The sequence below is a fragment of the Myotis yumanensis genome, unplaced genomic scaffold (genome assembly GCF_028538775.1).
Source record: "Myotis yumanensis isolate MYYU_CA2020_CCGP unplaced genomic scaffold, mMyoYum1.0.hap1 SCAF_6, whole genome shotgun sequence".
Lineage (NCBI taxonomy): Eukaryota > Metazoa > Chordata > Mammalia > Chiroptera > Vespertilionidae > Myotis > Myotis yumanensis.
Window position 1 is genome coordinate 17,798,048 of NW_027223757.1, and position 60,152 is coordinate 17,858,199.

The 60,152-nt window shown below is 41.2% G+C and overlaps 1 protein-coding gene and 1 non-coding gene across 2 annotated transcripts; both read right to left on the bottom strand.

The window, feature by feature from the left end:
• Nucleotides 1-358: 358 nt before the first annotated feature.
• MTCL3 (MTCL family member 3) lies at nucleotides 359-35,366 on the bottom strand. The gene is made up of 7 exons (XM_070417648.1): nucleotides 35,091-35,366; nucleotides 31,980-33,220; nucleotides 31,308-31,532; nucleotides 29,549-29,707; nucleotides 4,385-4,456; nucleotides 1,938-3,113; nucleotides 359-469 (listed from the first exon to the last, which is right to left on the bottom strand). Exons 2-7 carry the CDS (start codon nucleotides 33,123-33,125, stop codon nucleotides 359-361), a joined length of 2,889 nt encoding a protein of 962 aa, XP_070273749.1. The 5' UTR covers nucleotides 33,126-33,220; nucleotides 35,091-35,366.
• Nucleotides 35,367-55,498: 20,132 nt separating this feature from the next.
• On the bottom strand, nucleotides 55,499-55,605 carry LOC139013429 (U6 spliceosomal RNA). The gene has a single exon (XR_011472062.1). It is a non-coding gene; the product is annotated as a U6 spliceosomal RNA (small nuclear RNA).
• Nucleotides 55,606-60,152: the final 4,547 nt, after the last annotated feature.

Below are 60,152 nucleotides of genomic sequence, written 5' to 3' on the forward strand. Positions count from 1 at the left end.
TGAATTATCATTAGTCAGCTAATGAGAAATAACTGATTTAGCCAGTTTTTATAGTCATTCTGCCAATTCTTTATCGAGAAGAATACAAATTAAGACGTAAAAGACAGAAGCACAAGTTAAAATGATTTATAATAAAACAAAGTCACACTTACTTCCTTACCTGAAATATTTTAGTCCCTGGGCTTCTTACAGAATTTGGTAGTGGTGAGATGGGTCTTTTTAAAGAAATTAAGCAGTCTTCAGTGTTTTTATAGCATGGGTTACTACAGAAATTATACTTCTTTTTACTTCTTGTCTTGAAGGATGAACAAAATAAACAAACTGAAAATACTACAATGAATGGTAAATGATGAAATATTTACAGTACAAAAAACAGTGTAAAAAGGAAGACAAGTTTAAATATTGTTGTGTAAGAAAGTGATGAAAATAATACAAGAATGAGGATAAGTAAAATGATAGGCTGGAACATCTGGGAAGGTAAATGCAAAGACAAAGAGAAGAATTAATAATAATTTTAAAATTTACATCTATATCAACGCATCGAAGCATTCATTCAACTTCAGATAAAGCAGAACCCCCCTTATGCCTCTATTGACCAGATCTGAAAGCCTGTTGTTATACACAGTGCATTCTCTCGCTCTGATGTCTCTTTTGTTCCCAAGGGCACAGGTGAAAAACCACATGCTCACAGTACCCAAAAAAGCTTCAGCGAGGAAACCAGAAACCAATGTTGTGATACGATCAATAGAAGGAATAAGCCTCAACATTTAAACAATTCAACAAGTTTTATCATAAGACTATTTTTTTTTTCTTTCCAGAGCAAAGCAGAGCAACATGCAAGATCAATAAGCAAGAGGGTTGCGATGTTCCTAGTTGTGACTAACGGGCAGTTAAATGAATGTCATGCTGCTGTGTATAAAGTAGTTTTTTAATTTAAACCTCTGGCGTGTCTTAAAAGCCATGCATGCTGTTGTGCTTCCACGGGTTCTCCAATGGATCCGGGATACCAGGCTTGCCATGGGGTAGGGGGGGGTGGGGGTGGGGGCGCTGCCTGTTTTGCTTTCTCAATTATCTCTTAGGTGGTTCACTCTGACAAAATGTGTTGGTCTTTGGCCACCATACCTGGCTAGAGCAGCTCAGTCCAATTCATCAAGTGTGCCTCTACAATTTAGGATGAAGGAAAAATGCTGGTTTCCCCTGTTTGGGAATAGTTATTACTATTTCTCTGAATTAGTGTGGCCTTGAAGTTAAAAAAGAACACTCCTTCCCCAGTCCTGAGATTCTCCACTGCAGAGCCGACAGTGGTATTTTCTAGAAGTAATGATTATGTCACCTCAACCTGTAAAGCAACAGCTTCCATGTATTCCATTTGGTCGGGCTCTAGACACAGTATCAGCTCTTTCCTCCCCCGGCTTCTGTATTTAACAGTACTTACGCATCAACTTAGTGACTTTAAAAATATGTATTTTAAACTCAATTTGAATCTTGGCTTGGAAATTTGCAAACCAACAACTGAAGATTCCTTATTAGGTAGGGATCTTCTTGCAGCTGTTCTATTAGAATCGGTGGAATAATATTGTAAATGTTCACCTTTAATGATGAATAATAATAATCATCATTATTATTATAAACCTAAAAAACTCTTTCTTTAATCTTTACACAAAAACGGGTGGGGGGGTGGGCAGGAATAAAGTTTCCCTTTAAAAATCACAGAGGGGAAACAGTGACTGGGAATGCGGCGATGTAAACCTCAGGCCTGAAGAAGGACAGTGTGAAAGAACAGGTGCGCCCAGTGGAGCCCAGCGCCGGGACTTCTCTAAAGCGGGGCGTGGGGGTCGGGGCGCGGAGCCGCCCCACCGGGGCCCGCAGCTCCGCGCGCCAGCAGCTCCGCGCGCCAGCCTCGCCATCGCCCGGGCTCGCAATAGGCAGAACTGTACCTGACTCACGGATATGGGTTCCTCGGCACCACGGTCGTCCGCGGACTTGGGCACCTCCAGGCGGTCGATGAAGGTCTGCAGCTCCTTGCGGAAGGCCTTCATCTGCGCGTTGATGCGGTAGAGCAGCTCGTGCTCCCGGATGCGGCTGCCGTCGTCCTCCTCGTCCATCAGCCCGAACAGGTCCCCGTTGGCCACGTAGATGCGCGCCTCGGTGATGATGGTGCTCGTGTCGGCGATGAGCCTGTCGATGGTCTTGCCCAGGCGCTCGGCCTCCGAGCGGATGTCCTTCATCTGCTGCCGGTCGGAGAAGCTCTTGGGCCAGGGCCCGGGCGCGGGGTAGAAGGAGCGGGTGGGCGTGAGGCAGCGGATGTTGCGCACCTCCTCCGAGTCGCTCTCGCCCCCGATGGGCCCCTCCCGCTTGCGGTGCGGCGGCCGCGAGTCGTCGTCGCTCTCCTTCTTGCCCGCGTCGCTCTCGGCGTCGCTGTCGCGGGGGCTGCCGCGGATGCCCAGGTGCGAGGCCAGGTCGTAGCGCTGCATGTTGGACATGAGCACGCGGTTCTCGTACTGCAGCTGCATGACCTTGCCGCTCAGCTCGTTGATCTGCAGGCGCGCCGCCTTCAGCTCCTCCTGCAGCGCCTCGGTCTTGGCGCTGTCCTGGTGCCGCGCGCTCTCGTGGCCGCCGGACTTGAACTTGTACTTGTTGAGCTCGGCCGTGATGCGCTTGTTCTGTTCCTCCAGGTCGGCCACGTTCCTCCGCAGCAGCTCGGTCTCGTCTTCCACCAGCTGCAGGTGCTGCCGAAGCTCCGACAGGGATTCGCTCTGCTCCCTCATGAGTGGGTTGGCCGAGCCATTGAAGTCTTCGCCCCTCAGGTCGTCCAGTTCCGCCTTGAGGCCTCGGTTCTCCACCTCCAGCTCCACGATTTTCCTGCCCAGGATGTTGGCTTCTTCCTCCACCAGCCTCAACCGCAGCTTGAGCTCGGCCTCCCTGGTGCTGGGAGGGCCCCCCGCTTCTCCTTTGGGCAAAGGACTGTCCAGATCCCCATAAAAGGACCGGTACTTCTGCAGCTCGTGCTCAAATCGGTCCTTCTCTTTGTCAATCTTGGCCATTTTCTTTCTCATCAGAGCAGCTTCTTCTTTCACGAACTGCAGCTGGCATTTCAGATCTTCATTGTCCTCCTCATTTTGGGAAAAGAGAGAAAGAGGATGGGAGACCATTTTTATGTAAATCAAGAAAACAATGGAAAAGGACACCTGCATAAGCTTTAGCATGGGAAATATAAGAACAGGACTTGAATGAAAAGAAATAAACTGCTGACTACAGCCGACTTAAGACGTTAGAACAAGCATCTTCCCCCTAAATTAGGTGAAGAAGAGGATTCACGGCGACATGGGGGATGACTCACAGCAAAATACCTAGAGCGAGGTGGCTAAAGTTATGCCGAAGACAGTGAGAAAGCTGTAGCAACAGAGCATACTGAACTTATCCAGGAAACTGAGAAAAATGTACAAAAAAAGAGTAATGATTTTGGTATAAGACTCTGGTCTACAAATATTCTTGTGCAAGTACCCAAAGAAAAATTAACCATGAACAGAACGGGTAGAGAAAGGAAAAGAGAAAATAAACATTTAATATGTTATGCTTTTTAAAAATATGATCAACTTTTTTCAAATTTTGTAAATATTGCTTTAGTTATTAGTTTCTACCTACTAAGAAAACCCTTTGAAGAAATTTTTTTAAAAAGCATGCTGTAGTACTCCATATCCCAACATAGGCACTTAAAAGGTATCTAGCCAGGTGTTCTTGGAGAGCCATTCTGCCTCCAAATGTTTCCTCTTCTGTTTTAAAATCTCCTTCCTTACATCTCTCAGTACCTTCTGCTCACCCTGAAAGCGGAACTAGTCATTACTGTGTCGAGTTTCTAAGGTTCTCAACAAGCCCATGTTGAATCCATCTTTTAAGCTTTACTTTTATTCTTCTGTTGCCTTTTTTATTTTTTTTATATTTTGCTCCCCCAATCACTGGTATAGTGAATTACCAGGCAAGGACTCTAAAGCCAGCACAAGCCACTCTCCTCTGCCATCCCTTCCTGCCACATTCCTTTCTTTCTTCTTCCTGATACCGTAAGCACAGCTATTCTACTGACCTTATTAATTATGAGCGAACAAGATTAGCACCATAGGTACAGTTCTCAAATACAGGAACACAGAAAGTACTAATGACATTTTGCTATGTGTAAATGCGATAATAATAGGGATGTTAGTGCTTGCTTTGTAAGCGAAGATACTGAATGTTTTGTACTGCCTGTATCTATAGCTACATAATCGATATGCATAACTTAACTCTGTTTTACAGGAGTATGTCTGGCTGTTATGTCTACTTATAGAAGTAGCTTATATATCCATTTAGAGGTGCTTGATGTGCTTGGTGAAATTTTATCTCTACATACCTCTGTGGGAGTCTGTTGAGTCTTTTTTTCAGATTTTGGTAAATCTTTGCTTCCTCTTCTTTTTAAGGAGAGCTGAAACAAAGCATGAATATATTTGATTAGCTAAACTATAATTTTAACTCCACTTTATGTTTTTAATGAGCTAATCTGATATGACAAAACCAAGCCAAATGACTAGTGTTAGGTCAAAAATCATTAATGAGAAAAATAACCCAAGCCAGATAGATTTAGGTACATTTTTACTCTGGACTGAGATGCACTTCGCAGCAGAAAAGGCGCTGGCCATGATTTAATTAATTGAGAAATACAGGAAACCTGCTGTGAAAATGCAGAAAAATAACTTGCACAAAATGTGGATCGATGATTCAATATGCTAGATATTTCAAATGAAAGCAAATTCTCGTTAGCATTCTACATCACTAAAGAAAAAAAGGAATAAGTCAGGGTTAGGTTGTTATAAGCTTGTAAAGACAAACTTTCAGTAGACTTATGTAAAATTTGAAGAATTTCTTTACTGACCACAAATCCATGCAAACACACACAACACAATATACACATAGACAGCTGGGTAACACAATAGGGAATGGTAGGGGCTGTAGCCAAGAGGGCACACTCCATGTGAAAGAGCAGGGGAAGTGGGAATTCGCTTCATCTGATTGGGCTCTTGGGGAATGAATGTCTTACAGATTTGCTGACCTCTGAAAAGAAATAATGGAAGTAGAGACACTTTAGAGATGAGGTAGAAGATGACACTGAAAGGATTGAGGTCGGCTTGTAGAGCTGAGAAATTTAGGCTATCCTGCGGGCAATGTTAAAATGAGTCCTCTACAGAAATGTGGGCTCTTTCAAGAGAAGCTGGAAATCTGGAAAGTTATGTAAATATCTCCCACATGTTACTGGTTGGTCCTCAGGGAATTAAATTAAAACACACGTTGTATGTCAAATAACACATCTAGCGCCAAGTCATTTCATGACTACCAGTCCATGACCTCTGGAACTCAGTGCTATTTCTAAGCACCAATATCACAAGGAGGGTCTCTCTGTATAAATAATAATCCATGTGTATGAATATCTAGCATATACCAGACATTGAGCTGGAGACTCAAAAATCAATCAGATAATGCATCTACCATTAGGAGGCCCACAATTTTGCATGGGAGACAAGGAAGCAAACAATTACAGTGCAAGCTGTTATATGCCATCCTTTAGGTTCTGTGAAGCAAGAACTGTGACTTATGTGGCATCGCCACCACAATACTTGCCACATGATAAATGGTGGAAAAATTCTGTTGAACTACTGAGTGAATATAAAATATGAGTTTCTAAGATCAAAGAGGAGGATGGGAATAGAAACTCTCTTCTCAAAAGAGGAGTCATGAATTTGTGAAGAACTACAGATTAAATTGTTCATGTTAATTTCTAACCCATATCCAGTGTTAAATGCAGGCATATGTTCAGGCACAGAAGGGACAGAAGCACGTTGGGGCAGTTCTCTCATTCAGTTTGAAACCGAAACTACACAACCAGAGGAGTAGTCCGTGTGCTTATTTCTAGTTCCTACAGAAAAATGTTTTTCTGTGTTGCTTGAAGCAAAAGCTGTGGGGACTGACTCACCAAAACCAAAAGTGATTTAGGAACCAATCAGCAAAAACAGTCCCAGGAAAACCAAGACTAGAGTAAGCTGTACTAGGGAATCCTGGAACATTCTGTGTAGCGGCTACCTAAATTCATTTTATTTCTTATTTATTGACTGCTTTTACTTTGAATTTATTCCATTATATATTTATTTAGTGTTAACTAATGCACTTCATGAAGTACCTGTGATAAAACAATAAGAAAATGGATATAGTCTCTGCTTTCCATGGGGTTCCTACTTTATTTGCCAGTTTAGTCTATACTTTAATAGTGTGATGAATCAATATTAACTAACATTGACTGAATACTAATTCATGTCAAACACTGACAACTAATTCTTAAAACATCTCAGTTAGCCTCATTTTGCATATGGCAAACTAAAGCTTGAGAGATTACGTAAATTATCTAAGGCAGGAACATCATCAGTGTCACTTGGTAACTCATTATAAATGTACATTTTCAGGACCAATCCCAGGACTACTGAATCAGAAACTCTGGAGATGGGGCCCAGTGGGCTATGAATGAACAAACTCTATGGGTGATTCTGATGCATAACGTTTGTGAAGCACTGGTCTAAAGTCACTGCTTGGTAAGAAGCAGAATCACGTCTTTCCCAAGTCTTTCTAATCTTTATTATCTATTAGATCATAAAGGAGAAAAGCTTAATCCCATCCCAGGCTGGAGATGGTACAGGGAATTAAAGATGATTTCCAGAAAGAAGTAACATCTTGAATCTGGTAGATGAGGAATTAGACAGTAGAAGATGGACAGGGGAGGAATGGAACAGGCATTCCATGTAGAAAGACCATTTCTGGGACACAAAGAAATTCGCTGTGGCTGTAACAAAGTGTGAGGGAGGGAGTGACGTGGGACTGGGCATGAGTCAGTCTTAAAGGACACTGAATAGCCCTGACAGGTTTGGCTCAGTGGATAGAGTGTCAGCCTGCGGACTCAAGGGTCCCAGGTTCGATTCCAGTCAAGGGCATGTACTTTGGTTGTGGGTACATCCCCAGTGGGGAGTTTGCAGGAGGCAGCTGATAGATGTTTCTCTCTCATCGATGTTTCCCAACTCTTTATCCCTCTCCCTTCCTCTCTGTAAAAAATCAATAAAATATATTTTTTTTAAAAAAAGGACACTGAATAAAGTTTGGGTTTCCTCTCACCAAGGTCAAATTATTGCTCTAAGGTCAATTAGGTGTATGTATTAAAGGGTTTTAAGCAAGAAGTGTCCATATCCAACTATCCTAGAAGAAATACAAAGCCACAAAGGTGGCAATTCAAATGGCCCTGATGTAAGGGGATGGCATGCAAAGGAAATGAAGAAGAGCATGCTCTAGTTCTGAGAGCTTTTATTTTTCCTGGTCTTTGTGTTTCATTAATTCCACAGATACTGTTGAGTTCTGCATATATATGTTGCTCTATGGCATACAAATATGACTAAGAAATATTTTACTCTCTCCCCCAAAAGCTAATTGTTTATGACAATAAAAAGGGCGCAGATAAATAGCTAAAACAGAAAACAGAATTAACTAAGGGCATGAAATGAAGAACAAAGAATTGAGAGAGCAAAGAAGCATCTATAATTCTAGATCTGGGGAAATCACAAAAACCACCCAGGAGAGCTTATTTTTGAAGAGTGTGCAAAATTTCAATAGAAATAAAAACAAGTAAAGAGCAGAAGCAAAGACTTGGGGAATGAATGTCTTACAGATTTGCTGACCTCTGAAAAGAAATAATGGAAGTAGAGACACTTTAGAGATGAGGTAGAAGATGACACTGAAAGGATTGAGGTCGGCTTGTAGAGCTGAGAAATTTAGGCTATCCTGTGGGCAATGTTAAAATGAGTCCTCTAAATTAATACAGGAGAAATGCTGAAACTAGGCCATTCTTTCCTAAGAGGCATTTTTCTATTTCACTTTTATTTAATTTTCACTCAGGTGGGGTGCCAAACTCAGATAAAGTTCTGATATAAAGTTTATTGCCTTTAAGGCGCCTCAAGGACTATGAGTACCTTTAAGTATCACATTTAAATTTTCAATAAATATTTAATCATCTTTTCATATTCCAGTGAGTTTTTATTAAATTTCTGACTTTAATAAAACAAAGATGAAAGATTCATTTGGGTAGAGAAAGTTGGAGAAATAATGTAAGTCCATAGAGGCCCTTTCCTGTGAGGATAAAATTTCCTCGCCTCCCTCTTTGTCATCTTGCCCCACCTCCATCCACTGTGTAGAAACCTCTATAAGGGGAGCAGTCTGGGACACTAGAATTGAATCTCAGATTTTCATCTTTGTTTGCGAAGTAGGCACTTCAGATGGTCCTCTAGAGAAAAGTGCTGAAAACATGCCTTGTCCACATGCTAATTCTTTGCATTCCCAGCCTCATCTTGTCCAAAGAGGCTGCTATTCTTTTTATCCATGTGAAAGCGAGGGATTAGAGAGTTCTGCCAAAAATTATGTTTGCACAGCAATCATATAAAATGGATTGTTTGTGTGCTACGAATGTTTTGATTCTGCCTTTCTTCCTCAATTGAAATTTGGACCACTTAATAAGCAGCATGTTTACGTTTTCAACAATTAAACAACAGAGAAGAATCTGTCACAAATGCTACTGAAAGACACATTATGCATACAAAATTCTCTTACGTTTTTGATAAAATTAGAGAAAAATCCCTTTGTATGATGATTAAATCAAGAAGGAAAATATAACTGTATATATCTAGGACTGATTGAGCACTAAATAGGTGCCATGTGCACGGCAGGCATGGCTCAGTGGTTAAGCACCGACCTATGAACCAGGAGGTCACGGTTCAATTCCCAGTCAGGGCACATGCCTGGGTTGCGGGCTCCATTCCTAGTGTGGGGTGTGCAGGAGGCAGCCAATCAATGATTCTCTCATCACTGATGTTTCTATCACTCCCTCCCTCTTCCTTCCTCTCTGAAACCAATAAAAATATATATTTTTAAAAATGTGTCATGCTCTTTTCTGAGAACGTAATACTTATCCACTCATTTAATCTTACAACAGATTCTGAGTTTGACAGTATTATCTGAAGCACACAAAGGGTAAGTCACCCAGCTAGTCAGTGTTAGAAACAGAATGTAAGTTATTCAGCTTCAAAGCTCTGGTTCTGAACAACTACATTACACTATTACTCAAAAGGAAAATAAGTTCGAGGCTGTGTTATTTCCAAGTATAACCTTTTCTGTGCTCTTAACCTGGCTGCATGGGTTTGGGGGCACTAATTTACAGCTGTTACACAGCAGCAAGTGTTTTTGTACTTATAGTGGTCAGCAGAAGTGACATTATTTCTCAGAGTCATCCTGTAGTGACTCCGGGCAACATTGGGAGGGAGGCATGGGGATTTCTGACTGAAGGTTGGAGGGAGAAGGAAAGCGGCAGGAACTCTGGCCCAGCTATGGTCCAAATGCTGTGTCTCCCCAAAATACATATGTTGAAATTCTAATGGCCAATGTGATGGTATTAGGAGGTGGGGCATTTGGGAGGTGTTTAGGTCATGAGGGTGGAGCCCTCATAAATGGGATTAGTGCCCTTATAAAAGAAACCCCACAGAGCTCCCTAGTCTCTTCCAGCATGTGAGGACTTTATATAAAACTAGAGGCCCGGTGCACAAAATTCATGAACGGGGGTGGGGGAGAGTGGTCCCTCAGCCAGGCCTGCACCCTCTCGCAATCCGGGACCCCCTGTTCAGTCGATTTGCATATTAGGGTTTTATTATATAGGATAATGTCTGCCACCTAGAAGAGGTTCCCACCTGGCCATTCTGGCACCCTGATCTGGGACTTCCAGCCCCCAGAACTGTGAGCAATAAACGTTTGTTTTTTATAAGCCATCCAGTCTGTGGTATTTTGTTACACCATTTCAAATAGGCTAAGGCAGGTTCCAACCTATTTTAGAAGGGAACACAAGGGGCCCTTTCCATACAAGACATCCTCCTCTCCTTCTATTACATCCCTGACACCTACCAGAGAGCTGGAAGAGGAGGGGCTGGTGAGGGCACCTGGAGATCTTGTTCATGGCCACATTCTCCCACTCTTTCCTCTGAAAAGGTGAGGCAATGGCCTAGTCAGTCTTGCTCAGTGGATAAAGCATTGGCCTGAAGACTGAAGGGTCAAGAGTTCAATTCTGGTCAAGGGCATATACCTGGGTTGCAGGCTCAATCCCCAGCCCCGGTTGGAGTGTATGTGGGAGGCAACCAATCAATGTGTCTCTCTCACACCAATGTTTCTTTCTCTCTGTCTCTCCCCTTCCCTTCCACTCTTTCTAAAAGTCAATGGGAAAATATCCTCCGGTGAGGATTAACAAAACAAAAAAAAAAAAGAAAAGAAAGAAAAGGTGAGGCTCAGTCACGATCTTGAGGGCCACGGGAAATGTGGGTGAAGGAGGCATGCCAGGACAACCAGGTCGCATCATTCTTCTGCCATTTTCCATTTCACTCAGGGTCAGAGTCCTGCTGCACTAAGTAAGGCACAGGAGACCTCAGCTACACACTGGATCCATCCTGCTAATGTTTTAAAAAGGCTTGACCAGGCTTCCACCCAGACCAATTAAAATAGATTCTGGGATTGGGCCCAGGCAAGTTGACCATAGCTCCCAGGGTGAGTATAACAAGCAGCTGGCTCTGAGAACCATCACCCTGCTCTCCGTGGTCAGCCACACCCCACTCCAAACAAGCTCTCAGACCTCATCTCCCACCATACTCCCCCCTCTGCTTCCCTTGCTCTGGTGTCACAAGTATCCTTGTGGTTCTTCAAACATGCCAAGCATCCTCCAGTTTGGGGACCGCTCCTCTGCCTACAACACTCTCCCTATATATTATCAGGACCCACTCCCATAGCTCTTTCAGGTCCTTCATCAGAGAACTTTCCAGACCACTTTCTATAAAATAATAAATGTTCCACTCCTTTGCCCCTTGTGTTCCTTATCTTCCTAACCCTGCTTTATTTTTGTCCACAGCTCCTCTCACCATTTAGCTTGTGCATTTATTTCATGCCTGTCTCCTGGTTCTGGAATGTGAGCTCCACCTGCACAGACTCTTTGCATTGTTCTCTGTTAGAGCTCCGGCTCTTGGATATAGGCCTGACCCAAAGTCAGCTCAGTGTCAGCTGAACTAGAAAATGGCTATGTCATCCTTATTTCTTACAAAGATTTGTTTTTGGAGCATCCTAATCCCAAAAAGTTGGTAGCAGGTTAAAACAAATAAATAAAAGTCCATTTTCAAAGTTCCATTCAAAGCTTAGAAAAATGAAAAATTATTCGACCTTTACAACAAAAAGATTAAAAGGTAAAAAATATATGAGCTGAAAAGTATTTAAAATAAGAATTATTAATATACCTTTATTCTGTTCTACTACTTGTGTTATTTTAATTTAATTAATTAATTAATTTATTTATCCTCACCCAAGGATATTTTTCCATTGATTTTTTAGAGAGTGGAAGAGAGAGGGAAATACAGAGAGAAACATCAATGTGAGAGAAACACATCGATAGGTTGCCTCCTGCACATGCCCTGAGGAGGGCCTGGGCCAGGGAGGAGCCTGCAACCTACATACGTGCCCTTGACCGGAATCGAACCTGGGACCCTTTGGTCCACAGGCCGACGCTCTATCCACTGATCGAAAGTGGCTAGGGCTACTACTTGTTTTTTAAGTTTACCAATCTATTTCCCTCAGTGTCATAAATTAAGATTCTGGGTCTCAAAATCATTTTGTAAACAGTACCTGGTACCAACATCCTTTGATGGCCTGTGTGCCTTCATGGCTTTTATTCATCAACTCCTCTCCCACCATTTTTCTTCTGTCTCTAACCCTGTAGGTCATAGTTCTCCAAGTTGCTTTCTAAAGTACCCTATTCTTTGCCCTCCTTCATGGGAGGGACCAAGTCAAGGACTCTCCTGACTCTTTCACTTTCCCTAGCCTTAGAGAAATGTCAATGTGATCATTCTGATGTCAACTAAGTTACATTCCATGCAATACAATTCAGTAAGAGTTTTCAAAAAATAACCAGGCAATTATGAGCATAAAAGCACCTATCCTTTGGACCCCAACCAGGGCCTAGTATACAATAGACTTACTTAGCGATTAAGGCTTCCCAGAGTAAAACAGTTTACAAAACTGGCTGTATTTTTCCCCTGCCAGTGGACAGTCAATTTGTAATGTGTTCTATTAAGAGGAAGAATCTGTTTCTATACCTCTTCAAACTGGGCTGGCCTTGTGACTTGCTTTGACCCACAAAATGTGGTGACAGTAAAATGTGGGAAGAGAGATGACATGCTAGTTCTGCCTCTACCCTCAAGAGTCTTTGCACGTCTGCTCACTCTTTTGGAGACATGCTGCCTCTTGGGACAAGTCTGGGATAACCTGCCTGCTGGATGAAAGGAGTCACATGGCTCAGTTGTTCCCATTGTCCCAGCCAATAGCCACCCAACTCCCAGAAACAGCCTCCCAACTGTCAGCTAAATGTATGTGGGGACCCAACTGAGACTAGAAACCCATATAAAGGACCACGGGATTATGCAAATAAATGATTGTTGTTTTAAGCCACTAAATTTTAGGATGCTTTGTTACATAGCAAAAGCTGTTACATTTAAAAAATACCATGGAGATTGTAAAAGACATTAAGCTAATGAACTCAGTTGATACTTATGACGAAAAATCTGTTATTCAAATTTCAGAAAAGCAAAAACATGTAAAATGCCAAGGAAAAGAAAAGAAAAAAGTTAAAGATCATCAAACACAGAAAAAGTAAAATTAAACTCATTTTACTTTACATGTTTCTATTTTTCTGTTTTTGTCAATATTTTAATTTCATAGAAATTTAAAAATATAACTGAGCTTTAAATAAATTATTATAGGAGAGATCGAAGATGGCGGCATAGGTAAACACCGGAGATTGCCGCCGTAAACAACCACTTCAAAAATACAACTAAAAGTCGGAACGGACATCAACCAGAACCACAGGAAGGCTGGCTGAGGAGAGACTCTTCAACTAGAAGCAAAAACAACAGCATTCCGACACACAGAGGAGGCGCAGTGTGGAAAATTTAAAGGTACGGTGGAGCGGCGGTGAGGTGGTGCGCGCGCAAAGCGGGCTGGCGGCTGAGGGCGCGGTTGTCGTTTTCAATCAGGAGTGAGTCTCAGACTCTGGGCTACAGATCCGGGCAAGTCTCTAGGGACCCAGACTCAAACGGGAGAAGCGGGACTGTCTGGCTACGGTCCCTCCGAGGTTTGCAGCGGTTGCTGGGACAGAGAGGCAGAACCCCTGGGGACAGACTGAGAGCGGCCATAGCGGCTCCCTCCCCCCGCCCTGTTGATCCCGCCCTGTTGATCCCGCCCCGCCCAGGCCCTGCGCAGAGCCATTTGCCGATCGCCTCAGGCAAAGGCTGGATTAGCGCCTCCCCAGAAGACAGACGTTTTCCGCACCGCTGATTCCTACAGCCAGTCGGCCTGGTGGTCAAATCCCTCTAGTGTTAACTACAACAATTAAGGCTTGGCTAGAACAAGACTGCGCACAGAGACCACAAGGGGGTGCACCAAGAAAGCATAAAAGATGCGGAGACAAAAAAACATGACAGAAATGGAGGATATGGAGCTAAGAATCGCAATTTTGAGGGCTTGCCATAAATTTGTGCAGAGCCTCACGAAAACTAATGAGACCCTCAATGCTACGATAAAGAAATTAGAAAGTAAGCATACACAGACTGAAATGAAGAATATTATACCCAATAGCAGACCAGAGGAGCTCAAGAATCAAACCAAAGATTCTACAAAAGACACCCAATTGGAAAAGCAAAATGAAAAAAGAATCCGAAAGTGTGAAGATAGTGTAAGGAGCCTCTGGGACAGCTTTAAGCGGTCTAATATCAGAATTATTGGAGTGCCAGAAGATGAGAGACAGCAAGATATTGAAAACCTATTTCAAGAAATAATGGCAGAAAACTTCCCCCACCTGGAGAAAGAAATGGACTTACAGGTCCAAGAAGCGAAGAGAACCCCAAACAAAAGGAATCCAAAGAGGACCACACCAAGACACATCATCATTAAAATGCCAAGAGCAAAAGACAAAGAGAAAATCTTAAAAGCAGCAAGAGAAAGAGGCTCAATTACCTACAAGGGACTACCCATATGACTGTCAGCTGATTTCTCAACAGAAACTTTGCAGGCCAGAAGGGAGTGGCAAGAAATATTCAAAGTGCTGAATACCAAGAACCTACAACCAAGATTACTTTATCCAGCAAAGCTATCATTCAGAATTGAAGGTCAGATAAAGAGCTTCACAGATAAGGAAAAGCTAAAGGAGTTCATCACCACCAAACCAGTATTATATGAAATGCTGAAAGGTATCCTTTAAGAAGAGGAAGAAGAAGAAAAAGGTAAAGATACAAATTATGAACAACAAATATGCATCTATCAACAAATGAATCTAAGAATCAAGTGAATAAATAACCTGATGTACAGAATGAACTGGTGATTATAATAGAATCAGGGACATAGAAAGGGAATGGACTAACTATTCTTAAGGGGAAAAGGGGTGTGGGAGATGCGGGAAGTGACTGGACAAAAATCATGCACCTATGGATGAACACGGTGGGGAGTGAGGGTGGAGGGTGGGGTGGGAGCTGGAAGGAGGGGAGTTATGGGGGGGAAAAAGAGGAACAAATGTAATAATCTGAACAATAAAGATTTTTTTAAAAAAATAAATAAATAAATTATTATAAAAGCTCATCTTTCAGTTCTAAATTGTACATACTTGTTTTAAGAAAAGTAGGTGTTCAATTAGCACCAAAGGTGTGATATGAGTTAAAAGCTCATAAAGTTCATTCTAACAGTCAAGCTTTTACAGGGTCTGGCTCAGCACATTTTTGAAGTTGTTCTTATCTTTGAACTTAACTTTTATTCTTTCTTTTCAGGAAAAAAACAAGTGTACACATACATATTTACAGTGCTTCCTGGATCGGGGTTTCTAATTTATATTTGTCAATTCCACCCTTAGTTTTAGCAAATTTTGTTTGTCCTTCTATTTCTATAGTTTTCCTATGCTAGGGAAGAAAAATATCTTTAATTTTACAAGATTCCTTACTAAGTCAATTTACAGAGTTGAGACATAAAGGCATATTCAAAGGAAGCTACACCCAGAAAAATTCTCAATTTAATTCAAAGATTAGGTTTTCCAAATTTCCACTGACTGATAGTTAAGAAGGCCAGAATTTATTAAAAAAGTAGAATGGAGGCGAAAGAAAAAGAAAGTCCTCATTTATTCGTTTACTCCAAGAAACAATCTCGAAAGATTCGAGAAAGAAAATTGAGCAACAGTTTAAATTGGGATTTGTTTCCAGAAGCTATTAATAAAACAAAACAACTGTGAACTGTCCATTCTTGGGAAAGATGGTCATCTTCTGGATATCAACATAAAGTTTCATGTCACAAAGGTGAAAAGTGTATCTCCCAGAGGTGGAGCCCCACATCTATAATAATAAAAGCGTAATATGCTAATTAGACCTGGCAGCTGAACAGTGGAACGACCGTCTAGATGACCCTCTGCACGAAGCTGGGGCCACAAGTGCCAAGGCAGCCACCTCGGCTGCAAGGGCTGAGCCCCTTGCACAAATTTCGTGCATCGGGCCTCTAGTCTTCAATAAATAACTCAACCCTCTTCTTCAGGAAGGTTATTTCCATTCCTATTTTCTGAGTTATGAGGCTTCCAAACTTATTTTTTGTATCTCTAGTGAATGCCTAAACAAACACTTTCAAAAGCTGAAAAAGCGATTTTCCTGCCGTAAAAACCTCGAACCAATGACAAATTAAAATGTTTGGAATCATGTTCTTTGTTGTCGCTTTTTTTTTTTAGATATAAGAATCTAATTAATTTTCCTTTCTTGGATCCTCCATCTTTCTCCCTTTGTGCTGATGTTGATATCTGTGGCAGAGGCATATGACTTAGTTATATGCATTCTTTATTGCTAAGAAATATTAATGAGTGAGCTTTGTTAGAACATGATACCAGACCAGAACATCAATGAAAGAAGACACCTTTGACTCAGTATGGGAATCAGGGTTATCTCCTCAGGGCTGAAAAGCTTTGAATGACTCTAGAGTTGCATAATGCTTTTCCCCTTTAAAAGTAACTCCCTGATGCCAATTACTACTTTACAACACTTCCGGTCTTTCCTAGCATAGGAAAAGCATACTGCTTGTTAACAGTTCTTAAAAGTTTTTAGATTGGAACTCATTTTCCATTATAGTAGACTGAAGTTGATATAAACCAACAACTTAAAAATAAAATATTGAACTTAACTCCAAAAATATCTATCTTCCATGGTCTTAAAGTCCATGGATTATCAGAGAGAAGAAAGGGAGGCTTCTCTTGTTAATGGGATGTGGTTGTTACAGAGCCAGAGGAAGTAGAATGGGAAGAAAACTGGGATGATATTTAATAATGATATTTAGTAATAGGTGAGGCTTTTAAAATCTTTTATGAAGAACATTCCTTTTAAAAGTCAGGTTTGGATGAAACTACCTGCCTTCCATTATGTGGTTCATATCATATTATCAAAATATCTCTAGATCCTTAGGGAGAAGTAGCTTTTTTATTCCTTAAGCTACTCTGGACCCCCAAGTGGCTCAAAGCTCCTGGTGAGATAGTTTCTGATACCAGAGACTCTTCCATCATTGTAGAAACCCACTTTTGGAGCAGAGTATAGGTTGTTAGAGGGTTTTCCAAATTACCAATAATGAACTGATCCCAAAATAAGACCATCTTGCTTTAAAAAAGCAAAGGCAACATGATAATTGTTTCTCTAATATGCATAGCATATATTCCACTTGGATAATACAAAGGCCTCAAAAAGCTCCACACAAACTAAGGGACTTAGAACCAGAAGCTTTCTCAGCTGACATACATAAACTTAAGAGAACCTGGTTAGTGACTTTTGAAATAATAAACATTAAAAATTAGTTTATGCCTTAGATACTTGCCCCACAGTAAATGTATGCCTACTAAGCTATGAATGTCATCAGCAAATGCAGAGATTTATACTCCCTTCTAATTTGCTCTAATGAATTGGGTTCTAAGCACCATTGCATTTAGCAATTAAAACACATTTAGAGAAGTATGGCTGAGCACTACTGATAGCCAGCACTTATAATTTGAAATGATGATTTGTCAAGTGTTTTTTATGTTGAGTCTGAACCAGCTTCTATGTTATTAATGCAGTGATATTAACATTATTGTTGTATCAGGTTCATAATCTTGTAAAAAATCTGCTAAAAGTGCCATTACAAAATGGCAGGACAGTAAGGGGTGGGTATTCTAAGGTGCTTTAAAATTATTCTTTATATATTATACATTAAGATATTAGTGATAAAGTTTTAATAGGTCAGAGTATTGAATAATTCCCAAAATGCACTGAAAGGGAACAGAAGCAAGTTTTGGGGGTAATTCCTAGATTATGTTAAAAAGCCTACAATTGTGCTTTAAAGATTTTGGAATTAGGTACCAAATTCTAAAATGTAGACAATTTATATTTCAAAAATCAAGATTTCTAGTCCTTGGGTCCTGGTTACAGTATGGACATGTCGGGTTGGAACTGAACATTGAGATATACCATATCCAGTTAGCCCCATCATTCTTAACACAAATAGCTTCAATCACTCATATAGCCTGCTTGGCCCCTAGGAAAGTGGAATGTTCACTTTTATCCGCCCTGGATAGCTAGGGTTATGTATGTGGAAGGAGCTCAAGAAACCCAAACTTCCAGTAAGTATCTTACAGTAATCATTTCTGTACCACCTAGACTCTGCCTGTTCTTTTCCATGAGCTTGCTTCTATATGAGGTAGGCAACACAATCCCCTTTACAGATAACTTTAATGAATAAAATGTCTTTATTTTTTAAAAATTGATTTGAGAGAGAGAGAGAGAGAGAGAGACATCGATGTGAAATAGACACATTGACTGATTGCCTCCCACACGTGCTTGCATGCCTGACCCAGGGCAAGGTTTGAAGCTGCAACCCAGGTACAGTGCCCTTGACTGGGAAGTGGAATCTGAGTCCCTCAGGGATGCAGGCCAATGCTCTAACTACTGAGCACACCAGCCAGCGAGGCATCTGCATTTTTCTTGATTACTACTAGGGAAAATTTTCCCTAAATATTCTTTTATTAGAGTATTGACAGATTTCAACTAGCAATATAGTTGAAATAACTTGAAAATAAATGGCATAAAATGAAAGATTGAGTTAAATTCTTATTACAGATTTATGAAAACAAAACAAAAGATTTATGAATAAAGCCTGACAAGCACAATCTCTGCAACCTCTATCCATGTACCAAGTGAGAAAAAGTCATGAATTAAATATAATTATAGAGTGTTTTCTCTGCAATTCTTAAATGCACAAGAAAAAATGTTGCCATGGTTTTATTCAATGATAAGCCCTTTCTCATTTTGAAAGATAGTGAAAGTAGAGGCACAAATAATTGGCTTAATAAAAAAATTCAGTGTATATTTGAAAAGGCAAAGAACTGAATCCAAGCTTTTATAATCAAACAACATATCCATGAGCATATTTTGTTTGTACATGTATGTGCACATTCATGGAGCAAATGAGCACGAGTGCATGCCTATATGCAATGTGCATATATTGGAGCATGCATATGTAGGCACATTTGTATGTGTTTTAGGTCCTGAAAGAAACTTCTGTACATCTTAAAAATTCCTTAGTGCATTCTAACACACAAGGACAAACAGAATTACTGTAACCTCTATCCATATACCAAAAAGATAACTTGAAATCGATTACAAATATTAGAACACATGCTCACCAGAATAAGTCAGAATTTGATTTCACTTTATATTAAAGGTATCTTGATATTCTTTGAAAGTGTATTATATTTGATCAAATCAATCATATCATTTCAAAGTTATTTTGGAGTAGATGGACAATCACTAAATTTCTAAAACTTTAATTTCAACAAAAACAAGTGCCATACACTGTTAATTACTGGCCCTGAGCTATCTGTTTGGAGCTATCAGCGATCCACAGCCTGTGGCTTCCTCTGCTGGGCCTGGGGGTGTGTGTGTGGAAAGGACCAAGCTGCACACCCACCAAGGTCTTCCTTTACCAGCCCTGCCCCGGAGCAGGTCAGGAAAAGACTCAAAGGACCCAGAGATCTGCCTCTGCCTACAGGCTGTCTGTTAGTCTCAGTCACTTAATGAGCTTCCAGCTGTAGTCCTCAGCAGGGCTTAAACTCCACAGGGTGGGGTGAAAGGGGTTCAAATGGGTGGGGCTATTGCTTCCCTCCAGGCTAACGCTGCATGGATGGGAAAGCTCTGCATGAGGAAGATGGCTTCTGCAGCATGGGGATGACTCAGCACAGGGTGCTTGATTGGGGTTAGGATGAGAACAGAAGGTGATGACACATGGGCACTAGGTATCTTTTTGGGGTCACAGAAATGTCCTAAAATTATATTATAGAGATATTTACACAATGACATATTTACTAAAATCCATTAAATTGTACATTAAAACAAGTGAATTTATGGTATGTAGATTATACTTCAGTGAGGCTGTTAAAATTTTTTGGATCAGTAAAAAGAAATATTCGGCTAAAGAGAAAGAAAAAAAATAAAAAGTATATGTCTAAACTGATTTACTCTGAAAAACAGAAGGCAGAATTAGAAAATATTGTATTCTTAATAAGGAAGTAAATATGGCCACTAGTAACTAAAAATAGAAGGTCAAAGAGGAAGCTAAGCCCTGAAGAACAGAGAGCTGTTGGAAATAAGAAAACTCACAAAGGACACTAAAATTCAATGCAAGGATTACATTTTGCACTGGAGTCTTTAAAGAGCACAACCGACATGGCAAAAAATTAATTCAATGATATTGAGAACAAACTTGAGAAATTGTCCAAGGACACAGGTGAAAAGGATAAAAGGAAGGCAAAAGGCTAAGAAGACAGTAGTATGGAGTACAAAGTGAAGAAAATCTAAGAAAGAAAAGTAGAGCACATGCGATTATCAAGCCTATACTACAAAAAAAGCTCCTCTGAGATTATTAATAAATAAATGTTAATTTTCAGATTAAAAGGTCTATGTGTTCTGGACATATTATAAACAAAGACCATCACCTAGATATGCACTGGCAATATATTTAAACTACTTATTCTCCTTTAGCTACCCAAGGGCATTCTTGCCGCTTCTCCGTCATTCTCTGTGCTTCAGGAAGCTGATCTCCGTGTACTGTTTTACCCAGCATCCCTTCCTCTACCAGTTGCCTTCCAGCTGGGTGTGGCCAGTAGAAGGCACTGGCGGAAATGCTGAGGGATGAAGGGTAGGAGAAAAGATAGTTCAGGGTATTTCTCCTCACTCCCTTACTTTTTCAACACATCCTAACAGTAGCTATGACCCCTCCAGATGACAGCTCCTATTGGCTGGACTTCCTCCAGAGTTCCAGCTTTCACTGGTCCCTGTAACACTATTTCCTCAGCAGTGTCTTCATCTCTAGAGGTGGTGATGGTTTCCTTGAAAAATAATACTTTCCATACAGCAGATCCTTCTAAATTCACACAGAAGGCTACCACTTGATAAAGGTCTATGAAAATTTCTTCCATGTGCAAGGAGGCAGTGGATAAAACCACATACCAACTTAGTAGCGGCTCACTGTGCACTTAAACAGAAGAACCAGTTGTACTGTCGAATTATTTCTACTATTTTTCAAGGCTCTTGGCCAATGTAATGGTAAGAACACTTACTCTGTGAAGGAAAGAAAAATAATATAGTTCATTTTATTAGCCACTTACCACTATGATTAATTGGTCAGAAAAACTGAAAATCATTGAACTGGCCAGAACATGAACATAGCATAGTTTGAATTTTTAATTTTAAGCACTTCTGAGTTGAATCATGCTGAATATAAATGGTTCCAATAAGTGAAATATATAAGAATGAAATGGAAATGTCAGGAGAGAAACTAAATGACATCTTTAAATGTCATCTTCATCTGTCATTTACAATCTGGATAAAGATCAGTTTAACTGACCCTGAAACATAAAAAATGGAATTTGCATGCAGATATCAAATAAGTGATGTATTTCCATTAAAATGAAATCAAGTCTAAAATCTTCAAGATACAACTAAATTTTCAATTTGGAAAATACCAAAAGTGCATGTTATATTTACTCAAATGCAACACAAGTATCAGAAAACGAAGGAACTGAATAAATTCTAATTTAAGGAGCAAGAGATGAACTCCTCTGACAGCAAGCACAGCTTCTGAACTGCTCTTCTCTTGCCCAAGCATTTATTGATAGTTTTTGTATGTATAACATTCTTTGCATGTGAGTTAAATAGAAATATGGTTCTTAAAGTCAGCAACCATAGAATTTAGATGTGGAGTCAAGCAAAGCTACAGAACAACCTAAAGTATCTTGTGCTTGAATACAATAGCCCTCCTCTCACTGCTAAATGTTTAAGAACATTTACAGAGCAGCAAAGGAAGGAGAGACTCACTTTCCAGACAGACTGGAGTCCTCAGCCCATTTGATGAATGCAAGGGCAGAGGGTGCAGCTGCATTGTCCGCACATCCTCCCAAACATATGCAAATGTGAGCCACCTGAGGAAACAGTGAGAACTAAGGACATGCCTCAAGGGAGAGGGAATAGGCAGGTGAAACAAGGGTGAGCCTTGGAGTAGTAGACAGGCATGGGAAGAGGCATCAGTGTTTCAAAGGCCTGTATAGAGGAACTGGAGTCCTAGATAGATGAACCTCCAATCTCATGGACTTAAAAATTCTTTCTAGGAGTGAAGTCTTAGCTAATCTAGAGCATTGTGGGAATAATAACAACAACAGCAATAACATTTGAAATCTACATTGTACCTTACAGGTTATAAAGCACTTTCACACATATTATCTCATATTATCTTTGTGAATACACTAGATAAGGAAAATATTTATTTTCCTTTAAGAGGTGATTAAATTGAGAGTCAAATATTAAGTGACCTATCTGAAAAACACAGGTGACAGAGTCAACAGACCTGAAAATATTTTTCTAGTCCTATGTTTCTAGGTTGTTGTTTGTTTTTTTGTTTTTCCCAAAGAGTTGCTTTTTGCAAGATAAAATAGTTTTTTCCTACAGGCACCTTGGCAGCCTCAGAGCATTCCCTACATGTGTGCTAGAGACACAGAACTTGGAGATTCTCAGAATATTGAGGTCCCTAAAGAGGGCAGGTCATCTGTGGGTCAGGAAGAACATGGAGGTGGCTGTGGAAGGGGCAGCCCCAGTCCCTGCAGGGAGGTTGTGCAGCACTGGCCAGTGGAGACCATGAGCTTGGAGGCAGACAGATGGTTGTGGAGCCAGCCTGCTACTCCTGATATTAACCTTCCTGAGTCTCCCGTGTTCATCTCTAAAATGAAACTATTAACAACATAATTATACATAAAGAATCTGGCACAGTGACTGCCTTCTAATTAGCACTTACCACATGGTTATCAAGCAACTGCAACCCTGGGGCAATTTTTCATATCTCTTCAGCCAAATTAACTGCTGAATTGACTATCCCAAACACTGAAGATTTAAAGCAAATCTAGTTGAATGTCTTTGGGAATGACAGCATCTGCAGTCCTCTCTCGCTGTCTCAATCTGCATTTCACTGGAAGCTAAATTGCAGAGCTGGTGTCAGGGTGTCAGAAGTGTCCCTTGTTCTGGGACTCCTATCCTTCCCCTTCCCAAGAAGCCCACAAGAGCTTGTTGCAGGGAAGATGCATTGCTTCTGGGGAATAACTAGGGTTTGAGAGAAGCAAGGTGGAGGCCTGGGAGTTTCTATCGGGAGGAAAGTCTCAGGAGACATCTAATTCTGGAAGCGTGGGGAGTTACTCATTGGCTTCCTTCTCATTTTGTTTGCATTGAACTGAGCACCCTGGAAAGAGGCCTGGTGCTGAGTCATGCTTCTCATTCTCTGCAAAAGAGGGTCTGAAACACCTCTCCCAACTTCCGTTCATTCTCTCACTCAAAATTAGTTACTGTTTATCAAGCTTGTGTCAACAAGTTCTGGTTGTTGTGGACACAGTGATGAATAAGACAGATTCAGTCCTTACTCTCAGGGAGTTCAGTGCAGGGCAAAAAATATATGCAAATGAAACAATTGTTACAATTCCTATGTAATAAAAGCTTAACATGCTAAGTGTCCGGTCAACGGGTCAGCCGTTCAACCAATCAAAGGATAATATGCTAATAATATGCTAAGGCCACTCAACCACTCGCCATGACGTGCACTGACCACCAGGGGCAGACCAACCCGACCAGTAGGTTAGCTTGCTGCTGGGGTCCGGCTGATCGGGACTGAGCGAGATGGGCCGGACATGTCCTGGAACCCTCCCTTGGTCCGTCCCCACTAACCAACCTCCCATGTCTCTCCCTGATTGTGCACTGGTGGGGTCCCTCAGCCTGGCCTGTGCACTCTCACAATTCGGGACCCCTCAGGGGATGTCGGAGAGCCAGTTTTGGGCCAATCCCATAGGCCAGTTTGAGGGACTCCGCTGGTGCACGAATTTGTGCACCGGACCTCTAGTATAACAGAAGAATGTATCTAATTACTACATGCCAGGCACTGAACTGGTGTTGAGTGATCAAAACAGGTACGGCCCTGTCCTCATATCAAAGTATTCAGTACAGTGATGCAAATGTGCAACCTGTAGAAGGCTGTCTTGTCTATAAAAAAATAATTAACTTGAGGTCACGGACTTTTCTCATGGTGACACTTACTGTTTGCTTTAAAAGGTGGCTAACATAAAGTCAAAGTTTTTGGTTTTTAAACTCAACAAAAAGGGTGAGACAGAGAGACAAAGCTATTTGTACTGCTAAGGGGGAGGCCCTTCTCCAGCAGCCAAGGGTGGCCAGGGTAGAGGGGAGTGGTAGAGAATAGTGTTGTCAACTACTGCTCAAAAGCCAAAAGGCACCATCACAGCCCCACCCTCAGAGTCCCTTGAGAAAGGAACTAGGTTGTTAAATGGGAATCAGTTCTACAGGAGGTTTTGGTCGGTAACATACAGAAAGGCCAGGTAACCCCTGAGAGATTCTTACCCTCTTGTAGAGACTTTCGCCTTCAAAAACATCAAGGAAGTCATAGGGGGATAAAAATAAATTAAATTTCAATAATAACAAAATACAAATGTTTGGATATCCTATCTAATAGAGAGGGAATATGCTAATTGACCCTCACACTGTCGCAAAGATGGCAGCACCCACAGCCAATAGAGGAAATATGTTAATTGACTGCCACGCCCTCAAAGATGGCAGTGCCCACAGCCACAAGATGGCAGCGCCCAGTCCCCTCAGCCCCCCAGCCCCCCAGGGCTGCCCAAGGCTCAGGTAACCAGGACCGGCTGAGGCTTGTGCTGCCAGCAGTGGCAGCAGCAGAGATGTGATGGGGGTGGCGCCTTCCCCTGATCGCCGGGTCGCTTCCCACCTCTGAAGGCTCCTGGACTGTGAGAGGGATGCAGGCCAGGCTGAGGGACACCCCCATCCAGTGCATGAATTTTCATACACAGGGCCTCTAGTTTACTCATAACCAACAATCCTTCATCAGGTGCCACACCCGCTACAAAGAGCTTGGTAGTCACCCAGGGGCCGATTTCATCCCGGAGACAACACAGTTTCACCCCAGAGAACTATATAAAGTCACCTCGGAGACTTTCTGCCTGAATCAGAATGTCCAGGTGCCATCCTTCAATACTCTAGTTTATTTACTCCTGGAAAAGATGCTGAATTCTTTGGTTACCACGAGGCCTTTGTGCTTCCAGGGGTGAAGAGCTAAGGCTACACCAAAAGTGTGGCTCCGATTATTGAGAAAGCTCCACCGGTCCTGGGCCTAGCACACTGGGTTTTTAGTTCTGATTTTTTTCACTAAACCAGGCCTTGAATGTTGTGCAGCAGCAATAACCAGAAGCATTGTAGATCTTTGCTAATGTATCACTCAGCATTTTTTCTTTATTACATGCCCTACCAAAACCAAATATAGTTACAATCAGTTCTTTATTTTATATAAGAAAATAAAAAGGTAATTATAATTATGCAGGGCAATTATTTGTTTATTAATGTTTTCTGTCTGCAAAGAGAATCTGAGTATATAGCTAGATATAATTTCTATAGTAAAGACCAAAACCCAAAAACAAAAAGAACAAGACCCAGAGACAGAAATTTATAGCATTAATTATTTTTTTGTTCAAGAATGAAAGTTCCTGGTAATAGACAGGCTATATTAATCAAATACACAGAAAATAAAAATCCTAAGATAGATGGTGCTATTGTAGTAGGCCAGTTAAGAGCCCTCTAGAGCAAAGACCAGGGAAAATTAAGAGAATCATTTTCTTTTAAGACTCTCATGTGAAAGTGAGGGATGAGACAACACAAAGAGTACAGATTCTGAAATATAAAAGATCTAGTAAACCATCCTCATCATCACCTCAGTTACTTTTTTCTCTTTCCATTTTCGAAGGTCCTCTGTTGGCCATTTATTTGCTCAAATGGCTTTTACTCGATGCCTCTCCAAGCACCAGACCTTAAAAGTGGCATGAGAAGACCCTCCTTCCTGAAGAGTAGAGGAATTTCAAAGCTTTGAAAATAAAGATTCTTTCTACAGAAGCGGAACTTCATGAAGAGCAGTGACCCTCAATGAAATGAAGCAAAGACTCACCCTTCACAGACCCTCACTTTATGCTATCTGTGCCTTAACCTGTCCTCGAATTCAAAGAGTTGGTTGTACTTTCCATAAAATAACGTCACTATGATTGTGTGTGATGCTAAAAGATAGACCATCATTTTTCCCAGGTTACATAAAGGTGAAGGCATTTTTCTACTGCGAGAAAGCATACTGCTAGTAGCCACCAGTGTTTTATAATCGGAGTGAGAATGCCATTAAGGTTCTAAGGCAGCATCCTAAGAGGTCCCTCTTGTTTGCGATTGGCAGACTATCAGCTATTTCAATACAAGCAACAAACTGCAATAAACATATTTAATTACCTCCATCCTGTCTCTATGCAACTCTTCTTACTCCCAGAAGCCTACTCCATCCTCTCAGGAGGAGGAGATAAGCAGATGGATGTGAGCAGTTGCACAGAACTTTGGGCAGCCACGAGCCCTGAGAGCAATTGGTCAACACCCTTGAAGCCAGTTAAACCTTCAGTAAATGATTTCCAACTCCAACAGATGGGCTGTTGGTCCCAGTTGTGCAATTCAACATCTATATGACTCCATACAAGAAACTAAAATCTGGGAGTTGGAGGATTGCTTCTCTCTAATATATTCTATTTAATATTTTATGATTTTACTCCATAACTAGTATCTTCTCTTCATAATGGAAAGCTTGGCATGCGTCTATTTTCTCCAGTGGTAGAATGCCACAAAGGGATGACAGTCGTCCGGTTAACGCTCACCAAGGATTTGAATATGTTTTCCTTTTACAACCAAGGAAGCAGATGATTAAATGAAGTCGTTACAATCATATAGGGACAAGTCAAACTCCTACCCTACAAAGTGAGGCACTTATTACTACAATTCAGTTTTAATATTTATGTTCTTGGAGGGCAACAAAATTACAACTACAAAAGTCTTATTTAAATGAAACATTTCTGATTTCTAAACATATTTTTAAACTACTTTTACTAGTTCTGACACTTTTCTGAACATTAAAAAGGTCAACACCACATGAATTATTATGGAACTTTCTTGCAAGAATATTTTTCATTTCCCCTTTATTACATTTAGAATCCCTCAAATTTTTATTTTCCATTCTCTTGCCCTTCCTCTCTATTTCTGCCACCCCTACCATCTTCTCTAACTGTAAATGCTATTTCAGAGCCCATCTTTTTAAAAGTTGATGTGCTGCATATCTGGGTTGTTTTTTTTCTTTAAGGGTCCTCATCTTTATTTGGTCTTATGACATCCATCTTCCATGGAGATAAGTGCTCACTCAAATATTAAATGCACAAAATCATGCAGCATCACTGTGCATGCCTGTTCTTAAAATTCCTTACACTTTTACTGTTGTAGTCTCTACTCAGGGATTGGAATTTGGCTTTTATGACTCCAAGGAGAAAGCAAATTGCCCCTTTGGCAGGAACATATATACCTACACTATTTGGTGCTACAAGAGTGTGTTCCTAATCCAGAGTTAGAGCCCTGACAGAGGAAACAGTCATTGGAAAGGGTGTGAGGAACAGAATCAAGGACGCCGATTCTGAATCACAATGATTCTCCTGTGCACATTCCCAGGTTCCAGCCCTTCTTCCCAGTAGCCAGGTTATTTTGGCTTTTATGTTAAGATGGGAGTGGTCCCACCTGTCTGGCTATAGGCATTTTCCCCTTTCCTGGACATAGGATGAAAATCAGAAAGCTCTGGTGCCATCCTGAAAGCCAACTTTCTAGATATCCACTTGAAAAGCATTCACATGATACCAAACCACCAAGTGTTTCTCTTTTATCCTTGGTAATCAAATGAAGTTTGATTTGGCTTGAATGTTTTTAATTGTATAAACAAATATGGGGTAAGACAAGTGAGGTATACCATGGAATGAGCCTAAAATGAAACTAACAGTGAACTTTCTCTTTGCTTGCCCTTAAGAACGTATTTAATAGCTAGTGTTCTGGGTTGAATTGTGTCCTCACAATTCATATTTTGAAGTCCTAACCCCAAGTACCTCAGAATGTGACCTTGTTTGGAGATAGGTTTTTTATAGAGGCAATCAAGCTACAATGAGGTCGTTAGGGTGGGCCCTAATCTAATATGATTGGTGTCCTTACAAGAAGGGGAAATTTAGACACAGGCAGCTATAGAGAGAATGCCATGTGAAAGGGGAGACAGTGATCTACAAGCCAAAAGAAGAGGTCTGAAACAGATCCTTCCTTCACAGCCCTCAGAAGGAGTCACCACCCCCTTGATTTTGAATGTCTTGCCTCCAGAACTCTGAGAAAATAGGTTTCTATTGTTAAGCCATCCAGTTTGTGATACCTCATCACAGCAGCCCTACCAAACGAATACAACTACCTATTTTATTCTTTCCCTGGAAATTAAACTGTCAATTTTTATAAATTTCAACTGTACATTACTGTTGAAGAAACATATATCTATTCCATTTCATATTTGATCTCTTAACTTTAGAAAAAAAAAAATCTATGCTGCTCTTTAATTATAATGTCCTGGATTTCATGATAAAATCTGTGATAGCCACAGGAGATGTTGAGAAATCTAGAAAACAACATTTCACAGCTGAATAAACAGAAGTCACCCAGTTAGTTACCAGTAAGGATAGTCACCTGGCTCCCAGTCTCCATGATTTTCTACAGTAGCACACAGCCACCTTGGGTATTAGCCCAGAACTGCAGGTCATTAAAATGTCACGTGAGGAATGTTTGAAGTCAGGATAGTATAAGAATAAGCAGAAACTCAGATCACAAAAGAGTTTACCCCACTGAAACAGTTTTCTACAATTCCTGGCACATATTCTTAATCGGACTATTAATAATTTCACTGTTAGATGGAAGAAACACTTTTATACCATTTTGAGATAAGCACAGCAAATGGGAAAACTGCATATCTCAGTTAGTCCATGGAAAGATTAAGATTTTCATTTCAAATCTGCATATTTAAGCACAGAAAAATGTTCAGAAGACCACTTATGTAATTTGGTGATTCTCAAGTTTTCACAAATCATACTGAATGTCTGAGGCTGTTTTAAAATATATATATTATTTTAACTCAAGTTGTTACTTATTACTGATAGGCCTTTCCTGTTTTGTTTTGTTTTTTTTCTCTTTCAATTATTTCTTTTGATGTTGAGTTTTTTTAGAAGATTCGGGGACACATGGAAGGAATCTTGAAACAGCTGATGTGGAAGAGAAATCTGACTCTTCTACCAATTAAATAGATTTCAACTCAAACAAAGGAAACCTTTAAAAAGTGGTATGCTGTGATAGAATTAGCTGCTGCAGCACATCTTTTAAGGGTTAGTCACTGCTGATGTTCTAAGCATTAGACCATTTGGAGACTGTTATAAAAAGGATTCAAGCAATGATTAGATCAGATAGATTGGACTGTATTATATTAGATTAAATGGACTGTATGGCAATTTTCATCCTAAAGGTGCATGGTTCTACGAACTTAGTAGTAATATTATAGAACCATTTCTTCCCCTCTGCTAACACAAGGCTTATTCCTTCATATGCTTGACACCCTTTGTGTTTGGAATAGCAATGTAATTTATTTCATTAACATATATTTAGATGACATAGGCTAGAACATTAGTCACAGCTCATATAGATCAAGTAAGTAGAAGGGCTGAAGTCAAATTCTCATTTATTAGTACAAACTCATCTTTCTGTTATTTATTGGGTGAAGGCAACAAACTGTCTTATAATCATGAAAAAATCAAAATATTTTAACAATCATATTAGTCCTTGGAATTCTTTTCTAAAGAGCTAAAAATAATTAGCACAGCATGAAATAATTGAATACTAACCTCCTTCATTTTTTCCAGTTCATTCTGTAAAGCTTGCTTTGCAATCTCAACTTCTATAAGCTGTTGCCTCAGTTTCTCATTTTCATCTTCTGTTGTTGTTCTCTTTTCTTCCACATTTTCCAATTCATGGTGAAGTCTCACAGATACATCCTTTGCAACCTAAATTAAAGTGTGTGTAACAACAAAATATAATTAAAGACAACAACATATGTGGGCTAAAATTATATTCATATTAAAAGTAGTAAGAGCCAATATTTATATGCCACATGCAGGCATTATTCCAGATGCTTTACAAATAAGCCGTTCACATACAACAATCCCATGAATAGGTATGATTATCATTCCTGTTTTATAGATGGAGAACTCTAAGTCTTGAATATGTGAAGTAATATGCTCAAGGTCATATAGCTAACGAGTGAGCAGGCAGTCTGGCTCTCCACTCTGTTCCCTTAACCTCTACATTACACTGTAGTAATAAATGTTCATTGTATCTACCATGTGTAGGCATTTTTGCCTCCAGTTCTAAAATTATCCTGGAAATTTTCGGGTTTGGAAAAGTGGAGCAGTCTTGTGTGGTGGCTCAGGAGCGGGTTGTGTTTGAGATGGAGTGAGGAGTCAGCCTGGTTAGCTACCAGCTGACTTACAAGGCTAGATGGAGGCTGGGCACCCAACCTGAGAAAAAGGTTCAGGGTAAGTACCTGTTAAATGACGTTATTAATAATCCCTACTTTATAGTTTTTTTTCTTGAGAAATATATGAGATAATAATACAGGATGTCCCAAAAATGTATACACACTTTGAATAAGTATACAGGCAGTGTTTATTAAAATACATTTCATTTTCAAAATTGAGCTATCCGCTGTTAAAGTGTGTGTACATTTTTGGCAAACACACTGTATATATAACAATGCTTGCCACGGTGCCCAGTGCGTAGTTAGTACCCAACAAAGGTTAAAATAAAAAGAAGAAGAAATACACTTTCATAAAATTTTTTTTTGAAAACAAATGTAGGATAATTACATTTGATTTTCCCATCTTGAAGTTAATATAATTAACTGACTTACAGTCAAACCGAACTAAACAGACCACACCTGCCTAAAAACGCATTTCCAAGATGAAATTTCTCCTCTGGGGGAGATTCTGAAGAAGCGACTTCCCATTAAAAAGAATGTGAAATGTTTCTTTTACTTACTTCACTCTCCCTTTACTTCCAAAAGGGGTCTTAAGTTGGACAGTTTTCTTTTGGGGGAGTTATGGAAGTGGTAAGTACTGCAAAGAAGGACTCCTGGAAGATAGGGGTGGAGTCTGGCAGGGAGAAATCTCAAACTCTTCCCAGTGCTGTTCCTATTCAGGGCTTCAACTACTCTGCTCTTGAGCGCCTGCTTCCACCGGGCCTGCGCTGGCACGACAGATTCTGGAGGGGAAAACAAGGCCAGAGCCTGCGCTCTGCCACACCCTGCTTTCCGCCAGGAAGCGGGGCGCCCTCTTCCCACCGCCTCTATTAGAGCCACGTCACTCCCAGGAGAGCCCACAGAGCTCGCTCTCTATCAGGCCTGACACACTGGGCTCTTCCCATCCACCTGTCTGTTCTTCCCTTCTCCTTCCGGCACTGATACTTTGTGGTCAGAACTGCGAATCTCCGTGTTCTCAAAGCCCTTTGCCAGCCATCACTGAAGGCCTTTCGGAGTTCCCACCCGCCCTGGGCCCTGGCCCCCACCCGCCGCCCCTGCCGCGCGCCCCGAGTCCCGGCGCCGCAGACCTTGAGGTCCTGCTCCAGGCTGCGCAGCAGCTCCCCGTCGATCTCGCCGGTCTGCGCGTAGCGGAGCCTCTTGCGCTCGGCTTTGCGGAGGCGGTACTGCAGGATCCGGCAGTTCTTGTTGGCTCTCTCCAACTCGTGGCGCATTTCCTGCAGCTGACAGGCATCCTCCTCGAAGAAGCTGTCCCTCATTTCGTCCATCTCGGTCCTCAGCTCGTCGATCTCGTTCTGGGGTGACAGGCCGCGGGTCAAAATCCCCTTCGCCCCCCACCCCTCTGACACACACCGTGTACACCCCATCCCAATTCCAAATCCTCAGCGTTACTGCCCCCTCTCCAGCAGACAGGAATGACAGGGAAACTTCGCCAAACGGGCCCTCTTTAGGCCTCCTGGCGCGTTCCTACTCCACCGAGCCCTCTCCATGAAAATGTGGGCAAACCATGGTAATTAGGGAAACGAAGGTCCAGATTTGGATTTACAGGAAAACCTAACGCTACCAATCCCTGGCGGTTTAAAAACCGGAAAAGGCTAGGGCACCCCCTCCCCTCGTTTCCTGTGCCCCTCCCTCCAGAAGGCTCCCGGAACAGGTTAGCAGCCTCTCACCCTCGCCGGACACGCCCTAATCCTCCGGAGCCCACCTCCCCTCCCCCAGCCGCCTACCCCCATCCTCCTCACCTTGAGAGTCTCGTTTTCCTCTCGAAGCTTCTCCATCTCCTCCTGCATTTCTTCCTGCTCCTGGCGCTGCTGCGGGTGCGGGTGCGGCTGCGAGGGAGGCGGCGCCGCCGCCTGCATGCCGCCGCCGCTCGCGCTGCCCTCCGCGCTCTGCTGGGGACCCTCGGCTGCCGCGGCCATTGGGAAGGAGGCAGGGACTGCAGGAGATTCGCCACCGGCAGGGGCGCCGGAGACCGGGGAGTTTCGGGGGCTGCCACTGCCACCGTTCTTGGTGTGCATCTGAGCCGCGGCAGCCGCCGCCGCCGCCCGCTCTTTCTTGAGATGGAACTGGATGAGCTCAGACTGCAGACATCCTTCCTTCCAGTAGCTCCCTCCACTGTTGCTTCCCCCCACTAGGCCGCTTCCGGAGTTTCTACTGCCGGGGCCTGGGGTTTTGACCGCGGAGGAGAATGGCGCAGGGGAGGCCCCCTCCCCGCCGCTGCCGCCCCTCTGCGGAGCTCGTACTCCTTTCCCTCGCCAGCCCCTGGGCGGCGGCGGCTGCTGCGGAGCGCCCCCCTCCCTTTCCCCAGAGCCGCTGCCGGCTCCTCCTACTTCCCCACCCCCTCCTCCTTCTTCCCCGAGCGGAGGGGGTTCCCCGAGTTTAGAGGACACGGGCTCTAGGTTCCCGGGCGGCTCCTCCGTGGGGCCAAGCCTCCGGCCGCCCACCAGGGCCAGGGTTGCCGCGGGGGCCGCTTCAGCACCAGCCGCGGGCTGGACAGCTCCCGGCACAGCCCCTTTGGGAGCCGGGGGCGCCGCCTTCTCCGCCCCGCCTCCGCCTCCGCTTCCTCGGCTGCCGGCCCCAGGCACCGCGCGGCCCGCGGTCTTGTTGCCCTGCAGCAGCTGCTGCTGCTGCTGCTGCTGCTGCTGCTGCTGCTGTTGCTGCTGCAATTGCTGCTGCCGAACAGAATTGAGTTTAGTGCCTGCCCCCACCGGGGACCGGGTAGCTGCTGTGGTCTGTCGGACCGTATTGTCCCTCAGTCTAGCGGGTGATTGAGCTCGCTGCTGCTTTCTGCTGCTGCCCTCCGGGTGCAGGCGAGCCTCGGTGGCGGCGGTGGCAGCGGAAGCTGCGGCTGTGGCAGGGGCAGCGCCCCCGGTCGGTGGCTGACTCATGGCTGTCTAGGAAGAATCTACTGGATGCGATTTAGAGTGGTCCATCGTCAGATCACTCTCTTCCCTCCTCACCGCCACCAAACTTCCTTTCTAATCTGGAACAGAAACAAAAGAAGGAAAACATACAAGCTGTCTGCATTGTTACAGAGCAATGCAAGAAAAGTCCTTGAAAATGAGGTTTGGAAGGTGCTTAATAGAGGCCTTGACTTTAGGAGTAAGATGCAGAATTGTCCATTCTCGTTTTGCCAAGGGAGGCGCTATCTCCAACCCATTCCATTAAAATGATGGCGATGTGAAAGCAGCTGAACCTTACATTCTCAAAGTAGCATGTTTTGGCAAGGGTGAGACATGGAGCCAGAAAAAGAATGGAGGGCAAGGAAGATTTTTTTTTTTAAAAAAAGAGGGTTAAAGTCCAGAAGAAGTTTCAGAGGAAAAGGAGGTGTCAACTAGAGTTGTAAATACCCTAATTTTTCAACTTTGGTTTTTCTCACCTCAAAACTGCAATTTAAAGCATACTTTAGTGGAGAGGGTTCTGTTTAATATTCCCAGTGTCAAGTTCAGGAAAAGGGTTATGAAGGAAGCTCCTGAAGAAAATTTCCTAGGGATAAATGATACTTTTCTCAATGTTCTTAGTTGGAAAAACGCACCCAACTTCTTTTTTACTATTATATATATATATATATATATATATATATATATATATTTGAAATATATATATATATATTTAAAAAATCAATTTCATTTTCAAGAAAATAATGGCACTAGAAATCATCTATATAGTTTAGTCATTAGCAGTTCTGAAAGGATTTTACTTTTTAAGCGTTGGGAAATAATTTTTAAAAACTTTTAGAAAAGTTTATTGACAGATGTGCACAATTTCTTTAAAATACAGGTGATGACTTTTTCTACACTTATCCACATTTCATAGTTTTGTGAATTTTTTTATGTTTAAGTGTAATTGCTAGGTAGAAAATATTTTTATTCTTAAGCATCTTCTCAGATGATATATCATAGGCAGAGTAATATTTTTCCAGTGCCCAGTCCCTCCTATGGAGCCAAATTCTGAGACAGGATGACCCTGCAACCAATAAGGCTGCTGCATCCTCGCTCTGCACCCAGAAGGCTGGTGCATCCTAACTCATGGTGATAAGACCAATTTCTATTGTGTATTTTTTCAAAGAAGAAGCCATCCATGGTATTTAAAATCTGGAAAATAGCAAACCATTGCCTCCTGGGTTCTCCCTAGTGATCCAGCTAGCTAGTCAGCTAGTCAATTAGGTGCCTTTTCCTTAGAAATACAATTTTCCTCTAAAGCACTGTAAAGGGCATGACTAGGCAGAAAGTTCTGCTTTAGAAAAATCTTCCTGTTAGGAGACGAGATACTTGCTAGTTACTTCACTAGCATTTTTCTTATTATTGTCTATTTTCAGTAGCATAACTTAGTCAACACGCAGTAAATCCTCATGTTATAAAAGAAATATTACTGGAGGGCCGTCCCCAGCTCCCTTTCTCTTCTCGGGATCTCCTTCCAACTCAGTTTGGAAAATAAAAGTGAACAAAGAAGACTCGGGGAGGGGGGTAAAAGCTGTCCACCAACTTATTTTCTACTGTTCTCTCTGAGCCACATACTCCTGGAATGTGTGGCCTGGTTCATCTGTGTGGGTCACACTAACGTGGATCGCTCAAACAAGTTATTTTGCCAATGCAAACTTATTTTTGTTTTGAACTGGGCAGAATCATCCTGGAGCTGAGAGCCACCGGAGAACACTAAACTCCGTCCCCAGACAGGCCTAGCCCAGGAGAAAGCTGGGCTTCCACAAGCAAAGGTATCTGACTGCTGTCACGTGGTTCTCCCCAAGTGACAAGATGCTGTGTCTCTTCCCCGCAGAAATTATCAACCAAGCAACCCCAGAACAGCCCAAAGGAACACGTTTAATCTGCAGTTTCATCTACCCGTTAACCTACCCCGTCTTTCATCCCCATCCATTTAGAAATCCAGGAGAACCGCTCACTCCTCAGCAGAGGGGATGGTTGGAAGTTGATGCAAATCAGCAGCGCTTTCCTTCTGATCTTCCAGCGACCGCAGGGTTTATTGTTTTGTCCGGAGACGAGGAACGTTTAACTTCGTCGCATCATATTCGACTTTCTGGGTAAGCAGGACTTTGGGCCCACCGGCCCCAGTTCCACACCCACCGGATTTCTCCAAACAATGGCGTTAACCTGTGGACTCCCCGGCCCCCGGAGCGGCGGACTTCCAGGCGGTCCGCGGCCGGGCTGGGGCTGCGGCTCCGAGCAGGGGACCGCGGAGGTACCAAGCCGTGCCAGACGCTCCCCAGGAAGCGCAATGATATTCATGAGCTGACCTCACCGGCTAGGCAAGGGAGGGGGCGGGATTGCAAGGGAGGACACAGCAGAAGTAACCAAAGAGAGGCTACTTTCAAGAGGAAGGAGAAGAAGGCGGGGACGGGGGAAGGGGTGGGGGTGGCAAGAAGACAAAAAGGCCCAGCCACGCCCGAGATGGAAGCTCTGTAGCCAGGCTCAAAGTACTTGCTGCACTCCCGTATCCCGTACTGGGCAGATGGTTCCAAAACAGCTCGAAATCAGATGCACTGTTTTTCTGCAAAGCTTTGTCCTGGGCTCGCTCAATCTCCATCAATTATTCACTGGATTCTTTTCGCCGGGAGACGGATGTGAACAGCCTTCCGGGCGTGACTGTCTCCCGATGCAGCTGCGAGGCGCTGGCGGGCGGCTGCGGGGAGTTCTCTTTGTTCGCTCACTTTAATTCTCAGTCGAGCTCTCCACGCGGTGCACGTCCCCACCCCCAGCCCGGGCGGAGTCAGCAGACGTCGTTTTTATGAGTAGACATGGTTGCCAGACCCACCATCCCACAGACAAAGGGTTCCTGTGATGCCACGACTCCTTTAGTGCAAACAGAACAAATACCGGTTTACAGAGCGCGTTTATAGCCGAGTTTGCCCTCGGCACATTTTCTCCTCTATCAAGCTCTCGTTTCTCTGTGAATACAGCACCAATTGCTAGGATCCATACTCTTTATAGTAGTGCATGTGTGTAACAGGAATCATCAAGAGTGTATTTATACGATACGAGCTTAAGGAATTGGGCTGGTGGGCGATTCAGAATTGATGCCTGTAAGATGTACACTGGTCCATACTGTTCCACAACAATAACATTCAAAAAGAATCTGACTGGAAAATTCTCTTTTACCACCCTGTTTTTGTTTTGTTTTTTTTGCGGGGGGGAGTGGGGAGTGGGATGGAAAACATGAAGGTCTCCTCCTACCTCTAAGAATTCCTTAGTGAATTTAAAGATGAGAATAAAATAAACACTGCTTTAGAAAGTATTTTTAAAAATTAAAATTTTTTAAATTAAAAGGGTATTTTTAAAAATTAAAATTTTCTTACATTTAATATTGTGGTTTTGTATCTAAAAGGAGGTCAATGCCTTGAAATAATAATTTTTTATACTAACATGAATTTTAGTGTAATATTTTATTTACCAAGTGTAACATCTCTCATTAAAATGAAGTTGAAACAATTTAGTAGTAGTTTGCATACAAGCAATATCATTATAGCAAAATTAAAAAGATGTTCAAGTCATGGTGAACCAAATCTCCAGCTATATATCAGATAAGTATATTATCATGGCAAAATCATTCATGTATCATCTGTTTCAAAATAGATAAGTGCCTATTTTATGTCTGGCACTGTCCAGGGTGCTGGTTATGCAAAGATTAAATTAAGAAATAATCCCTGTTCTGAGGATGCTCAAACCTATTGGCTAAGGATTAGAACAATTGCCATGTAATCCTTTGGAGACTTTGGACGGTGGAATTTGATATCTGTGACACCTATAATCAATAGCTCAGACCTTGACAAGCATAAGGAAAATAGAGGAATAAAAATTAAGTAAAATGTAATCATTTATTTAGAATTTATATCCTGCAATTTTTCATTATGTATCCAAATTTGAGTTGTGATTTCCTAAAGAGATGCCAAGATCCATAGGTATCATTCAACCAAAATGGATAAAAATGAATAAAAATATGTTTCCGCATTAATTTTTAAAAATTATATTATGAACATAGTCTAAGAACACAAAACACACCTGGCCCTGCTTCTCCAAGAACTTATACACTGTTCAAGCATCTGTTTCAAATTTTTCCTAAGATAGCATTTATTTTAATGTAATTAGTAACTTTAGAAATAATAAAATTAAGAATTTATTATCATGCAGTCAATATACTTAAATGTGTATATTAATAATATAATGTGCAATCTCAAGGTTGAAAATGAAAAAAAAACAGTGAGTATAAGTGATATTTAAGATACTTCTGTATTAAAGTAAATATGCTACAAGAACTTTTGAACTGGGATTATCTTCCTTACTCCTTTATTTGCCAGTTAAAGTTATATATCTTCAAAGTAAGCAAGCCTCAGAGAAGATTATTCAGTGATTTGTCTAAATTTAGAAAGGAATTTTTTTTACCGTGTTTTAGAAGAAGATAGGGCCAAGGACCATTTTAATGATTGTAATAATGAAACATCTTCTCTGTAACACAGTAAGATGTGGGTCTTCAATCAAGAAAAGAAGGCTAAAGTCTCAAATTCAAAGCCCTTAAGAAAACATAGTTTTAAATCTACTATTGTCTGTGTCCTTGGGTTATGCATATCCTCTATAATAAAAGCCTAATATGCAAATTGACTGAACAGCAGAACGACCAGTTGCAATGACCACCAGGGGGCAGACGCTCAATGCAGGAGCTTCCCCCAGCCCACAGGCCCCAGGACAGCCAAGGCTGGTGCCAGCAGAGCCCCCTCCCCCGCCCCGATCGCCCCACCAGTTGTTCCACAGAGGAAGGCAACCAGCAGCAATGGCAGGGGGTAGGGCTGGTGAGCAGGCAGCGCCAGGCTGGCCAACGCGGGTGCCAGCAGGGTGGCCCCCCCATCGCCCCACCGGTTGCCCCGCAGATTGGCCCTGATCGCCAGCCAGGCCTAGGGACCCTACCCGTGCTTGAATTTCTTGCACTGGGCCTCTAACTGTGCATATAAGTTCTTTGGTTAATCTCTTTCTTCCCCCACCCCTTCCCTCTGAGATTCATCAGTCCAGTCCATTCCATGCTTCTATGTCTCTAAATCTATTTTGTTCATCTGTTTATGTTGTTCTTTAGATTCCACAGATGAGTGAGATCATATGACACGTGTCTCTCTCTGACTGGCTTATTTTGCTTAGCATAATATTCTCAAAGGGTAAGAGAACCTCTTTTTTACAGCTGCATAGTATCTAGAGCAGGGGTGGGCAACCTTTTTGTGAGTGCGTGCCAAAACCAGCAAAATCTCTGACTCAAAATTCTCCTGCATGCCAACCTTAATTTTTTGAGAACATGTTATGCCTACTTGATATCTCTTAAGGTGTATGTATGTGAAGAACCTTGAAGAAATAATAAAATTCATTCGAGCGACAAAAACACAGTATATGATGATGAAAAATGCATTTATTTTTTAATGTATACATGTACACTGATAGTCCGACAGAAAACTTTATGACTCCATTTGATATTATCAGTGGGACTTTTGCTGCTGCATCACTGATGACAGAGATTTTACATCAGGTTTATATTTCGTGACCTTCAGAGATATGCATGAGCTACTACTTTCATCCATCAGGCTACTCCTATTATGAGACTTAACAAAATTCATCACTGAGAACAAAGATTCACAATTGTAAATGGAAGATTATAAGAGAGGGTTTTGCGTGCCAGCAAAAGTTACTGCTGTGCCATATTTGGCACATGTGCCAGGGGTTGCCCACCCCTGATCTAGAGACATAGAAGAATGCAACAGACTGATGGATCTCAGAGGGAACAGAAGGAAGAGATTAACCAAAGAATTTATATGCATAACCTATGTACATAGACAATAGTGTGGTGAAAGTTGGGTGTGTGTGGGGGGGTGAGGGGGGGTTGGATGCAGGGTGGAGGGGGGCCAATGGGAAAAAACAATGGTGACATCTGTAATACTTTCAACAATAAGATAAACTTTTAAAAATCTACCTTTCATTCTCATGACTTTAACCATGTAAGTCTATCTTTATCTACATTGCTTTACAGTTTGCAAAGCCCTTCCACTTTGTATGCTGAAAATATTGTGAAGTAGATACTTCTTCTCTGCTTAAAACATGGAGTAGCTAGCTATTTTTCAGAGGTGTTAAATGACTTACTCAAGTTCAATTTCACAATCTGAATTTGAAATGGGTCTCCTCTTTCATTAAATCTGTTTTTTATAGTCTTCCTATAGTGCCTCTTTTTCATGCCATGACTTTAAAATCTGTATTTGTAAACCTGATATTCTATCTTATCCTAGTCTGCTCTTCTTACTTATGCATAGACTATATTTGGAGATAAAACTACCACCTCAAACTCCATATGAAATTGTTCTCTCTCCTTTAACAGATATCAATCTCTATTCTATTTTTTCTTTTGATGAAGATAAATAATATATTCTATGTCTATTTTTCTTTTAGTGATATCATCATTTCATATACCTTCCCACTAAATATGTGTTCCTCCATTCCTTAATCTTTTCCCTTCTCTTCTATAGTTACTTTTTAAAATATTTTCTACACTTATCTTTTCTATTTCCTGTGCAATGGTTACCAAAATCTACACACTCGTAATTCTATTCTTAGACTACTGTAAATTATGCAAAATTTTATATCTATATTAGATAAATTCTTCCTGCCAAATCCACATTATCTAATGTTACCAGTTTACACTTTTATTAAACCAAAAATACATGTCACTCTGCTTATAGTTACTACATTATTTTCAAACTCTTCCTAGACTTCAAGAAACTGCACTGTTCCCCAAAATGTACTCCCTAATACTTCACCACACATACTCCCTGTCCTAGTTAGACTTATTGTTTCTTTCCCCAGAAGCAAGTGGGTCTCATTCTACTTATGTACTTTCCTCTTGCTGTTTTGTTCTTTTTTTAATTTGGCATGCCCTTCATTTCATGTCCAAAAGCTACTTATACTCTAAGCCTTATCCTAAGTTTCTAATCCTTCTACCATGTAAATTTAGGCAAATTTTTAAACATTTTGAGCCACAGTTTTGTTTTGTTTTTGTCTCACTCATTTATTTCTTTATATGTTTAACATATATTGTTGAATTCAGTTTATTTATAGTACCTAATTTATGTGATTATTATTATAAAATGGTGAAGGAATTCTATGGTGCATGAGACATGCACTCATCATAACAAATAATGTGATAATTACTATGTGCCTGGCATTATAAGCTGTCAATAAATGTTAGCTATTATTGTAATGATTCATATTTTAGGAATAGTATTACATTAGCTTGCACCAAATTCTACCATTCCTGAATTTCTATAGAACTAATAAGTATTGCCACAGTACTTGAAACACTTGGTTAGAGGGACCCAAGATGGTGGCATAGGTAAACACCTGTAATCGCCACCTCCCACAGCCACATCAAAATTACAACTAAAATACAGAACAATCATCATCTAGAACCACCGGAAAGCTGGCTGAATGGAAGTCCTACAACTAGAGAAGTAAAGAAGAAAGCACATTGAGACTGGTAGGAGGTGCAGAAGAGCAGAACAGGCTGGTCTGGCACCCACATGGGCTGATTTTTTAATCAGGAGGGAGATCGTCTCTGCAGAGGCCACCTGAAGGAGTAAAGGGTCTCAGCCCCACACCCAACCCCCAGCCCAGGGTCCCAGAGCTGGGAAAAGAAGCCCCCATAACTACGGGCTGTGAAAACCAGTGCAGATTAGAGCTCAGTGACACAGAGGCTGCTGGAGACCCAGCTGTTCTTCTTAAAAGGCCAGCATCATGAACTGAACTTACAAGGTCCTGCTTCCTCTGAGTTTCAACACAAGGGTGAGGCTCTGGGGACACATTTGTCTGGCATCAGGGCAGAAACTTGGGGTGGCTTTCTCCCAGAGAAGGTACTGGCAGGGATTATTGTCCCTGTGCTGGGACCTCTCCGGTCTCAGGGCTAACTGGCAGCCATTTCTGTTTGCTCTGCCCTGGTGATTCCCTAAGATCCCACCTCATCTAATTTACAACTCCACCAAGCTGCCTGCAGCAGCTTTTTCATATGAATGGCCTGCTCTTGAAAATCTCAAATAAGCTGTAGCTGGGTCAGGGAATCCCAAACCTATCAATAAAAGGCCCAGACCAGGCACCAGCACCAGCCTGCCTTGCTTCATAGCTGGGCCTAGTCTGGCCACCTCCAAACCCAATACAAAGAGGAGGAATCTGCAGTTATCTCTGTAGCTCCTGCTGGGTGGCTCCAGGCAGTGGCTGACTTTGCAACTCCCTGGAGACCCAAGAGCCAGTATAGCCAGTGGTCAGTGTGAGACCATACCAGATTACAGCTCTACACATCCATAAGCGACACACTCAAGGGGCAGACTCAGTGAGCACCAAAGCCCCACTGGAGCAAGTCCTGCTTTATAGAAGTGTCACCTGCATAGCAGCTCTCCCACTGTAGTCGCAGCTGGTACCCACAGCCAAGTGGCCTGGAGGTCAATTCCTCACAGGGACACCAACAGCAATCAACTCTCAACTATAACAATACTGTACTCACAGCCCATAAAGGGATGCGCCTAGAGTTCCCAGCTGAGGTGACTGAGAAGGCTGAGCCACTAGGCCCTATAGGACACCTACTACACAAGGCCACTCTACCAACTCAAGGGGACTTAGCAGCTCTACCCAAAACATAGAAACAAACACAGGGAAGCAGCCACAATGCAGAGACAAAGAAACATGTCACAAGTGAAAGAAATGAAAGAAAGCAAACTACTGGCTAGTAGAGTTCAAAACCATAGTTATAAGATTACTCAAGAATCTTCTAGAAACCTCCAAGGGTCTTAGTGAGACTTTCAAGGATCTTAGTGAGAATGCCAAACATATGGAAAAGGACTAGTCAGAAATTAAGCATACACTGACTGAAATAAAGAATAATATAAAGGGATTCAACAGTAGAGTAGAGGATTCTGAGAATTAAGTCAACAATTTGAAATATGACAAAGCAAAAAAACACCCAACAAGAAGAGCAAAAAGAAATAAGAATGCAAAAATATGAAGATAGTATAAGGAGCCTCTGGGACAACTTCAAGAGTACCAACATTCATATTATGGAGGTGCCAGAGAAGAGAGAGAGCAAGATATTGAAAATCTATTTGAAGAAATAATGACAGAAAACTCCCCCTACCTGGTGTAAGAAATAAACTTGCAAGTCCAGGAAGCACAGAGAGTTCCAAACAAGAGGAAGCCAAAGAGGACCACACCAAGACACATCATCATTAAAATGCCAAGGGCTAAAGACAAAGAGAGAATCTTAAAACAGCAAGAGAAAAGCAGTTAATTACCTATAAGGGAATGCTCATATGACTGTCAGCTGATTTCTCATCAGAAACTATGCAGACCAAAAGGGAGTGGCAAGAAATATTCAAAGTGATAAATAGCAAGGACCTACAACCAAGATTACTTTACCCAGCAAATCTATCATTTAGAATTGAGGGTCAGATAAAGAGCTTCACAGACAAGAAAAAGCTAAAGAAGTTCATCACCACCAACCAGTATTATATGAAAAGTTGAAGGGCATTCTTTAAGAAGAGGAAGAAGAAAAAGAAAAAGATAAACAATATGAACAACAAAATGGCAACAAATACATACCTATTAACAATTGAATCTAAAAATCAAAATAAATGAATAAGAAATCTAATGAACAGAATAAATTGGTGAATAAAATAGAATCAGAGGCATGGAAATGGAATAAACTGACGATTCTCAGAGGGAAGGGAGGTGGGAGGTGGGAAGAGATTAAATAAAGATCTTGTATGCATATATGCATTACCTATGGACACAGACAATAGGGTGGCAAAGGCCTGGGGTGGGGTGGAAATCAGATGGAGGGAGGCAAGGGGGGCGGGGAAGGGACACCTGTAACAATCTCAACAATAAAGATTAAAAAACAAAAACAAACAAACAAACAAAAAACCCAACAACAAACAAACAGAAAAGAAACACTTGGTTAGTCTTGGATTATTTTGTAATTGTTCACCCAGATGGTAAATATCTTTAAGTAATACTCCTATTTCCCTCATTATCTCCAGGAGGGAGTTAGGCACATAGAGGCTGGTCAGTGTAGGGATGGATTGATTGGTAGACTTTTAGTGACAGAGAAAAGCTGATGTTTTTAGAAGAACAAACTTAAATGACCCCATAAATATAGAAAATATACTCAACCTTATTAGTAAAAAGAAAAAAAGGAAATGTAATTAAACATACTTGGACTACCATGTGGGGAGCAGCTATAGGGTTAAGCCTCGGACTGACCTGTTGGCAAAGTCACAAACAAGTCCCAGCTTAGAGGGCACAGTCCTCTTAGCATAATTAGGCTTGACCTTGTAAGCTCCCTAGATCTTACCTAGGAAACTAATGGGCTGAGGTAGGTGCAGGAAGTGCTGCCAAAACAAGTGAAACTCACAAGAACAGTGTAACTATGGTAACCACTACCTTGTTTACCTCTGACAATAAAATAAAGGCTCAGCTTGCCTCTGGATCTCTCTCTGTGGCCTCAGCCAGGCACAGGAGGATCCATGGAGAATAAAGAGAGCTATGCTGATCATCTTAACGCTGTCTCCGTGTCCTTCATTCTTTGCCAACTCCGTCCACACTTTTGGGAACCCCTGGACCGCTGGGGCTGGACCCCGGCACTACCATATCATACCCACCTTATTTTTGAAATATTAGAAGTTTGATAAAGTTGCATATTGAAATGGATATGGAGCAACAGAAAGTCTTGCCTGTGGCTGGTAGGATTATAAACTGGTATAATCATTTTGAGAAACAGTGTAATGTTATGCAGAAATGTTGAAGGGATGCAGTTTCTACAACATGGGGAAGAAGTTGAAGTCCTTGGGTGATGGAAAATCTTAGATGGAGAAACAGTGACACTTGGCATTCTGTGGAGCAGCAAAAATATCATAAGGTCAGCTGTAAAGGAACCTGTAGAATAGAAAGGTCTACTATGGGCTACTTACTTATCTTATTTACCTGAATGTAATGGAAATAGAGAAAAAGTAATCAATTCAAATGGGACAAAAAGTGAATTGGTTGAATTAGGTATCATTGGTGGAGGGAAGTGCCATTTCAAATACTGTGATCTTAAAGAACCGGACACTATTGGGTCACTCCAAAAAGGCTACAGGTGAGAAGTTAAGCTTGTTTAGAATATATGGGGGAAGGGCTATGGCTTGTTGATAGTTTCTTTTGTTCATTATTGCAATGATGGAGAGAAGGATGAATAAAAATGAAATATTTATAGTTATAAGAAGGCTTTTTCAAACCATGTTTTACTTTTTGTATTTTATGAAAGGGCGAGGGCTACACCCTCCATCTTGCCCCAAATCCTCCATTTTTGGGCAGCAGCCATGTGCTCAGCAAGGAGCTTCTTCCCAAGCCTCTGCTAGCCTCTGCTAGCCCAAGCCTCTGCTAGCCACACCTAGGATTTCTTTAAACTAACCAATGATAATCAAGGGAAGTGCGTGCCATAGATACGACTACATCCTGTGTAACAAGACACCGACTTGCACCTGGCTAATCGGCAGGGCCCACAGTCCTCTCTCCTCCCCTTACTATAAAACCCCTTTCCCCACAGAGCTGGCTCGCTCTCTGCCTCTTGCCACTGCGTGTGGTAGATGGTTAGCCCTAGCTAGCTTGAATAAAGACTCTAATGCTTTTGCATCGGACTCGGCTGGCTCCCTGGTGTGGTTTCTTGGGGATCCTGAAATCTGGGCATAACATTTTATATTGTTCCTTCACATATCTAACAGCTATAATTTGACCTGTGTAGTAATCAGCAGAAGAGCAATTCTTGACTGCTCTGTACTCATTTAGGGTATATTCCTGCTGGGTTTAAAATAGTTACAAAAGTAGTAGGTAAGTGACCAAGTTCTCTCTGACCCTAACTCTAGCAGTGTCCCCATTTTAGGATACTGCTTTCATAGCACATTGACATATGGATTTCAAGATCCTACATTATCCAATTGAGACAGAGAGGTAACAGGAGAAAGGAAAGGGGAGAGAGAAAAGGAAAGGGAGGGAGGGAAGAGAGAGTGGGAGAGAGATTCAAATTGGTTTATTGCTTTGAGGTTTTGCACTAGAACCTTAGTATTTTCTGCTATTTCCTTTATGCTGAATTTCTGAGACTATAAGTACCAGAGAAATATATGCTTATCCCATTAGTTTATAAAGAGGGAATTAAGACCACTATATGTTAATGAAACAAGGTCATACCACTCACCTACCCTTCGAAACTATTGAAATCCCCAGTAGCAGAATGTTTGAGAGGGTTGAGTCACCCAGAATAATAGTACTGAAGTGATGGTTGTAAGAGATAACATGCATTTGCAAAGTGCTTGGCATTTCTGGGGAGTCGTGTTCCTTCAAGATACTACTTAGTCCTAATGGGTCAGAAGTTTTGAATTCTCCTATTTGAAATTCCCCTAATTTTTGCCTTTGGCTCTCTTTGCCTTTTTTTTTTTTTTCTCTTTCAGAATTTTTAATACAATGGGAGTTACACTTGAGATTATGGGATGAAGACTTAAACTGCTGGACTACACTTTTTAAAAATCCTCATCTGAAGATATATTTATTGATTTTAGAGAGAGGAAGGGAGAGAGAGAGAGAAAGGAGAGCGAAACAATGATTGGGTTGCCTCTCTTATGCACCCTAACTGGGGATTGAACCCACAACCTAGGTATGTGTCCTAACCATTAATCTAACCTGTGACCTTTCAGTGTAGGGGATGATGCTCCAACAAACTGAGCCACAATCAAACAGACCGGGGCTACGCTTTTGAAAGGATAGGATGAATGACCACCTGGATTAGTAAGAGTTCCTTTGGTTAAAGGGATAGAAACCTGAATCAAACTAGCTGGGGCACAAAAGGGTATTTATTGGAGCATATTTTGTTGTCAAATGTGACTAAAGGAGTATGACTGATCAACCTCTGGGAGGGCAGAGCTGCCACAGGCTCCAGGAATAGCTGGAACTGGGCACTGTCAGTCTCTAGGTTGGCCTTTTATCTCTGCTCTTCTGCTTTTGTTTTCTAAATTTATCTTTATTGTTGAGAGTGTTACAGAGATCCCTTTTCATTCCCCATTGACATCTTCTAGTCTGCCCCAGGCCTTCACCACCTATTGTCTGTGCCCATGGGTGATGCATGTATGCAAATAAGTTCTTTGGTTTTTCCTCCCCCTAAACCCCACTGCCCCACCCTTGTCTTTTCTCTGAGATTCTTCAATCTGTCCCATGTTTCTATGTCTCTAGATCTATCTCAGTGGTCGGCAAACCACGGCTCGCAAGCCACATGTGGCTCTTTGGCCCCTTGAATGCGGCTCTTCCACAAAATACCATGCGCGGGCACGCACGTACAGTGCGATTGAAACTTTGTGGCCCATTCGCAAAAGTCGGTTTTCGGCCTGAGTGAGTCTATTTTGAAGAAGTGGCGTTAGAAGAAGTGGGGGGTGTCGGTCGGTCGGGCTGTGGGATACGCAGCTCGGGGTAGGCGAGTGAGTGCGATTCATGCACGAGTTGAGTGAGCCAGTCAGTCAGCAGCCTCATTGTGCAGTGGTTAGTGCTAGTCGCATCCGCAAATCGCGCGTGCGGGTGACAAAAGTACCTACTCGAAGCATAAAGTTGCCTGTATTTTTCCAACTAGCTGCAAATCCTACAGGTATTTTTGTTATCAATTTAAGAATTGCAATTCTTTTGTGTTGGTGGCTTTATTATTATAAAATGAAACATTTTTTAGGTGCCCTGTTTGAGATGGCTACAAAGAAGAAGCAAAGAAAAACGGAAGACGAAAACCATGAATTTAAAGTTGAATTTAAAGTTGAATGTACCTACCTATATAGTTTAAGTTAAAAAAAATTTGGCTCTCAAATGAAATTTCAATCGTTGTACTATTGATATTTGGCTCTGTTGACTAATGAGTTTGCCGACCATTGATCTATCTTGTTCATCAGTTTATTTTGTTCTTTAGATTCCACATATGAGTGAGACCATGTGATACTTGTCTTTTTCTGCCTGGCTTATTTCACTTAGCACGATACTCTCCAGGTTATCTCAAGGAGTAACAGGTCCTTCTTTTTTGCTGCTGCATAGTACTCCATGGTGTAAATGTACCACAGCTTTTTTATCCATTCATCTACAGATGGGCATGGGCTGTTTCCAGATTTTACCCGAGGAGGCCAGCTTCCTGTCCTACTTGCCCAGCACCTGCAGCCCACACCTTGCTGCTCCCACTACCAGAGAGGCACAGCTGTCCTTTTCTAATTTTAGTTGAAAAAGAAAAAGGAGGAAAGGGTTCTGAATCAGTCTTTCCAGGACAGAGGCTCACCCTTGGTTTGTTGAGCCAAGGCCAAGAGGCCACAGTATGAGATCCTGCATGAGATCCAAGAGTCTTCTCATTTCACGGATGTGGAAACTGAGGCACAGGGAGGATAACTAACTTGTCCAAGGTCACTCATCTAGTACAACACATTGTGATTGGTGTTTATAGAAGCCATTCAATAAAATTAGTTATAATTAAACGTGTATTCATTTAAAAACACCTGGGAAGATCCTGAAACAGAAGGCACCAAAAACAAAGGGGATAGAATATATTTAATAGGTTTTATAGTACCATCTAGTGGTGATCTAAAGAATTTCATTATTATTCTTATTTCACTCTGTAATAACCGAGGAAGTTTTATGTACTTTGTTTAATGTAGTCTTTAAAAAGGAATCCTAGGGAAATATATTTATAATAAATTTACATGGTTTATGGGCCAGGTAAGAGAAAGCCACACATTTAAAGAATCATTCCAATTAATATTCAAGAAACCAGCTGATATCGACAATAATTTTGAAATTTAAAAAAATTTGTGATATATTCTTTTGCAGAAAGTAGCCATTTATTCTCAAATGTAGTATGAAATGAGCCAAAATTCAAGGTTTGCAACAGACAGTCTGGTAAGACAAGAGGTCTTTCTGGGGAACAAAGAGTTGCTACTAGGAATGAGGTGAAAGTTACATCAGCGCTAGAGGCCTTTCCTGAGGATGTGCACGCTTAACCCAGAGGCCTGCACTGCAGCTACTGGGCTGGAGAAGGAGCCACAGGGCGCAGAGCTGGCCCGTCAGCCTGGATCTGAATCCACGCGCCCACTCCGGTCCACCAGCCATTAGGACACAATGCAGCTAGCCACACTGTTCTCTTTAATAAATGTGTGATTTAAAACAATATGATTCAAACACTTATTATTCCTATACTACAGCACAATTTTAAGGTAAGGGAAACCTGGTATCCTTATATAAAAATATGGACCTCTTGACTGAATACTTTTAAGATTGTATTTAGTTCAACATCATTTGATGAATTTTAGTATACATTAACATTTCTATTGCAGAAAAGATATTTCGTAGTGCATGCGATCAATAAATGTGTCCCTGGAGCACTAGAGGTGTAACATGAGATTTACATATCTATAGAGAATTTGCTATGCCAAATAACTCCAGTTTTTGATGAGGTCATTTAAATCTTGATATGATCCAAGGGGAAAATTTCACAAGAAAGTAGGTAAGTTGAATGTGATATATTTTTTTCCCTTGAGGTAACAGGATTTCATGATGTGTGGAAATATTATTCTACTCTTCCCCCGAGTTAAAAAAAAAAAAAAAAAGAGCTGCTATTCCAGCTGGTTAATTCATTTAATTTTCAATTCTTGCATTAGTTGCCAGCATGGGAACAGTTTTTGGTAAACGAAGGGCTGATGAATGCAATGGATTGAATGGTGAGATTTAAAATTAGATACATTTTGAATGTAAATCTTATTTGTGTGGAAGCAAAGGTTTTTTTTTTTTTTAACAGAGTTTTAAAATATAAAATGTAAAGCTGTAGTCGTGTGTGTGTGTGTGTGTGTGTGTGTGTGTGTGTGATGTATTTTACTAAGTGTAGCTGGAATATTATTGAAACCATCTGGCTTCCTAGTAGTCATTTATAAATGTATCATGTTAACCACGATATTAAAAATGTTTCACAAGGGATATAGAAAGCCGTAGCGCCTGCAATATCACCCCCTCTACATCATCCTTCCTTGTAGAGGAACTCCTGATGAACCTGGGAGTCATCAGGAATCAAGCATCAACTACACAGCCAGGGCTCAGGTTCTTGGAGAGCCTGAAAGAGTGGCATTTGGTCATATTCTTCTGATTGTGGAAGTGTGCTGGTGAGTTCTTCTGTATCCAAGCATGACAGGATTCCTGGCCATCTTTTACGCGATGAACACTATTACTCATCAATTCTTCATGGCATGACATAACTTAGCCTGCTTTTGTCAGTGGCCAGAAACAGTTTTGCAAATTATTTAGTGACACTAAGAGACAGGTCGGCTCAGGTGTGGCTAGGAAGGATCTAAGCAGGTGTGTTGAAGGGCTAAGGTACATCTGCTACCTTCACCACAATGACAGAGTCCTCCTCTAAGCTCTAGTGGAGTGGAGCTGTTGGTGCCTGGCTTTGCCTCTCAACTGAGCTGAAGGTTTAAGAGCACAAATACTTCCATGACTCTACCTGAGGCCAATCTTTAAAAGGAGAGGTTAAAAAATTATAAGAAAAGGAGAGGTTGACTGGGACATCGCTCATGCTGGCAGGACCCCAGCCTTTGCTGAGTTGGTTTATGAGGGAAACCAGATGAAACAAAAAGAGTAGGCCTCTCTCCCCAGGACCCCTGCGGGATAATTCAAAAAGGGGGGATGGTAGGGCCCTTAAAATTGTTATCCTGCTTCAGTTCATTAATATTGGATTAAGAAAAGTGGCTTCAAAGTGAAAATAATATGAATAAGTTGTCACTTTCCAAAAGAAGTGAAAACTAAGCACATGTATTGAAAGAATGTTTTTTATTCAAATTATTCCATGAATTCTTTTACTTTATTTTAATGTTGGCCAAGAACCTTCTTAAGGAACAAGGTTGAATTTTAGATAAATACTGCATAATAATTAAGAAAAAAACAACTCTGTATTATTCTCTCTGGATAACAAGTATTTTTTGAGTAGGGCCACTGTAAGTTTGTACATACATCAAAAGATTACTACTTTGATCTATATTTTACAGTACTGGGTCTCTTTGTGTCTTCACAGTGAAATGTCATGTGTTTGGCAGGATGGTGTTCTGTTTCCTTCATTGGAAATCATGGGAGGCTGAGAAATGAGGAAGATAGATTTTATCTATAAAAACTTATGATTGATTTTTGTTTTGACATGTAGAAAATTTGCCCCTGTGTATGATAGGGACATAAAAAAATTCTGTAATTTTTGATTTAAAAAATTAGCTTCTTGCAGCAAAGGGATACCACATAACACCAAGAAGCTCTTTTTTTTTAGTTGTTTATATGCTTTTAAATTTAATACAAAATTCAATATGAATTTGAATGCTGCCTCTAACCTATAACCACTGCACCCACATTCATTCTTGTATCCATATATATTGAGACACATTATGGTTTCATTTTATTCCTTCAATGGAAAATAGCACTTTGGTTCATAAACTAGCCTGTTCTTTCTCTCAGAACCCCATGCTCAGACTCTCTCCTGTTTTTATTTTTTTATTTTACTCAACTAGTTCCCTGATTTCCATGATCCAGTTTCACGATTTCTAAGGTCAAATTGGGCTGATCTGTCAAACTAATTGTAAATCTAGCCATAGTCTTCTTTTATTCTCTATGCTATAATCTCACATGCACTTTTTATTGTGACTCTATGTTAAAGATGTGATAATATCAAGGGCCTATGCTATTTTTCAGGGGCTGAATATTTGCTTTGACATACCTCTGCCCTAAACATCTTGGGCATTTATATGCTGTCCATGCTCTCAATAATACTGAAGCTCATCTATAACTAAGGTAATTAAAAAAATAATCTGAAATGTTAGCTCTCTCTTCTATAGCCTCAAATGGAAGTAACTCAACATCTTAAAATTCTAAAAAGTTTCAAAACTTAGTCTTCAATGACACAGGCCATGGTTGGTACGATTTACCAACTTAGTAACTTCTCAGGCTGATGGAATTTCCCCCCAAAGAAGGCAGTTGTGTGCCTCCTGCTGGCAAGTTGCCTCACTGGGTTGGTCACTCTGTTGATGAACAAATATGTAATTTTATTGATGCATTAGCCAAAGATGATCAACAACTAAAAACTCAAGCATATTGGAACCCAGTGACATATTAGGTCATTACTGGACTTACTGGGAGATCCCTTCATGACCAATGAACAAATAGGATGTGTTTTAACAAAGTAAGTAAAGGTTTCTATACTATTTCTACTAGTACACTTTGCAGGGTCCAAGATTCAATCCTTTAATTAGTCTAAACCACAATAAAGTTTCCTTTTCTGTCATAGAAATGTTTCTTTACTTCAGAGGGCCCTCTGGAGTTTCTTCAATGGGCTAGTAAGTTTCTTACATCTGAGCAAGCATAAAACCCCCCTCAGTGTTCATTTCCATAATGGAGGGTCTTTGACATTTGTTTAATAAGACATTATGTTGCCGAAACCAGTTTGGCTCAGTGGATAGAGCGTCGGCCTGCAGACTGAAAGGTCCCAGGTTCGATTCCGGTCAAGGGCATGTACGGTGGTTGTGGGCACATCCCCAGTAGGAGGTGTGCAGGAGGCAGCTGATCGATGTTTCTCTCTCATCGATGTTTCTAACTCTCTATCTCTCTCCCTTCCTCTCTGTAAAAAATCAATAAAATATATTAAAAAAAAAAAAGACATTCTGTTGAGTGAACCTGTTAGCTTTCCTTCATCTAGATCAGGTTCTCAACCTTGGCACAATGGACATTTCAGGCTGGGGGGACTGTCATGTGCATTGTAGGATTCTTGGCAGCATCCCTTGGCTCTGCCCGCTAGATGTTGGTAGCATCCTCTCTTCTGAGTATGACAATCAAAGATGATTCCAGACATTGCTAGTAGTGTCCTGGTTGGCAAAATTGCCCCTACTTGAGAAGCACTGGTTTGGATCAACAAAGGGTCTGAAGTGTTCATTACAGGGCCTCTTGAGTCCATGTTTTTAGGGTCTGCTGCTTGTAGTGGCAAGTAACTAAATGACAACAGTAACTCGTTGCTCTCACTGATTTCTGTGTTGTTTCCTAGCCAGCAAACTTCTGTGAGTGGCACACAATGACACTATGCTATGAGGCTGGCGATACGTACTTACAATGTAGTATTATAGCAACCTTAGAAAGAACAAAGTAAGTCTATAAGTACAGGCATTTCTTAAAATTTATAAATATCTCTGATAAATATACATTATTAAATTACACTAAACAAATATAAGTTGAAAACTGCATAATACAATTCCATGTTGGTAAAAGAAACCTAAGTATGTATCTGAAAGAATACAAGAATTTCTATCCAAATTTTGCAACTCAATTCTTAAATTGTTGGTTTATCATCATTAGGACCTTTGGCTTAAATGAATGAATGACTGAATGAATAAATAAGAAAAGAAGTTAATGAGGATTAGATTATCAAACATTTAATTACATATTTTCTAATTTTTAAAAATTTATCTTTATTGTTGAAAGTATTACAGAAGTTCCCTTCGTGTTTTTTGTTGTTGTTTTCCCATTGATCCCCTCCTCCCTGCACCCACCCCTCCCAAACCTTCACCACACTATTGTCTATGTCAATCGGCTATGTATATATGCACATAAGTTCCCAGTTAATTTCTCTCCCCCCACCTCCCCACTCCCACATTCCCTCTGAAGTTCATCAGTCTGTTCCATGCTTCTATGTCTCTGGATCTATTTCATTCATCAGTTTATTTTGTTCATTAGATTCTACATATGAGTGAGATCATGTGATACTTATCTTTACCTGGCTGGCTTACTTTGCTACTTTCTAAATAGTATTTTTATTCTTTACATTTCCCCCCAAATAGCCCAATTAGCAAATTGTTCAAGGAAATAACTTTGCATATAAAAGTCATTATTTGTTTTAATAGTCCTTAGAGATGAACAAACCCAAAACACTAGTAATTATTTAATGATTAGGTGTTTTAGTTATGAGGATGGGAAACTTCCCCAAAATGTACAATTACGTTGGCCTCTTCACATTTGTCCTCTCTTTTAGCAGGGACCAGTGCCCATTCTCTTCTGCCACACGGTGGCAGCATTTGAACACTGCCACTCATTTCCTCTGGGGCAAGTACACATTTTTAGGTAAAACCTTGGTCTGTGCAGTCTGATTAGAGCAGCGGTTCTCAACCTGTGGGTCGCGACCCCTTTGGGGGTCGAACGACCCTTTCACAGGGGTCGCCTAAGACCATCGGAAAACACATATATAATTACATATTGTTTTTGTGATTAATCACTATGCTTTAATTATGTTCAATTTGTAACAATGAAATTGGGGGTCACCACAACATGAGGAACTGTATTAAAGGGTCGCGGCATAAGGAAGGTTGAGAACTACTGGATTAGAGGGACATGGCTAAATGAGACTGCGTTGTCCTAACTGATGTGCTGTGTAAGTCTTCTTATGAAAATACTCTCTGTGACAGAAGAAAATAATATATAATGTTCTATTGCCATTGTGGGGAGGAAGAAACTCCTCTATCCTCAAGATTCTCAAGGCTAGTCTAATAATTAAAGTTACATGAGAGTGATTAACAAGAGAAAAAAACAAATTTAACATTTATAGAGGCATGGGAATCCCACATACATGAGAGGGTCAGAGACCCCCACTTACATGAGATGTTCAGGGACAGAAAGTTATAATGGGATATATATGATATACTGAGCCAAGGAAGAGGTAAGGTGCCTTGGGTCTTCAAAGGGTCACTGTAGGATGAACAATAGAGAAAATCAAATAAAACAATACTTTTCACAAATGTCAATAAAATTTATAAATTCTCAGTTTGATTGATGAAGAAAAAAAGAGTAGGACACAAATGACCAAAGTCAGGAATATGAGAGGGGATATGGCTGCATCCCAACATTTAAAAGAATAACATGAGAAACTTTGTGCCAACACATTTGAAAACAGAAAATATGGATAAACTTTTTGAAAGATTAAAACACAAACTAGCACAAAATAAATAGAAAACATTGGAGGTAAAGATGCTTGATTAAAAGTCTTGAAATTCTAAGGAAAATGACTTTGAAATCATGGTTCTGTGGGATGGTCCCAAACAGATTCACTCATAATTCTTACCTCTCCTTTCCAAATAGCTTATTTTATTAAATAACTATTTTCCAAATAGTTATTTTATTGGTGAAAAACAAGTACATTTTAGGTGTGTCCCAGTCTTTAAAATCTGAGAGTTTTGCAGTTTTCAGAATTCCTATTTAGAATGTTCTCCTCCTAATTTGCTTGGTTAAAGTGCTGATCCTTGAATATTCCTCAAAGAAGTCTTCTCTGACACTTAGGCTGGATTAGGTCCCTTTCCTGTTTATTGCATTATCTTAAGAACATAATATAGATGAGAAGACTGATTCATCCAGGTAGCTTTGCTATTGTGACCTTGGTTTGATTGATTAATCCTATATAATAAAAGGGTAATATGCAAATTGACCCTAACAGCAGAACTACCAGGAACAACTGGTTGATATGATGTGCATTGACCACCAGGGGGCAGACCTCAATGCAGGAGCTGCCCTCTGGTGGTCAGTGGGCTTCCGCAGGGGGAGTGCTGCTCAGCCAGAGCTGGCTCATGGCTGGCCAGCACAGCAGTGGTGGCGGGAGCCTCTTCCACATCTGTGGCAGCGCTAAAGATGTCTGACTAATGGCTCCCCAGGGGAAGCAGGCCTAGGCCATTAGTCGGACAGCCCCCAAGAGCTCCCAGGCTGCCAGAGAGATGTCTGACTGCCAGCTTAGGCCTGATCCCCCAGGAAGCAGGCCTAAGCTGGCAGGTGGACATCCCCTGAGGGGTCCTGGACTTTGAGAGGGCACAGGTTGGGCTGAGGGACACCCCCCCCCCCCCAAGTGCATGAATTTTCATGCACTCTAGTATAAATATAAAAAACTAAAGATAGATGAGTGGATAAAGATGATGTGATTATATGAATAATTGATTTATTGTTGTGATCATTTCATAATATATACAAATCTTGAATCATGTTGTACATCTGAAACTAATATAATATCACAGATAAATATAGCTCAATAATAATAAAAAAGATTACAATCATGTTCTTGTTTTGAATTTCTTGACTGATAGAAAAATTTCTGACATGATGTTTATGTTAATATACATACTTATGAAGAGTTTTTTTTTTTTTAAAATATGGAACGCTTCACGAATTTGCGTGTCATCCTTGCGCAAGGGCCATGCTAATCATCTCTGTATTGTTCCAATTTTAGTATATGTGCTGCCGAAGCGAGCACTGAAGATAGTTTTAATGATGATGCTTATCCTCAAAAACAGTGGAAAAATTGAATAGATTGTATTGTGAATATGTATAATAGTTGAATTGCTGACCCTAAAAAATATGATTTTATTAGTGGGAAAATAGTCATGGAAGTTCATTTGAAGAGAGATAGCTTAGACATAAACATATGCTGATGAATAAATAGAGGGCACCAAAAGAAGTTTCTTAAAAATACTGCCTATCAAGAGCTGCGTCAGACCTGCAAATCCTGTTCCTGACACATTGTCAGATATCTAATACCAATCTAACAGCAGTGATTATGTCAACACTGGTGGACTCTCTTTTTTCAAAGTCCTCAAGCAACTAGATTTAATGAGGATTATATATATAAGTATATAATGAGTATTTTTAAAAAGTTATCTTTATTGTAAAGTGTTACATATGTCCCTCCGTTTTCTACCATTGACCCCTTCTGGCAATTTATCAAAAAGGAATGATTGAGCCCTAGCTGGTTTGGCACAGTGGCTAGAGCATTGGCCTGCGGACCGAAGGGTCCTGTACTCAATTCCTGTCAAAGCCATGTACCCAGTTGCAGGCTCCTCCCCGGCCTGGGCCTTGGTAGGGGCCCTTGCAGGAGGCAGCCAATCAATGTGTCTCTCTTTCTCTCACATCGATGTTTCTGTCTTTCTCTCTCTCTTCTATCTTCTCTTAAAAAAAAAAAAAAATCAATGGAAAAATATCCTCCGGTGAGGATTAAAAAGAAAAAAAAAAAAAGGAATGATGAATATTTATTTAACTTTGTACAAAAATAAGTTCCATTGTATTCTGAGATATTGCAATTAAGGTTATCTCAGGGCATGAAGACACTGAAGCCGCTAAAAGACATAAGTTCAAGAAGAAAGGAAGAGGTGGCAGCCATTTCAGGCTGAGTCTGGAAAGAGTGAGATGTATTCACTGCCACTGGATGTGTAGTGGTCTTGAATTGTACCCATGTGTGTCTCAGACCAAGACAGAGCCCTGCGAGTCACCTTTCAGTGTCCTTTTTCCTTTCATCTGACATACACTTTATCAGTAAAATATACATAGTGTTGTTGTTTTTTTGGGGGGGGGGAAATATATATATAATTTTTTGCAGAGAAGATGAGAGAGTCTTTTTTTTTTTTTTTTGAAGAGAATTTTTTTAAAAAATATATTTTATTGATTTTTTACAGAGAGGAAGGGAGAGAGATAGAGAGTTAGAAACATCGATGAGAGAGAAACATCGATCAGCTGCCTCCTGCACATCTCCCACTGGGGATGTGCCCGCAACCCAGGTACATGCCCTTGACCGGAATCGAACCTGGGACCTTTCAGTCTGCAGGCCGACGCTCTATCCACTGAGCCAAACCGGTTTGGCGAGAGAGAGTCTTGAGAAAGATTCTCCCATGATGCAAGCAGGGAGGGGGAATAGCAGGTAGTGGAGGAGGAACACAAAACTCCTCCTGGACCCTTCCCTCTTATTCCCTTATGGAACAAAAGCCCTAATCTGTGTGTGAGGGAATAACAGGACAACACACGGTCACGTTAGGAGACAGGTGACAATCCATGGCAGCTGAGAGAAGGTAACATGCAAATCTTCTAGCCATGGGGAAGGAATAAGAAAAATGCCAGGAAGCCCAGAACTAGAGCAAGAGGTTGGCAAACAGCACTTGTGCAGGCCTCATCCCCAGGCCAGTGCCTGCCAAACATGGAGGCTTAGTTCTAACATCAAAGAATGACTCCCGACTCCCACCCCCACAAGGCCAATAGGTGTCAAACAAAAGTAAGTGTGAAATATGCAGGGGGAGCTAGTGAGGCTGACTCCCCTTGAAGAACAGCACAGAAGAGAGGGAAAATCCAGAGCTGAAGGTAGAGCAGATAGTTTTACTGGAAATCCTCTGGCAAACCAACCCCCAATATAGAACACAAACTGCCAATAGAAACCTTTGAAGCCTGTGGTTCATGGAGCAAAACTATAACAACCAAACAAATATCACATCCTGCTCAACTAGACTGGCAGCTCCCCCTCCCTCCACTCCACCATCTACCCAAAGGCCTAACAGAAGGAAAGGTATGCCTGAGTTAACCTACATTTCTAGCTCAGAATCCAATATAATCTGTCTTTGTAAAATGGTGGATAAATATTTATTAATATCTAAACATGTTGCATGTTCCAAAAATGTTGGGCCATATAAAAAGTCAAGGAAATTAATGTACTTCCAAGCTGCAAAGAAATTAGCACCAGACTCAGATATGCTACAGGTGTTGAAACCATCTCAAATAGAATTTAAACATCCAGATCAGCGATTTTCAACCAGTGTGCTGCAAGAATTTTTAAAACATGCAATACCTGACTATTTAGTCAGGGGCACTGACTTCTTTTCCCTTAGATTGTCAAATTAAAAAATGACAACAGCCAACACAACAATAGCCATCCAGTGTGAATGAGTCAAAATTATACCTACGTTTTTTTTTTTTATCAGATAGGCCAAAAAAATCTATTTTTAGTGTGCTGCAGAATTTTAGTAATTAGTTTATGTGTGCCACGAGATGAAAACGGTTGAAAATTGCTAATCTAGATTAATATGTTAAAGACTCTAATGGGCCGAAAACGGTTTGGCTCAGTGGATAGAGCGTCGGCCTGCGGACTGAAAGGTCCCAGGTTCGATTCCGGTCAAGGGCATGTACCTGGGTTGCGGGCATCTCCCCAGTAGGGGGTGTGCAGGAGGCAGCTGATCAATGTTTCTCTCTCATCGATGTTTCTAACTCTCTATCTCTCTCCTTTCCTCTCTGTAAAAAAATCAATAAAAATATATATATATATATAAAAAAAAGACTCTAATGGAAAAAGTTGTCAATGAACAAGATCATATATGTAATTTCAGCAACAAGATAGAAATTATTGTGGCAGGATAGTAAGAAGCTGGTCAGGACCTCCAGCGAAGTTCTGGTCAGGATCTCCAGCGAATTTCTGGTCTGGATCTCCAGCGAAGTTTTGGTTAGGATCCAGCCAAGTTCTGGTTAGGATCTCCAGAGAAGTTCTGGTCTTAGGTTCTGGTCAGGGTCTCCAGCCAGGTTCTGTAGCCATGTTCTCTCGCTAGGTTCTCCATCCAGCTTCTCCAGGTTCTCCAGCCAGGTTCTCCAGCCAAGTTCTGTAGCTAGGTTCTGTCTCTAGGTTCTGTCTTTAGGTTCTGTCTCTAGGTTCTGTGTACTGCTGTCTTGTTACATCTGTATTTATACCAGTTGATTTTAATCCTGTCAATTTCTATTCCAAAGGTTAGGGCATTTCTTATCTCCATTCCAGGGAGTGAAGATTATGTAGCTTAAGCGTGATTGTTTGTAGTTAAAGTGATTAACTACCCGCCTGGCACTTAGTTAAGAGGTTTCACTCCCTCCCTAACCTCAGGTAAAAATCCCCACCTGGGGAAACAACTTTTCTCGGAGAGGTGACCTTGGTTAAAACACATAGCGCTAAGGGGAGCAAACATATTAAGAACAGTATGCTATATACGCCAGGTTCCTTGAAACATATGCTGTGCAGATGTATCTTCCCTGCAGCGACTGTGTCAAGCAGTAAGGATGGACCGGCTTCCAGCAAAGCACTGACCACTGGGGGGCGGGGGGGGGGGGCAGACGCTCAATGCAGGAGCTGCCATGATGCACACTGGCCATTTAAAAATAAACAGCATGACAGACCTGGTGCCAACAAACCAACACTTGGCTTCCCCCAAGTGGGACACAGGCCCTGCCACCACCCCAGAGCAACACCCCACCAAATCGCAAGCAACGCCGCCAAGACCCCATGGCGCAAAATGCAGCCCACAGCCCAGCCCAGCCCTGAAAAGGTCGCTGTGGATGCCGGTAATGACGTCACATAGCAACGCCCAGCTTCCTCTCCCTAGCGACTAGCCTCCTTGGAGTTTCTTCAGCCCAGGAACCCAACTTACTTTATAGCCAGGTGCAAACATTTTACAGTTTAACCAAATGTTTGTGAAGCGTTTTCCCATGCCATCACGTGGGAAGCTTTATCAAATAAAAATAACTGTGTTCTATTTATATTCATATATTTTAAATGTTATAGTTTCAACCTCTAAGCTTGGCAGGACAAGGTTGCTGAATACTTCATTAGCTTTTCATAATGTAATCAAGGTCTCATATAAACTCATTTATATGAGAAGCCAATATTTTATGACCAATTGATTCCAGTAAAGTCCAAAGTAAAATTTGCACACATATGCAAATGAGCACTAGCCAAAAAGAATGCTGTTTAAAAGTAAATTTTAAGCTTAATACAAAGGAGAAATTTTAAAATCTCTTTCACTACTATTATAAAGTAAACTGAAAGTTATTATTCAAGCATTAAATCTCACCATTAATGAGACACCATAAGTAAAAAGTGAGTTACTTTTACTTGAAATGTATATATTGCAGTATTGGCCAGCATCTGAAAAGCAACCAAGTTTGTTGCTTTGTTTAAAAGAAAGTGAAAGTTTTAAAAAGAAACTCCCTAAATGTGGCTTAGGAATTACTATAGAAGGAAATACA

Bases quoted from the DNA above. Each gene is read 5' to 3' on its own strand.
- MTCL3 (XM_070417648.1), bottom strand. From the start codon at position 33,125: ATGAGTCAGCCACCGACCGGGGGCGCTGCCCCTGCCACAGCCGCAGCT. The intron at 29,708-31,307 runs GTCTGCGGCGCC...ACTTTAATTTAG, and splicing joins GCCTGGAGCAGGACCTCAAG to GTTGCAAAGGATGTATCTGT. The intron at 3,114-4,384 runs GTATGTAGAGAT...TCCCAAAATGAG, and splicing joins CTCAACAGACTCCCACAGAG to GAGGACAATGAAGATCTGAA.